Source organism: Myotis nattereri (assembly GCF_964212035.1).
Source record: "Myotis nattereri genome assembly, chromosome: 3".
Classification (NCBI taxonomy): Eukaryota; Metazoa; Chordata; class Mammalia; order Chiroptera; family Vespertilionidae; genus Myotis; species Myotis nattereri.
Window position 1 is genome coordinate 24115731 of NC_138077.1, and position 71353 is coordinate 24187083.

General features: G+C 47.5%; 2 protein-coding genes and 1 pseudogene across 5 annotated transcripts; 2 read left to right on the forward strand and 1 right to left on the reverse strand.

Moving 5' to 3' along the window:
* Nucleotides 1-2382: 2382 nt before the first annotated feature.
* Nucleotides 2383-11274, forward strand: IL12A (interleukin 12A; the record flags this gene model as incomplete). The annotated part of the gene is given in 8 exon segments (XM_081085955.1): nucleotides 2383-2427; nucleotides 4939-5050; nucleotides 5053-5216; nucleotides 7923-8036; nucleotides 8440-8481; nucleotides 8561-8602; nucleotides 8708-8851; nucleotides 11119-11274. Coding segments are annotated over 8 exon segments (819 nt in total).
* Nucleotides 11275-14554: 3280 nt separating this feature from the next.
* LOC308516038 (NACHT, LRR and PYD domains-containing protein 1b allele 5-like) lies at nucleotides 14555-58958 on the reverse strand. 3 transcript variants are annotated; one of them, XM_081086772.1, is made up of 17 exons: nucleotides 58621-58945; nucleotides 47022-47053; nucleotides 44536-44580; nucleotides 43262-43303; nucleotides 42697-42717; nucleotides 38910-38954; nucleotides 38279-38326; nucleotides 38065-38111; nucleotides 37913-37962; nucleotides 37424-37641; nucleotides 37072-37322; nucleotides 34408-34542; nucleotides 25914-26052; nucleotides 25196-25249; nucleotides 24851-24931; nucleotides 21090-21353; nucleotides 14555-16040 (listed from the first exon to the last, which is right to left on the reverse strand). In XM_081086772.1, exons 1-17 carry the CDS (start codon nucleotides 58650-58652, stop codon nucleotides 16030-16032), a joined length of 1515 nt encoding a protein of 504 aa, XP_080942898.1. In that variant the 5' UTR covers nucleotides 58653-58945; the 3' UTR covers nucleotides 14555-16029. The 3 variants fall into 3 exon arrangements, with proteins under 3 accessions (XP_080942898.1, XP_080942897.1, XP_080942899.1); XM_081086771.1 differs by lacking the exon at nucleotides 14555-16040 and having other exon boundaries at nucleotides 21043-21353; XM_081086773.1 differs by lacking the exons at nucleotides 14555-16040; nucleotides 37913-37962 and having other exon boundaries at nucleotides 21043-21353; nucleotides 58621-58958.
* On the forward strand, nucleotides 17576-20301 carry LOC308516855 (histidine--tRNA ligase, cytoplasmic-like; annotated as a pseudogene). Its single transcript has 3 exons — nucleotides 17576-17703; nucleotides 18567-18912; nucleotides 19141-20301. The product of its transcript is annotated as a histidine--tRNA ligase, cytoplasmic-like (transcript).
* Nucleotides 58959-71353: the final 12395 nt, after the last annotated feature.

Consider the following 71353-nt stretch of genomic DNA (forward strand, 5'->3'; position numbering starts at 1 on the left):
CCCCCCCCCCCGCTAGCCTGGTTGCCCCTAAATGCCCCCCCCCCCCACCGCCAGCCTGGTTGCCTCTTACTGCTCCCCCTGCTGGCCTGGTTGTCCCCAACTGCCCCCCCTGCTGGTCTGGTCGCCCCTCACGGCCCCCATACCGGCCTGGTCACCCCATGCAGCCTGCTTGTTCAGTCATTTGGTCATCCCTCACTAAACCCCCTGCCAGCCTGGTTGTAGGCAGCCATCTTGTAAGGGAGTAAGGGTTAATTTGCATATTACCTCTTTATTATATAGGACTAGAGGTCTGGTGCACGAAATTTGTACATGGGGAGGGGGATGGTCCCTAGCCCGGCCTTCACCCTCTCCAATCTGGGACCCTTCAGGGGATGTCTGACTATCTGTTTAGGCCCAATCCCTGCTCTTATCATATACACTGCACCCTCTCGCAATCCCGGACCACTGGCTCCTAACCACTCGCCTGCCTGCCTGCCTGCCTGATCACCCCTAACCACCTCTGCCTGCTGGCCTGATCACCCCCTAACTGCTCCCCTGCCAGCCTGATTGCCCCTAACTGCCCTCCCCTGCCAGCTTGATCACCCCTAACTGCTCTACCCTGCCAGCCTGATCACCCCTAACTGCCTCTGCCTTGGCCCCCACCACCGTGGCTTTGTCCAGAACGATGTCTGGAAGATGTCTGGTCTAATTAGCATATTACCCTTTTATTAGTATAGATATTTTAGAATAGGTTTTTATTTAGTTCCTCAGAAAGTTTCTCTGTAATTTGTATTGGGATTCCATTGAGTATATAAGTTAACTAAAGGAGATTATATATTGAGTTCTTTATATATTAAGATCTTTCACCCAAGGATATGGAATGTATTTCCATTTCATTTAAGTCATTCTAAGTCCTTGAATAGACTTTTAAATTTTCCTCCAAAGACTATTCTGTACTTACACTAACTCATGTAATAAATACAACCCAAAAATTTGGGTATTTTATTATCACCGTTTTCCAGATGAGGAAACTGAGCCCAGAGTGATAACTTGCCCAAGAACACACAGTAACAACACAAGTAACAAAACCTGGACTCAAATAGTTTAGAATCCATACTCTTAACCACTGTATTCCCTCTCTTTCTAACGGCAGCTACTTTATACAGTTTGACTGCAACTGTGAGTAGTATCTTTTTCATTATTTATGTATTATCTGGTATATTATTATTATTATTATTATTATTATACTAGAGTCCCGATGTATGAAATTCGTGCAAGGGGCTCAACCCCACCCGCCGAGACAGCTGCCTCTGCCTGGGCCCCGCCCACTGCAGCTTTGTCCAGAAGGTCGTCCAGAAGGATGTCCGGAAGGACGTCTGGTTTAATTAGCATATTACGCTTTTATTATTATAGATTTTCTAATTGGTTGTTGTAGATGTAGAGAACTTAGTTGATTTTTGTAAGTTGATATTTGTATCCAGTGAAGTTGCTGAATTCTCTTATTAATTCTACTATTGGCTTTATTGTTTCTGTTGCTTTTCTGTACATCAACTGTAAATAATAAAAATTTGGCTTTTTCCTCTCCAATTTGTAAACCTCTCATGTCTTTTTCTTTCCTTATAGCATTGGCCAAGACTTCCAGTACAAGGTCAGACACTATGTAGTGGGGATCATGGCTCTGATAATGCCTCATGTAGAGCATGTTTCATTTTATCTTGGCTATAGGATGTGCAGAGAACTGTTTCACAAAAGAACAGGTTAGAAACCGTGTCTGGTGGCCACGGATGCCTTCTGAGCAGAGAGGCCTGTGCTTACGTATGCCACAGAAATTACTTTCCATCGGAGTCGGCCTTCCAGGGGAGAAATAGCTCAATTGTGATAAATTTGACTTCTGACTTTAAGTATATTTAACTCCATCCTAAACCCTATGGCAACAGCACAGCTCTGCACCTGTCATTTGCTTCACACAATCTGCTACATGGAATTGTTTCTGACAACCCATTGGTCTCTGTCCCCATGGGGGAATTCAGACAGTAGCATTGGAAGGAGGCTTAGTGATCAACTATTGCTCTCCTTTACACACACCTAAAAGTCCTTAAGGCGGAAGCCTCATCATCTTCAAGCAAATGATCTGTTGGGGGGAGGGGAAAGGGTTGATGCCAACAACTGAGAGAGCTTGAATCAGACCAGGGGCTAATATAGCTTTCTCCTAATTGGCTTCATCACCCCATCTTCAGAGAGGTTAGCCTAGCCAAGTGTTCATGGTAGCATCTCAGGGCTTACAGGGGTCTCCTCTACCCCAACTCCAATGGAGACCCAGAGGAGAGGAAGAAGAAACACCCACTCTTCTCTCCTGTGTTCCCAAAGGCTTATCCCTTCCAAGACTGGTGAATCTGCACCGTGATGGTCACCAACGGCTCCACAGAGAAGTCCTGGGGCCTTAGTGCAGTGTGACCCTTCAGAAGCCTCGAGTGCTTGACCAAACACACCCCTCCCTTTCATAGACACCCAGGGTGACTAATGCTTGGGTAGAAATGAGTGAACTGAAAAGTCCCACAGGAATCTCAAACCAGCACATCCAAAATGGAACTTCTCACTGTCGCCTCCAAACTCACTCCCCTCTTCCAGGAACCCCTGTGCAGGACCTGGAACAACCTCCATTCAATATTCTCAGTGTCTGTCTGGCCCTTACACCTGAAGAGTTATCCAGCCTTGGCCCCTCTCTGTCCACCCTTGTTCTCCATTCTAAGTGGGGCCTTGGCCACACCCTCCCAACCGCTCCCTCCGCTCCACTCCTGGGATCCATCCTCCATGCCACTGCTGGAGAAATCTCTGCACCATGCAAATCAGACCATATATCCTGCCTAACACTCTAGAACAGCGGTCGCCAACCTTTCGGACCTCACGGACGACCAGTTGGCGACCATTTCCCTAGAAGGCTCCCACCACCCTCAGCAGAATGTACACTCCTTTTCGTGGCATCTAGCAATCTCACGGCACGGCCTCATCATCCTGTCCAGTCTCCCACCCTGGCCGCAGGGCCCCTAGATAGCCACTTGCCCTCCCCTCCCTGACTGTGCTTCTGGTGACTGTTCCCCTTACCTAGAACCTGCCTCCCATTCCACTGGAAGTGGTCTAAGGCCTATTCATCCTTCAACACTCAGTTTGGGGGAGTTAGGGCGTGGGGGAGATGGGGAGGAGGAGTTGAGGAGGGACCTCTGCTCTTGGGAGCCTTTGCTGCTGCTTCACCCCCATTGCCCCTGCTGAGGTGCCCTCTCTCTGGGCTTCTCCTCCCAGGAGCTGAGCATCCATCCCACTACATTGTCACGATTCCCTCCTGGACTCTGTAAGAATCTGGATTCTTGAAAACAGTAAGTTATTACATAGTCTGGTTTCATCCCTTTTCACGTTTAAGATAGTACTCATGGGCAAAACACATTGAGGTAGATTCGGTCTGGCAGTGCCCCAAAGGGATCTGTTCACCGCTAGGTGTTCCGCTCCGGGCACAATGTCCGCTTGGCACATTGTAGACCATAGAATGGATAGATGGGTGGGTGGACGGACGGACGGAGGACGGACGGACGAACGGACGAATGAACTAACGAACGAATAAATCAATTGCCCAAGCCCATCCTGAACCTGGCGGGTGGACGCCATCAGGGCACATCCTCTCTATACTAGATGGAAAGTGGGCAGCACCACTAGGCGCTCCGTCGGCAGGGGGCGCTGCAGGGCGGAGGGGTGAGGGCTGGGTACTGGGATTTGGGGGCAGGGGCGTCGGAGACGCGGAACTGAGGGGGCGGCAGGGGGTCGGGCGTACCCGGGGGGACCCTGTGCCGGGGCGATTCTGCGCGAATTTTCGCTTTCAATTCGGGCCGGGACGGAGGCGGCGGGGCCGTCCCGAGCCACTGCGGCCGGGGCCCGGGGGAGTTAATCCGAAAGCGCCGCCAGCCCCGCGGGCCCAACTCCACGTGTCACCGAGAAGCTGAGGTAGAGACAGAGAGAGAGAGAAAGCAAGTGATCTGAGTCGGGGAAAGTCCTGCGCGCCTCCGGGCAATTATAAAAATGTGACCCCCGGTCGGCTTCCACACCACCGCCCTCACCTGCTGCGCCCAGCGGTCCGCCGGCTGCCGCTCCGTGTCCGCGCCCGCCCAGCATGCGCCCCCCGCGCAGTGAGTACCCGGCGGCCGGGACACGGGCTCGGGTGGGGAGGGGCGGCGCCCGGCAAGGGGAGGCAGAACCTCGGTACCGCTCACCGGGAGGCTGCAAACAATCAGCCGTTCCTAGTTAGAGGAGAACGAAGGGAGGGGGCGGGAGACCTAATTGCTTGCTTTCCATGCGCTGAAAGGGACATGGCTCTTCTGGTCTTGAAACAGCCCCTTGAGCTAAGTATTGTTATGCCCACTTCCCAAGTGACAAACGGAGGCCCCAGGGGGTGGCTTCTTTCTTTCTTTCTTTTTTAAAATATAATTTTATTGACTTCAGAGAGAAAGGAAGAGGGAGAGAGAGAGAAACATCAATGATGAGACAGAACCATTGATGGGCTGCCTCCTGCACTCACCCTACTGGGGATCGAGCCCACAACCCGGGCATGTGCCCAACCGGGAATGGAACCCTGATCTCCTAGTTCTTAGGTCAATGCTCAACCACTGAGCCACACGGGCCGGGCGGGTTTCTTGCCCAGGGTCCCTCAGCTACAGCTCTGAGAGGGCAGATCCCAGCCCACTGCACACTGGGGCTTTGTCACCCCACTGTTTCCAAAGCACTGGGTCGTGAGTCTGGGCCAGTCACTTCAGCACCTGGCCTATGTTTCCCACTAGTGAAGTGGAGACGCTTTCTGGTTGAGGTTTGAGTCAATACCCTTGTCTGAGCTCTTTGGGGTTCCTTGCAGAAAGTTGGTTTCTCAGCTTAGAATCAAGTACTGCCTTCTAGGGACCTGATGCATCTCAGGTGTTTCAGGAAGATTCCAGGGTGGGAGGAGGTTGGCGTCCGGCAGAGGTAGATGGGTGGAGACAGCCCGCACCGGTGGAAGGGAGAGGCCGGCCAAGTCAGGGAGACACCCTCAGCTGCCGCCCCGTTCCCTTCCAGGCCTCCTCCTGGCAGTTTCTCTGGTCCTCCTGCACCACCTCAGTTTGGCCAGGAACCTCCCCACCACAGCCACGGCAGGCCCTGGCATGTTCTCCTGCCTCGGCCACTCCCAGAACCTGCTGAAGGCCGTCAGCAGCACGCTTCACAAGGTGAGCTCTTCCACGTCCTTGCTCCCACTCTGCAAGCCTCTCTAGGCAGGGGCATCTCCAAACCCCGGGTCACCTGCAGGGAAATGGTGGGCGTTTGTCAGGGGCTGTCAAGAGGGGAAGAGGGGCCTTTACGAATGGCCCGACTATTAGCTAAAGAGTCTCAGTGAAATTGTGTCCCCAGAGAAAGCAGGAGTGGTAATAAATTATAATGGCATCCCTTTGGGCTGTGTCTACACAGAGGAAAGTGGATATTTACCGTGTTCCCTGTAGCCTGCCAACAGAGATGGAATGAATTGTGCCGGGCCCACACTGTTTCTCTGACACACGTATCAATCCAGCAAACCGTTATTAGGTGCAGCCTCCATGCTCCGGGGCCTACAGAGATGAATTAGACTTGCCCCTCACGCTGCTCACCAGCTTCTCAGTCTGGTGACTCGGTTCGTTGTCAGAGCAACGCGTTTCAGAGAGCTGCGACGGTGCACGCCCAGCCTTCATTTTCTAGGGAGGGAATTATCTCATTTTGTTTACAGCTTCATTCATTTTTTAGGTTTCCTATGTTAATGCCAAAAAAAAAAAAAATTTTTTTTTCTTTTAAAAGTGCTCCAGGAGCTATTGCTTTTGCTGCGACGGCCGAAGACGGATGTTTTCAAAGACATCCTTTTGCCATCCTGCTCTCTAGTAAATCTTTCTTGAATATTTTTAGCTTGTTGTTTTACGAGTATCTTAAAATAAGCTCAATGCCACGGGGCCTTCTGAAAGAACTCTTTTTCCCCTTATCTTTCATGGTGCGCTGCCAACTGCTCTGCACGGTTCAATCGATCTTAATTAAAAAGGCGGCTCACCGGAGGAGCACTGCTGAGATAAGTGCTGTGGCTCCTGGAGAACGGTTCAATATGGATAAAATGTAGGCGCTCCAATTTAAACAGAAGCTTTCTATGAAAAGGCTGGCTCTTTCCCAGATGTCACACTAAAGGTCAAGGGATTACAGAACTCGGTCTGATGTTTTTTACATCACTCCTGTGTCACATTTGCCAAGAACAGGTGCCCAGTGCCTGCCATCCACAGGCCGTATCCAGCACACAGATTCATAGAGTTTGGCCCATGTCTTTCAGATTTTATTTAGATTTATTTAGTTTGATGCTATTGGGGGGGGAAAAGTGGTCTTTTCATAAAAGAAACCAAATTTCCAACTCCTCTTGAAAAGATCCTAAGAACTATAACAGCGGGCCCACGTTTCCAAACCTAACTTTTGACAACCCGCTCAGGCCAGTGGCTGCCCGGGTCTGTGTGAGCAACTCTAGGAAGAGTGTATTCATTTTCTTTGGCTACTGGAACAAATCGCCATGAACTTAGTGGCTTTAACCAACAGAAATGTATTATCTGACAGCCCTGGAGGTCAGAAATCCAAAACGGGTCTTGCTGGGCTAAAATCAAAGTGTCAGCCATGCTGTAACCTTTCCTGGAGACGAGGGAGATTATTTTTTCTTGCCTTTTCCAGTTTCTAGAGGCTGCTGAGGTCCCTGGGTATGTGTCCCCCTTCTATCTTCAAAGCCAGCAATGGCCAGTTGAGTCTTTCTCATGCTGCATCACTCTGACCTTGACTTTTCTGCCTCCCTCTTCCACTTATCATCCGGCCACCCAGATACTCCAAGATAACCTCTTGATTGTAAGGCCAGCTGATTAGCAACCTTAATTTCATCTGCAACGTTAATTCCCCTTTGCCATGTAACAACATATTCTCAGGTTCCAGTGGGTTGGGAGGTGGATCTGTTGGGTGGTGTGTGTCGGGGGCATTATTCTGCCCAGCGCAGATGGGGATTTTACTGTCTGTTCCCAAACATGTTCTGAACTCTCAAGCTTTGATTCATGGCTCATGTAGTTCCCTCTGCCTGAAATTCCCCCTCCTCTGCCGGCCAACATTCTAATCTTCCTATTGCAGATGTGCCATCTCTGGCGAAGTCTTTGCTTCCCTTTCCACCTCCTCCTCAGAGCCTTCTCAGCTCTTCTCTCCTGCTGACCTGTCTCCTAGTCATGTGGGCACTTGCCTATCCCCTTGGATAAACTTGGAATCCTGGGGACAGAACATAGGCCTCCTCTCTGTCATGTTCCGTAGTGCCTAGCACAGTGCCTGGCACACACCAGGCTTGTGGAGTGGGAAAATGATCTCGATCTTCAATCAAAAAGTCATCAACTTCTTAAGATAAATTTCATTATTATATTCGACAATGCTTTCCAAGGTGCTTATAGGATGACGTGTGTGTGTGTGTGTGTGTGTGCATACCACAAATTAAATCTCAATTTGTCTTTAGGGTTGCATGTTTGTTATATCCATCACGTTGTGACCTTAACAGTTCCCCTTTAGAAGTTATAATTGAACAAGATATTCATAAAACACAGGCGCTTTGGCAGAAGCAAAAAACGCCTTCACCAGGAGCAAGTGTCACAGCGTGGCGGAGATTCTGATTAGCACAGCCCGTTGAAATGATTTATGGTGTTTACACAATGGAAAAGCCTGTCATCCAGGGACACACGTCCGAAAAACAGAGGGAGAGAGAGTGTAAATGACCTGTTTCCTTTTGTCTCCTGAAGACCCTGAATTTCTTACAGGTCAAAGGAATAATAGGTGTTTTGCTGGCACTCCAGGGTATGGGGAGCCAGGTACCGTATTAATATTATAAACTGGGTTTCTCCTTATGACTTTTACAGGCCAGACAAACATTAGAATTTTACTCCTGCACTTCTGAAGAGATTGATCATGAAGATATCACAAAAGATAAAACCAGCACCGTAGAAGCCTGCCTACCACTGGAATTAACCACGGTATGGACAACATTCCTCCCAATGCACATCATGCAATTAAAAGCTGTGTATCAAACTTCATCTTCTTACAAAAATGTGCATGTTTCTGGTCTCTACCATCCTGAAACTTTAAGAGATCCCCCTTCAAAGTTAGATTTGAGAAAAATTTATAAAAACAGATATGGTTTTTCACAATGTGAATATATTTAACACCACTGAACTGGACACTTAAAATAGTTAAGATGGTACTTTTTGTTAGGCGAACGTGATGACCATTACACTATGGAAACGGGCTTAAGATGGTACTTTTTGTTAGTTATTTTTAACCACAATAAAAAAAAAAAACATAACTTTGAGAGGAAAAGTCAGAAAATTTTATATTAAGAATTAATATCTTTGATGTGTGATTTTTTTTTCCCTCTAGAATGAGAATTGCCTGGTTTCCAGAGAGATCGCTTTCATAACTATAAGTCAGAAAACTAAAGGTTTCAACTCATTTTATGAATTTATATCATTGATTGATGTCTGATTATTTTTTCTTCTAGAATGGGAGTTGCCTGCTCTCCAGAACGGCCTCTTTTATGACGGTGAGACACGGAACTTTTTCCTCAAATACGATGGGCAGGGGAGGGGGAAGAAAACACTTCTAGCTCATCTCAATTGTTTCTTCCCCGTGTTGTCATATCACCCAGACCCTGTGCCTCAGTAGTATCTATGAAGACTTGAAGATGTACCAGGTGGAGTTCAAGGCCATAAATGAAAAGCTTTTGATGGATCCTAAGAGGCAGATCATTCTGGACCAAAACATGTTGGCAGCTATTGATGAGCTGATGCAGGTAAGGCCTTCATCCAATCAGTGAGAGCACCTTGTTCATGCCTAGACAGCCCATCAGAGTCCCAGATGCAGACGTATACAGTCAGCCCTTCCTGGACTGGGAGAGGCCTGAAATGCCCCCTCCGAAAACCCCTACGGAGTTATAGCCTTGAGGGTGTCCTCTAGAGCAGCGGTCGCCAACTGGTGGCCCGCAGACTACTGGTGGTCCGTGAGGTCCGAAAGGCTGGCGACCGCTCTAGAGCAGCGGTCGGCAAACTCATTAGTCAACAGAGCCAAATATCAACAGTACAATGATTGAAATTTCTTTTGAGAGCCAAACTTTTTAAACTTAAACTATATAGGTAGGTACATTGTTATTAACTTAATTAGGGTACTCCTAAGGCTTAGGAAGAGCCACACTCAAGGGGCCAAAGAGCCGCATGTGGCTTGCGAGCCACAGTTTGCCAACCACGGCTCTAGAGAAAGAGCAGACACAAGCAGGACACATTTAGAAAAGCAGCCACCCATTTGTTGACCAAGTGGTGTGCACCGGGCTCTCTGCGAATGTTTTCACACATTTTCTTAATGTCGTCCCCACAGCAACCACATGGGTTCTGTACAAAGGAGGAAACCGAAGCTTAGACAGCCACTTGTCCAAGGTCAGACAGCTTCCAAATGGCAGAGCCAGGTTAAGCCCCCAGCAAAGGGATTGCACTACCCTTCTTGCTCACTTCTAAAGGCTCCAGGCCCGCCTACACATCTGCAAATTTAACCAGAGAAAACAAACAGAGCTAGTGCCTGGGCCTGACCCATTCTGAACCAAAGTGCGAATGAAATAAAAGAATGGCCTGTCACCTGGGGAGAGCCACAATGTTACTCAGAGACAAGAACTTGGTTTATAGTTTCTAAATCATCATAGCACATAATGCTAATACAAAACATAGAAATCCTATATAATAAAAGGGTAATATGCAAATTGAACAAGCGGTAGAACAACCGGTCACAATGACATGCACTGACCACCAGGGGGCAGCCACTGAACACAGGAGCTTCCCCCTGGTAGTCAGTGCACTCCCACCGGGCTCACGGCTGGCAAGCACAGCAGCGGTGTTGGTAGCCTCTGCAGCAGCGCTAAGGAGGCTTGGGCCCACTCCCCAGAGGGAGGGGGCCTGAGCCATCAGTCGGACATCCCCCGAGGGTACCTGGACTGCGACAGGTGGCAGGCTGGGCTGAGGTACTCCACCCTCCACCCCTGACCCCCCGAGTGCACAGATCTCATGCACCAGGGCTCTAGTATTCACATAAGAAACAGCAAGGTCAATGCTTTGGTGACCAGGCATGCGATAAAAATACAGTGTCAGAAATCATTGTCTGAAAAGGAATCTTTCTCTCTCTCTTTCTTTCACCAAATTGTTTGATAGGCACTGAACATCATATAGCATCAAAGAATCTTACCATCTACAGAATTATAGATAATTTCATGTTCAAAGAGGAGGCACTGGAGTCATTTCTACCAGTAATCAGACAACTATGACAAAGCCATTGGTACCTCTGTGCCTCAGTTTCTCCTTATGTAAAATGGGAGGACTTGACCCACCCTTCCTTTCTTTTAGGCTTTTTGTGAAAACTGAGATTACCGATCATTGTGCAAACATAAGGTCTTGCTTTGAGTTATCAAATCAAAGGGTTAAACCTGAGAAGTCCATTGCCAAGTTTATTTATCTGACACAAACGAGTTTCTGCAGTAAACACCTTGGTACCGATAGAGAGTTTTGATCAATACCAATCCATCACCTCCCTGTTCTAAAAAAGACTTCAGCCCTAGCTGGTTTGGCTCAGTGAATAGAGCGTTGGCCCGCAGGCTGAAGGCTCCCAGATTCGATTCCAGACAAAAGCACATGCCCAGGTTGTGGACTCGATCCCCAGTAGGGGGTGTGCAGGAAACAGCCGATCAATGATTCTCTCTCATCATTGCTGTTTCTATCTCTCTCTCCCTCACTCTTCCTCTCTGAAGTCAAGAAAAAAATATTTTTAAAAATACTGATGGCATTTGAAACCGCTTTCAGGGTCTCTTCCAAGCTCAGTGAAGATACATGTGCTTGGATCATGGGAATTTCTTCTTTCAGGTTCTGCCTGGCCATCTGGCTGGGAGAGTGGATTGGGTTTAGGAGATGCAATGAGGGGGTGGGTTGCAGGCTCTGAGACACGTGTTGGCTTCCCCCATGTTTATGGGTGAATGCTTCAGTTTTGGAATACCATGTATGCCATTCTCATTATCCGTCCTCCTAGGCCCTGGATTTCAACAGTGCGGCTGTGCCACAGCAACCCGCCCTGGAAGAACTGGATCTTTACAAGACAAAAGTCAAGCTCTGCATCCTCCTTCACGCTTTCAGAGTCCGCGCAGTGACTATCAACAGGATGATGAGCTATCTGAATTCTTCCTAAAAAGGCTCAGGTCTCGCCCAACCTTAAAGTCATTTGAACCAAAGCAATTTTTATAGGCTGTGCAGGAGGTAGTGGCTTGACCTGGTCCTACTTAAGCTAGTAATTTTCTTGTTGTTTACATTAGTCAACCACCCAAAAGTTGAACATGTAACTACTTTACTTAAATGGGTCCTTTCCTCGCGTATATTCCATATTTACTAGGGGTAAGTTGTTTTTAAAGCTTTCATAAGCAAATTGCTAAAGGGGGACGTTTTCTTCACTGTGTGTGATTTTTAGAAAAACAGGAATTTATAAGCTATTTCTATATCAAAGTGTTTGTGGAAACACTCAAGCATAATTTATTTTAAAATATTTATTTATAGAAGGGTGTGTTCGTGAAGGCATGTGAGCTAACTTATATTTATTTATGTCATATTTATTAAAATATTTATTTTCAAATGGATTTGAGAAATACCTGATGTTGTTCTAAAAATAAGATGATGGAATTAAAGTAATTTTCATATTTCTCTAATGTAATTGGAGTACTTTCAGTGTCAGAAATACACGTTGTGGGGAAACTGAAAACACCGATGGAATCTGAACAGAATTACCTAGGAACGATTGTGGCAATGTTCTTACCCATTTCCTAATGACTTTAATCACCTGCTTTAAGGGAGCCTGGTTAGGCCAGATACATTTTAATGCTGAAGTCCTCGAGTGAGTCGCTTTATTTTTGTTCACCATCTGAGTCTAAAACACAGGAGCATGTTTTTCCCTGCTAGCCACAGCTCTATAACATACTGTGCACTAGACAAATACATAATAATACCCTCCAACTGGGAGAAGCATCATTAAGAGGCCTTCTAGTTAAATTATTCTAATTTTCATGACCCTTTGGGCCCGCAGGGGGAAGCTGTTTCTAAATTACAATGAGAAAAATTCTCCATTTGCTTTAAATTATATAGAACTTCTGCCTGAACCACATGGATAATTGCCTTGCTTTGGCTTAAGAGAGGTGCTCTTAATGACCCAAATATTAAATTCCATCTTGTTAATTCTCTAAACCATGTGAATTTTAAAAGATGCACGTGATGGAATCGCATCATTTTAGTACTCTGATAATCATATTGTGCCCTTGGGAACAAACTATTCAGAGTACCCCCCCTCTCCCCTCCCCCTCCCCCCCCCCCCCCGCCCCGCCATCATGTGAACCCTCCCACCAGATCCCAATTCAGATCCCTGTGAACAGCGAGGGAAATGTGTTTGGCCAACACATGTCCTCATCTGTGTGGCAAATTACTCGTTTTTCAGATTCTCGCCCCATTTGATAGAAATCGTTGGTGAAGCTAGACCCCATCACATACCTTCTTTTCTTTAGAGATTCCTCCATAAACTGGAATGACCCACGAGTGACTCGCAGACAGGAGTCTCCCAAATTCATAAGCCCGTTGATTTAAACAATCCACCGTTTGGGATGACGTGGTTACTCTCCTTCGGAAGCCACGTGCCAGCACGCCACACTGGTCAACTGGGACATGATCGCTTCCCGTGGCAGATGTGTTAGAAACAAACTCCCGATCGTTGGAGAGAGGCTAGTAGCCATCTCATCGGCTGGTCCCCACACCGCCCGACAAGAGTAGGTCAGGGTTGGCAGGGCTCCCTGGTAACCCCACAGTAGCCCTGGTAGTGCCTCCGGCCACAGCAGCACCACTTTTGAATGCTTGGCCAGTGCAGGGTCCGGGTGAGATTTCCCTTCACAATCGGCCTCTACAGCCAAGGAGAAGTTCCACACTCACTGAGCTCCTCCAAGCTCCTCCCTGCCATTAGGTTTTCTTAAGGAACAAAACCATCCTTTCGATTTTCCAACTCGCTTGACAATAAAACACGGCTGTCACTGCAGAGCGCGGGCCCTGTCTCTGTGGGGCCAGGCCAGAGGTCACAGCGAGCAGCAGGGATGGGCTTCCACGGAAGGACGATGGCTGGCCACCTGCAGGCTGTCCCACTGGGAGAGACTGATGGGCACCGTGGTGGGGACAGACTGGATCTCAGTCCCTGGGAGGCCCCACCGCAGAGCGGGAGGTCTCAGCGGAGAAGCAGGAAGAAGTTTGGGACCTGAGCTCAGAATTCAACCCCGGGGCCTCTATTTTAGTTCCAGCAGCCACAGGGCCATTATCAGACATGCTCACACTGAATGGAAAAGGGCAATGCCAGCAGCCACATCCAGGCTACCCGGCTGGCACCTGCCCTTCAGCCAGCAGTGCTCTGATTCGCACAGGGCCTTGTGACGGCTGCTGGAACCACCGCCTCCTGACAGCACGTTTCGACATCGGCACCTACAGTGGCTTCTTTAGACAACGGAGTGAAAGTGTGCTTCCACATGACAAAGCCGAGGAGGAAACTTTTGCCCTAAAGCAATACAGTGAAATAACATGAGTTCCAAATGCAGAACAATGCATTAGAGAGCCGCACAGGTGAGGGACTAACCCAGATCCACCTGGTTTCAAAAAAAAGCACACCTTCCCATGGCCAGGGGTGGAGGGGAAGCTCTAAAGCAGCGGTTCTCAACCTGTGGGTCGCCAACCCTTTGGGGGTCAAACGACCCTTTCACAGGGGTCGCCTAAGACCATTGGAAAACACATATATAATTACATATTGTTTTTGTGATTAATCACTATGCTTTATGTTCAATTTGTAATAATGAAAATACATCCTGTATATCAGATATTTACATTACAATTCATAACAGTAGCAAAATTAGTTACGAAAATAATTTTATGGTTGGGGGTCACCACAACATGAGAAACTGTATTAAAGGGTCGCGGCATTAGGAAGGTTGAGAACCACTGCTCTACAGCATTCCTGGAGCCCTGACCGGTTTGGTTCAGTGGATAGAGCATCGGCCTGCGGACCGAGGGGCCCCAGGTTTGATTCCAGTCAAGGGCATGTACCTTGGTTGTGGGCACCTCCCCAGTAGGGGGTGTGCAAGAGGCAGCTGATCGATGTTTCTCTCTCATGGATGTTTCTAACTCTCTATCCCTCTCCCTCTCTGTAAAAAAAACAATAGAATGTATTTTAAAAAATCATTTTTTAAAAAATTAAAGCATCCTTGGAGTGAGACTGTGCAAACTCTGGGTGCAATAGGTCAAGGGGGTTGGGAGGAGGTGGGTACATTCACTCAGCCTCTGTCCAAGACCTGGACCGCTGGGCGCAAGACCAGCCAACATCCAGTCACAGTAATAGCAACCGAGGAGCACGATGCCATGAGAATCCACGTGTAAGTAAGAACACAAGGAAGCCCGTGTGCACTGTACACATACATGTCGGTTTATTTTTCTTCCCTTCATCCATAGTATGAAAAAGGTTGAAAATGGCTAGGAAACCAGCTGATATACAAAGCACCTCTGCAATTATGCTTTTCTTGGAAAAACAACTTATAAAAAAAATAATAAACATTTAAAAAATTCAAGTCCTTTTAAGTAGTTTACACTTCTGAATGTTAAAACTCCACGTGTTTCCTAAAATATAGTACAATTTTTAAATAAACAAAACTCATTAAAGTGACACTGATTTGAATTCCACAGGATCCTGGACAGTTAAAAATGTTATTCCCTATAAAGTAAATTTGTTCTTCACAGGCAAAACAATAAAGTGTGTCTCTCTGCTTAATTCATTGAGATTCATTTTAACGCTCCAGCTAATGAGGGCAGAAGACTAATGGTAATTTATAGTGTCTTCAAATAAGTTAACAAAACATATCCGAAAGGCTAATCACCACAGGCATGATTCTGGAAGAGCGACAACACCTATACACACAAAACACAAACAAACACTTCCCCAATTATCAAGAGCCAATGTGACCCATTATCCCCGAGGGCGCGTCTTCTTCAAGAAGAGATGACCGTTTCAGTGGTCCTGCTGAGGCTGTTTCTGAGCAGCGTTCCCCACCCCCACCCACCCACCCCCAAAGTAAACGATCCCAGGGTGAAAGCCAAGACAGATAGTGCTTGGGCCGGTGATTCTGACAGCAACTCTGACAATGGATCCAGGCGAACTTGCCCGGTAAGGTGAGGAGATCACCTGTGAGTGAGCCTATCAACCCTGTGATGGGGAGAGGATGACATTCCTTTCTCATCACTCCAGGACCAGGCAACATGACTGGTTTGACGGTGTAACGGGCCACTAACCAGAGAGGTTAGTAAGGTGAGATGCAGAAATGAAATCCCACATGAAAAGATAGATTGTACCCAGCGGCACGTGTGTCTGTGTGGAGGCTGAAAGATCGCGAACCTCTCTTCGTTATTTAATGCCAACCCGATAAAAGCTAAACTAGATCGGTGCACGTTTAAGTGCACCACTATTTAATTGCTAAAAGTGTTTCAAGCACTTGGTAAGAATTTCAGAGTACACACTACTCCAAAAAAGAATATTACCACATGTCTCACCTGCCTGAGTTGAGTTATATTAAGCACCCTTTGTAATGATATCCGTTTGGGTTGGGGAGCTGGTGGGATGGTGTGAGCAGGAGGTGCCAAAAAGGAAAAAATATATATTGATATTATAAAGGTGTTTTCTTCCTCAAGTTTTCCAAAATTTTACATTCTCTTTGTTCCTGGATTAGTGTGAGCTCCAGAGTGGCTGGCTGTGGAGAAGTTGCTTCCAGAGACTAAGTTCAAGGTCTCATTAAGGCGATACCCAATGACCAGGTGAAATGGTGCTTTGCAGATAAAAAGTTCCTGAGGCTTCCTTTTCTGGTCCATCTTCCAAATCTCATGTTGCCTATAAGAAACCTGACAAAACAAAGAATTAAACAAACTCAGAGATTCATTAATGGAAAAAATGGGGCAAGTGTTGAAATAAAATCACTTTTCTATTTAAAAAAAAAGAAAAGAAAAAGAAACTTGGGGGAAAAAGGAATTCCTGGGAGTTGTTAGACATGAGCAGAGCAAGATGATGGTCTAGGTACAAAAACTCACCAGGCCTATGGATGAGGACAGTGGATGGGGAGTGAGGGAGGAGGGTGGGGTGGGAACTGAGTGGAGGGGAGTTATGGGGGGGAAAAAAGAGGGACAAATGTTATAATCTGAACAATAAAGATTTAATTAATTAAAAAAAATATTAAAAAAATAAAAAAGAAACTCACCAGGGCAGGAAACCCCGGATGCCTAGCAAGGGGCAAAGCTGGGAAAAGAAGAACTTCCCCCCAGGGTAACCCATCCTCCCCTCGCATGTCACTGGTCATGCGGTTTGGACCTCTGATCTTTCATCACTGGTCAAGTGGTGCAGACCCCCCGACCTTTCCTCCCCAGAGATAACATCTAGGCCTCAGCTGTATTTCAGCTCCAGGCCCAGAAAAGCAGCAAAACCAGACAAGTGGCACCATGGCTGCCACAGGGCATATTCTATGAAGACCCTCCCCTGAGGCCTCCCCTAAGATTCCCACCTGCAAAACAGAGATAAATGTGCTCAGGACAAAGGCCCCAATGCACGCTCTCCCCACAAGGAGCAGGCCCATGCCATTCCCTACCCCTTCTCCTTCCCCCACATGTATATGTCCCCTAACCTCTAAGGGACCCCACGAGACTTGCAACCAGGGGAGCAATGGGCAGTGGCAGCTCACCCTGGGCTCACCCCCTGCACCTGCCTCCAAGGCCCCCTTTTCTCTGACTTCCCAGAGAGCCAAGGCAGCCCAGCCAGGCTCTCCTGCTGCTGCTTCTGCGCCCTTCCTTGTGTCACTGTCCTGAGTATATTTATGCTGCCATCATCGATCCAATACCCCTTGGGTTCGGTGCTGGGCAGCTCTTCGCTTTGGATATCCCCACCCTCTTTTCCGTAAATAAATTCCATTTTCTGTAATCACCATCTGAGATGGCTATTTAGCCTGCCCACCCATCACTGACTTGAGCCTTTCATTGCTGCGTTTCCCGAGCTTAAGAGAAGCCACTGCAATGTAAAGGTGATAAGATACTAAAACATCCTGATAAAGATATAAAACTCAGCCAATTAACCAGGTATTCTGGCTTCAGGAGGGCATAAAATATTGGTAAATTAAGAGGAGGGGGGGTGTTTTTAGCGGACAGATTTTTTTTCCCTATTTAATGAGGAGATTGGGACAGTAAGTGTTGATGATCCCTGTACTGCCAAAAAATGTCACAAGCCCTTTTGTATTTCTCATGTATCAGCAAATCAGGTGTCAGTGAGGCCAGGAGCCGATAAAAACAAACAACGTAAGATAACAACTTGCTATAAAGGGTTTGAGATGGATGTTCTGAGCCATCTGGTTATCACAGTCGCGTGCGTGGCCACCGCTGTCCACAGCGCCAACATGCAAATGAGCAGATTTCCACACGTGGGCCTCAGTAACCCACAGAATTTCAACACAGCCAAGAACAAGAATGAAAACCTCGACAACGAAACTAGCCACTCTGTTTGGGCGAGGCTTCGGCACCCAACGTCTCCTGGGGGAGTTCAGAAACCTTGCCCACCACCTCTGAAAGCATCCGAGGGATCACTGAGTGCTTATAGACTTTCAGGGCGAGTATACACTTTGCATCCTTTGTGGAATAAAAATTTAACTAGCATTCCAAATAAAAACCTCTCTCCGACCTATTGAGGTTTCTGAGACGTAACACTGCATTTGTTAACTATGGCAACAATATAGAATAACCAACGTTTTGAATTGGTTTGATCTTGGATATAACGAAATCAAAACCACAAAAAAAAGAAGTGCTTAAAAACAAAGGAAGGAACCCTGTGGTTTTCTGGATTGAGACCAGGAACAACTCCCTTTGGCCTCTCCCACTCACCTTCCCTTCCTTGCCAACTGAGGTTCACTAGTGCCACCCAGTGGACTCCTGGAGCACTGCTTCAGCGCCGGGGAAGGCCCAGCAGGCTGTGCTACCAGTAGTCTCAAGCACCATGACATTCTTATCTATTCTTTACAGAGCCTTACTACCTGCCTGAAGCTTTCAATATGTTTTTTATTGATTTCAGAGAGAAAGGGAGAGGGAGAGAGAGAGAGAAACATCAATGATGAGAAAGAATCATTGATCGGCTGCCTCCTGCATGCCCCCCACTGGGGATCGAGCCCCAAACCTCCATGTGGCCTGACTGGGAATCGAACTGTGACCTAGTGGTTCCTAGGTCGACACCCAACCACTGAGCCACACCGGCCAGCTGCCTGAAGCTTTACATGCATGCAGGACCTCTTTTCGTCCTCACAACAGACCAGGACTTAGAAGTTTTTGCATCCATCTGACAGATGGGGACCAAGAGGCTTAAAGTTAGGCCACGAATTTGCGCTCTCCAGTTTGCAGCCAGTATGGCAAAGGGTGCGCTGAGGAGCTGGTGCGACTTCAGGGAGAGCATGTGCGGGAACTGAAACAGCAGAAGGCCGGCACTGAGCAGATCGAGGAGGAGTTGGCAAAACTACTGAAAATGAAGGCGCAGCCACACAGCGGGGCCTGAGGAAGGGAAACACAAGTTTGTGCTCAAAATCCCCAACGGCACAAGAGACCACAATCCCCGGCAGATGGCAGTTCGGGAGAAGGTGTTTGATATAATCATCAGCTGCTTCAAGCGCCAAGGTGCACAAGTAATTGCTACACCTGTGTCTGAACTAAAGGAAACACTGACTGCAAAGTATGGGGAAGACTCTAAGCAGTGGTCCTCAACCTTGGCTGCACATTAGAATCACCTGGGAGTCTTTTTAAAATCCTGGTTTCTGGGCCTCATCCTCCGGAAATTCTGTTTCTTTGTTACTACTGTTGTGGTCCCACCCCATAACAAAGAAACAGACTTTCCGGAGGATGAGGCCCAGAAACCAGGATTTTAAAAAGATTCCCAGGTGATTCTAATGTGCAGCCAGGGTTGAGGACCACTGCTCTAAAGCTTATTCATGACCTGAAGGGCCAGGGTGGGGGGCGGCTGTCCCTTCGCTATGACCTCACTGTTCCTTTTGCTCAATAATTGGCAGTGAATAAACTGACCAACAATAAGCGCTACCACACAGCACAAGTAAATCGGCAGGATAACCCAGCCACGGCCCGGGGCCGAGATCGGGAATTCTACCAGTGTGACTTTGACATTGCTGGGCTATGTGACCCCAGGACCCCTGATGCAGAGTGCCTGAAGATCATGTGTCAGATCCTGAATTCACAGAGACAGGTGACTTCCTGGTCAAGGTGAACCATGGGCACATCCCAGATGGGATGTCTGCGATCTGTGGGGTTCCTGGCAGCCAGGTCCACACCATCTGCTCGTCAGTGGACAAACTGGACAAGGTGTCCTGGGAGGAAGTAAAGAACGAGATGGTGGGAGAGAAGGGCTTCGCACCCGGGTGGCTGACCGCACTGGGGGACTATGGCGAGCAGCTCGGTCGGGTATCCCTGGTGGAACAGCTGCTCCAGGGTCCTCAACATCCTCAAAACAAGCAGGCCTTGGAGGGCCTGGGAGACCTGAAGCTGCTGTTTAAGTGCCTGGCCCTGTTTGGCATTGCTGACAAGATCTCCTTCAACCTGAGCCTTGCCCGAGGGCTGGACTCCTGTACTGGGGTGGTCTATGAGGCAGTGCTGCAATAGACTGCAGCCCAGGCAGGGGAAGAGCCCTGGGTGTGGGCAGTGTGGCTGCTGGAGGGCGCTCTGATGGGCCTGTTTGACCCCAAAGAGTGCAGGGTGCCATGTGTGGGGCTCAGCATTGGTGTGGAGCGGGTCTTCTCCAGTGTGAAGCAGAGGCTGGAGGTGCTGAAGGAGAAGGAATGGACCACAGAGACACAGGAGCTGTAGCATCCGCACAGACGTTGCTGGAGGAGGGACTGAAGCTCGTCTCAGAGCTGTGGGATGCGGGATCAAGGCTGAGCTGCTTTACAAGAAAAACCCAAAGTTACTGAACCAGCTGCAGTACTGTGAGGAGGCAGGCATCCCATCATCAGGAGCTCGGGATGGGGTCATCAGGCTCCGTTCAGTGGCCAGCAGAGAAGAGGTGGATGTCCGAAGAGAAGACCTTGTGAAGGAAATCAGAAAGAGAACGAGCCAGCCCCTTTGCACCTGCTGAATTGAGCAAACTATGAGGGGAAAGTGGGCGGCACCATTGAAGGCTAAGACAAAGCTCTGCCTATGTCCTTCAACCTCTTCGCAACTTCCAGTGGAAAACCTGAAGAGCAGTCAGAACTGAGACTTTGTGATGGTTTTATCGATAATCACAGGTAATTTTACCGTGCCATTTTCCGTAGGAAGCCCCGGGGGCTCAGTCTGGCTCCTAAGCTACAGGGACCGGGCCTGAGATGGCCGCCTCTTTAGGGTGCTACACCAGCAGGGACCGCTCCCCACAACCAGTCACCAAAGGTGCAATAACATATCTCAACCACCAAAAAAAAAAAAAAGCCCTAGCCAGCTTGGCTCCGTAGATAGAGCATCGGCCTGCAGACTGAAGGGTCCCCAGTTCGATTCCGGTCAAAGGCACATACCCCGGTTATGGGCTCAATCCCCAGTAGGAGGCAGGAGCCGATTAATGATTCTCTCTCATCACTGATGTTCCTATCTCTCTCTCCCTCTCCCTTCCTCTCTGAAATAAAAAATATATATATTAAAAAAAAAAAAAAGAATTTGCTTAGTCACAAAGCTAGCCAGCACCTGAGCTGGGATTGAACCCCTCCCTCTGACTCCGTGCACATAACATCATTACTTAGGCTATCACAGGCCACCAGCTCACTGCGGCATTTGCGTAGTAATCTGAACCCAAGCTTACAAATAAACAAGCCTCACATTTTACAGTGGAAATTTGCTATCCACAAAGACACAGCTTGACTCCAAGCCAATGACTTCAGACCATTTCCTGCTCACCTTCCAGCACATCCTGGACTTCAGCTGAGACGTTTTTCAAGCAGTTATATAAATTCTGGACTGTGGCATTGCTTAGCTCCTTGTCTTGCCACTTCTTCAGCATCCGAAACTTACAAATTGTCACATTTTCTTCCTTCTTCTGGATATCATCAATATCGCTCCTGTCCAACTCCAGGTTGTCAATGCCAATATCTATCCAATCTTTCCCCAACTTCCCAGCAAGGGTAATCAACTGATCGTCTGTTAACAGGGTCTTGGCTCCATCTAAAAGCAGATGAGGAATTCAGTAGTTCCTCTCAACACTTAATCATTGATAACTACTTACAATGAAAATGCATTCTCCTCCTATTAGAAAAGACTCTAGTCCAAGCCACTTTGGCTCAGTGGATAGAGACTTGGCCTGCGGACCGAAGGGTCCCAGGTTCGATTCTAGTCAGGGGAGCGTACCTCTGTTGCAGGCTCCTCCCTGGCGCAGGCCCTGGTCAGGGCGTGTGCAGGAGGCAACCAATCGATGTGTTTCTCTCACATTGATTTACCTCCCTGTCTTTCCCTCTCTCTAAAAATCAATGGAAAAATATCCTCGGGTGAGGATTAAAAAAAGAAAGGAGACTACATTTGTAGTAATTGTAACTGCTTGTAAAATAAATTTAAATGCCAAAAAATCCTTGCCATCCAAAATACCTTAAGAAGTAAAGGGAACTCTTTTATATAATAACATTCAACTGGGGTATAATGTTCATAATTACAAATGTGACTTTCATAAAACAGCACAAATCAGATTGGAATAAAAAAATTCAAATATCAAAAAGAACTTATGTGGCTCAAAAAGAAAAATATACAGCTTTGCCCTTGCCCACCTTTGTATCTCATATAAATGCGCGCAAGATGTCTGCATTGAAGTCTCTATTTCGCCATCTCCTGGCACTAGGGGAATAGCACGTTCCATAGGAAAGTCATGGAATGGTATTTGTAATAGCTATTGATCTCGGAGAAGCAGTGTTGTAATCTTGGAAGGGCATATATTTGCCAATGCAAACCACTGGCCCCATAAAAAATATTAGCACTATCATTAAATTAGATTTGCAACGATCACTTTGTGCTATGATGCAGCCAAGCTCACAGGTTGTGGAGTTCCGGGTAAGGATCCTCAAGGCATGACAAATACTGGAGGATATGAGAAGGGAGTGAGAGGTAAGAAGAATTCCTGCCCCTCCTCCAGGACTGCAGCACCTCTGCTCTAAAGACAACAATTTATTCATGTGGATCTAACATTTGTTCTTGGACCCTTTTCCACTTGGGCCTCCTCTCTCTAACTTTCTAGACCAGTGGTTCTCAACCTGTGGGTCGCCAACCCTTTGGGGGTCAAACGACCCTTTCACAGGGGTCGCCTAAGACCATTGGAAAACACATATATAATACATATTGTTTTTTGTGATTAATCACTATGCTTTAATTATGTTCTATTTGTAACAATGAAAATACATCCTGCATATCAGATATTTATATTACGATTCATAATAGTAGCAGAATTACAGTTATGAAGTAGCAACAAAAATAATTTTATGGTTGGGGGTCACCACAACATGAGGAACTGTATTAAAGGGTCGCGGCATTAGGAAAGTTGAGAACCACTTTTCTAGACTGAAGAATGGGTTCTTAAAGAAGGCCTTCGCCCTTTGGTGGTTTCCTGATACATGGCCGACTGCTCCTAGCTCTCAAAACTCCTGTTGATGAAAACAACTGCAAAGGAACCTATTTAGATGAAAGTTCTCAAGACCATCCCAAAACTCATTGTATCAGACTCTGAGCCTAAATTTTAACAAGATCTCAAAATAATTCTGTTCGGGCTGAGGGCTGATCATATTTTTAAAAGCAACACAGTGATATACTGAGTTTGAAACTACCAAGCTAGTGACTGGACATCTCAAAGAATATTGAGGGAATACCTAAACAAACAAACGAAAAATCTTTATTTATTTAGATCCTACACTGTCAACTCCAAAACAGTTGGAAATCCTTAATCTTTCTGGGTGAATCTGATTGTTTTGACTCTATTTCTAGCTACTTGTTATTGGAACTCATTTTATTTTATTTATTTATTAATATTTTTAAATATATTTTTTATTGATTTCAGAGAGAAAGGAAGAGGGAGATAGAAACATCGATGATGAGAGAAAATCACTGATCTGCTGCCTCCTGCACAACCCCTACTGGGGACCAAGCCCATAACCTGGGCAAGGTTCATCTACACTCAACCACTGAGCCACGACACCTGGGCTCATTTTAAATAGCCAAATAATTGCATGAAACAGAAAAACTTGCCCAGCCGGCGTGGGTCAGTGGTTGAGTGTCGACCCATAAACCAAGAGCATACCAGTCTGATTCCTGGTCAGGGCACATGCCTGGGTTGCGGGCTCGATTCCCCATAGGGGGCGTGCAGTAGGCAGTCCACTGATGTTTGTCTCTCATCGATGTTTCTATCTCTCTCTATCCCTCTCCCTTCCTCTCTCTCTAAAATCAACAAAAACATATTTTTTAAAGAAGAAAAACTTGTCCTATAAATCAATCAAATAAAAACTATGTCCCACTCAGTTATGAGTAATTTCTGAGGATCTAAGGTACAGCATGGTGACTATAGCTAATAATACCGTATCGTATTATATACTTAAAATTTGCTGAGAGTAAATCTTAAGTGTTCTCGCCACTAAAATAAAAAGCAACTGTGAGGTGATGAATGTGTTAACTTGATTGATAAATATTTCATCATGTACACGTATACCAAATCATCATGTTGTACACTGTAGTATATACAATTTTATCTGTCAAATATCCCTCAATAGAACTGGAAAAAATTGTATCTCAATGTAGTTAGGTTTTAAAAATAATTCCAGAGCCTCACTTATTTTGGTGTTGCCCTGATAAAAATAACAAACATCTCTATAGCAATATACAGTAAAACCACACATGTCATCCTCATGGTCTCCTGCTCTAGAAAGTGTGGATAGATATCTTATTTCATTTTATAGAGAGTTTGTCTGCTTTTATAGATTCATACCTTCTTACAATAATAGTAAAAGAAAAGGTACTTTGGTGAAAGGGTTAATTTGGAGACCTATGTGAGGTCCCTAAATGCTTGAGATCTTGTCTCATATAATTTGGGTCTGGGCTTTTAAACTTAGATTTGTGAATTCTTGTTGGACTTGCATTTTTGAACTACGAATTCCATCTTCTGGCTCCTTAGAGTATTGTTTAATGTGTTAAATCTCCACTGTATTTTCACAACCTTTGAGCCTTGGTCTCTGCCATTTAATTGAAAGAAACTAAGTTGAGACCTTCCTCTATTAAATGAACTGGAGGTGCTTCACCCCGAAATAGCTAAAAACAGTGAAGCCAATGAACGCACACATGGACATTCACAATTCCATTCACTCAAACTATGTGCACTGTCTCCTACACGAAGGCTCCATGCGCAGTGCTATGAAATGTAAAGATGGGTAGGTACGGCCTTACCCTTAAGGACTGCAAGGAACCCCCCCTGCCTCACAGTTCTGCTGAGTGAAGGGGAGAAGTGGGGAATCAAATGGGAATATAGGCCGGGCAGGCCACGGAGGACCCTTATCCAGGCCCGAGGCGCTGGGACACAGGCGCCCACAACCGGATGTGGAGCGAGGAACACCGACCCAAGAGCATGTGTGATGGATGCACATCGACGGGAGAGCCCAGGGAAATAACTGATGGCCACGGAGGGCAGTGTTACAAACCTGAAGTGTCAACCTGCTTCATTCTTTTAGCATTGACCTCCTCTTCAGGTAGAGTGTTACTTACTTTACGTCGCCTTTTACCTTAAAAAAAAAAAAAGAATCAACAAGTTTGCTTTCCATTATGTTTATTACCTTCAATCTGGATTTTTTTTTTAAAAGCATCATCATTCAGATAGAAACCAATTGAAAATGGATTCCAAGATTGTTCAGATGATTAACAGAGTCACAGAGCACTTAACAGATCCATAATGCAATCACCTCGGCGCAGCTAAGCACAGATCCTAGCGGATGGGAGGAACCCAAGGCTGGGCACAACTCGCTTAGTGTCCAGTTACCAGCACTTACCACTTGTTCTGCTTTTTGAAACGTTCTGACTCTGATCATGTTGAACCCAGTCACCTATTAAAGGATGGAAAGCATCACTTAGAAAAACTGGTATGAAATCAGAATTCAAGAAATCAACTTGGGAAAGTGTATGGAGCTCTAGGGTCTTGGCAACCTCTCTGAAGTTCGCGTATGAGTTTGGGGTTTCACTTGGTATGCGCACAAATGCGCTGGGCTTGAATTCTGGAGATAAATAATGAGCAGGAGAGGATGGTAAAGGGGAGGGGGGCACTGTCAGAGGGCTTCCCAGCCCCAAGAATTTGAACAGGGGGACACAGGGGCCGTGGGGTCCCCCAGCAGAGTGGGAGCTATCCCTTAAAGACCAAAGAGGCAGAGTCAGCCAATGAGACACACAGTCAGCCAAAATGCAGAGCTACATCCAGGTTGTGTCACAACACCCCTAAAATATCTGAGGTCCAAACCTCAAGAAAACAGCAACTCCACTGGCCAACTCCCCCCCACTCTCTGAAGTCTCCGCAAACGCGCTGAGCCACCCACTGACCCCCAGGATCTGGACGTGGGTGCCTGAGAACCAGGGCCGCACTTCTGTCCCAGGAGCGGCGCCTTTCCCTCCATCGGATCTTTAAATGTTATGCTGACGGGACGGACAATTACTCTATTTGCCTTCCCACCCCCGCCACCCACAAACCACTTTTCCTTTGGGATATAAAACACTTACATTCTCTCAGCTTCGCTTTCCATACAATCTCGTCGGAATCCATTTCAACCAACAGTAATTTAAACTCCATCGGCTGCTCCAAATAAACTTCAATATAATTTTTCAGTTTTAAAAGGGAACCATCCACAAATTCAATTTCCTTTTAAAAAAAAGTGACTTTTTTAATAGAAAAGTTGTATTCACTCACTGATGACATCATTAGCAAACGATGACAATTATTAGATAGGTTAATGCTTACTTGAATGCTCACCGACACCTTGGCCCTGGAAATCCCATTCCTGAATCACACACCCTCTTATTCTCTTGCTTCTCGGCCCCCCCTTACTCCAACTTCCTTTTCTGTTTCATTTTCCTAAAGCTTAACTTTTCAGCCCTTTCCTGATTTCTTGTTTCCTGTTCCCAAACTAGAACGTGTGCTCACCCACCAGCCGCCCTCTCGTCAGTGCGTTTGAACTTCCTCACCCTCTCTGGCTTAGATCATGCCACACAACCTGGATGGAACAGATTCAACAACACGTACAGACTATGCTGCGTGTTTTATCCACACACCCTCACTGAACACCTTCCCCCACCAAATCCTCTTTTTGCTATTTTACGGGTAAAGAATCTCAGAGAAGCAAATTAAACTTGCCCAACTTCACATGTAGGAAGTGGTAGAATTTAATGTGCACCCACACCTTCTGACGCCAAAGAGTGCGCTCTTAACCGCTACACAGCCGCCTCCTGCCTTACACCTCCGCTGTTCCTCTCTGGGCTGCCTACCGAGCCTGGAGGGAGAAATGCACTTTTTATAAAGTACAGCCTGTGCCTTGTTTTATTGCATTTCACTGATGTTACGCTCTTTACAAGCTGAAGGTTTGTGGCAACCCTACTGGCGCCATTTTCCCAAAAGCACTTGCTCACTTCATGTCTCTGTGTCACGTTTTGGAAATTCTCACAGTTCAGACTCCTTAATTATTATTATACTAGAGGCCTAGTGCACAAAATTTGTGCATGGAGGGGGGCAGATCCTTCAGCCTGGCCTGCACCCTCTCCAATCAGGGACCCCTCGGGGGATGGTCCGACTGCCAGTTTAGGCCTGATCCCTGTGGGACCGCTGGCTCCTAACCACTTGCCCCCCTGCCGGCCTGCCTGGTCACCCCCCAACAGCCCCCCTGCCAGCCTGACTGCCCCCAACTGCCCCCCTACTGGCCTGGCTGCCCCCCAACTGCCCCCTGCTGGCCTAGTTGCCCTCCAACGGCCCCCCTGCTAGCCTGGTCACCTCCTAACTGTCCCCCTCCTGGCCTGGTCACCTCCTAATTGTCCAGAAGGAAGTCAGACGTCTGGAAAATGTTCAGTCACCCAGTCTAATTAGCATATTACCCTTTTATTAGTATAGATTTGCAATGGTGAGCTGCGATCATGATCTTTGATGTTAGTATTATAATTGTTTGGGGGCATCACGAATTTAATTGATAAGTATGTATGTGTTCTGACTGCTCCAACATCTAGCCATTTCCCTACTTTTCTCCCTCTCCTCAGTCCTCCTTATTCCCTGAGACACAACCATATTGAAAATAGGCCAATTAGTAACAGGACAATGTCCTCTAAAAGTTCAAATGAAGAGTCACAAATCTCTCACTTTAAATCAAAAGCTCAAAATCTTAGTGAGGAAGGCATGTTGAAAGCCAACACAGGCCGAAAACAAGGTCTCTTGCACCAGTCAGTCAAGTTGTGACTGCAAGGGAAAAGTTCTTCATGGAAATTAAAAATGCTATTCCAGTGAACACACAAATGGTAAGAACATGAAACAGCCTTCTTGCTGATATGAAAAACGTTCTCATGATCTGGATAGAAGACCAAACCAGCCACAACATTTTCTTAAGCCAAAGCCTAACCCAGAGCAATACCCTACCTCTATTCTATTCTGTGAAGGCCAAGAAAAGTGAGGAAGTGCACAGGTTTAAGGAAAGAAGCCATTTCCATAACATAAAAACGCAAGGTGAAGCAGCAAGTGCTGATCTAGAAGCTGCAGCAAGTTATCCAGAAAAATCTAGATGCAATAATTAATGCAGGTGGCCACACCAAACAATAGATTTCAATGCAGACAAAACAGCCTTCCATTGGAAGAAGATGCCATCAGGAGAGGTCAATGCCTGACTTCAAATCTTCAAAGGACAGTCTGACTCCTTTGTTGGAGGCTAATGCAGTTGGTGGCATGAAGTTGAAGCCAGTGCTCATTTACCATTCTGAAGATCCTGGGGCCCTTAAGGATTCTGCTAAATCTACCCTGCCTGTGGTCTGGAACAACAAAGCCTGGAAGACAGCACAGCTGACTACAACATGGCTTGCTGAATATTTTAGACCACTGTTGAGACTTATTGCTCAGAAAAAAAAAGATTCCTTTAAAAATATTGCCACTCAAGTGCAGAATCTCAGAGGAAAGGTGGGGGAGGGTGGGTGGGTGGGAGGTAATCAACCAGGGACCTTGAATGCATATATGTATAACCCATGGATGCAGACAGTGGGGTGCTAGAGGCCTGGGGTGGGAATAGGGGACATGGGGGAGGGCTGGAGTCAATGGGGGAAATAGGGGTCATATGTAATACTTTCAATAATAAAGAATTATTAAAAAATAAAAAAATAATAAAAAAATAAAAATATTGCTGCTCATTGACAATGCACCTGGTCACTCAAGAGCTCTGATGGAAACGCACAATGAGATTAATGTTCCCATGCCGACTAACACAACACCCATTCTGCGGCCCATGGATCAAGGAGTAATTTCTACTTTCAAGTCTTATTATGTAAGAAATGCATTTCCTGCCCAAGCCGGTTTGGCTCAGCGGATACAGCTTTGGACTGCAGACCAAAGGGTCCCGGGTTCAATTCCAGTCAAGGGCATGTACCTCAGTTGCAGGCTCCTCCCTGGCCAGGCCCTGGTCAGGGCACATGTGGGAAGCAACCAATCAATGTGTCTCTCTCACATCGATGTTTCTCTCTGTCTTTCCCTCTCTCTTCCACTCTCCCTAAAAATCAATGGAAAAATATCCTCAGGTGTAGATTAACAAAAACAAAACACACACACACAAAAAATACATTTCCTAAGGCTATAACTGCCATAGTGATTTCCTCTGATGGATCCAGGGAAAATAAATTGAAAACCTCCCAGAAAGAATTCATCACTCTAGATATCATTTAACAACATTCATGATTCCTGGGAAGAGGTCAAAATATCAGCATTCACGGGAGTTTAGAAGAAGTTGGTTCCAACCCTTAGGGATGACTCTGAGGGTTCAAGACTGCAGTGAAGGAAGTAACTGTCAGTGTGGTGGAAACAGCAACAGAAGTGGAATTACATGTCAAGCCAGAAGATGTGACTGAATTGCTGCAATCTCATGATAAAACTTTAACAAATGACGAGCTGGATGAACAAAGAAAATGGTTCCTCGAGATGGAATCCATTCCTGGTAAAGATACCTGTGAGCGCTGGTTTAAACGCTTTAAAAGTGATGATTTCGATGTGAAAGACAAAGAACGTCCAGGTCAACCGAAAAGCTTGAAGACCAACAATTACAAGCATTACTGGATGAAAATGCGTGTCAAACTCAAAAACAACTTGCAGAAAGATTAAACGCTGTGCAGATGGTTGAAATGACAACAAAGGGTTTGGAATATTACATAAACTCACTTGATAAAGCTGTGCTAGGGTTTGAGAGGATTGACTCCAATTTTGAAAGAAGTTCTACCTGTGGGTGAGATGCTATCAAACAGCATTGCATGCTACAGAGAAATCTTTCGTGAAAAGAAGAATCAATCTATGTGGCAAACTTCACTGTTGTCTTATTTTAAAAAACTAAGCCCTAGCTGGTTTGGCTCAGTGGATAGAACGTTGGCCTGTGGACTGAAGGATCCCAGGTTCAATTCCAGTCAAGGGCATATGCTTGGGTTGCGGGCTCAATCCCCAGTAGGGAATGTGCAGGAAGCAGCCAATCGATGATTCTCTCTATCACTGATGTTTCTATCTCTCTCTCCCTCTCCCTTTCTCTCTGAAATCAATAAAAATATATATTTTTTAAAAAAACTAAGACAACAGGTACCCCAACTTTCAGCAACCTCCATCCTGACCATTCAGCAGCATCAACACTGAGGCAAGACCCTCCACCAGCAAAAACATTTTGACTCGCTGATGGTTAGCATTTTTTAAGAACGTATTTTTAAATTAAGTATGTACCTTATTTATTTATTTTTTATTTCAGAGAGGAAGGGAGAGGAAAAGAGAGATAGAAACATCAATGATGAGAGAATCATTGATCGGCTGCCTCCTGCATGCCTCGCCCTGGGGATCGAGCCTACAACCCAGGCATGTGCCCTTTGACCGGGAATCAAACCATGGCCTCTTGGTTTATAACTTGATGCTCAACCACTGAGCCATGCCAGCCGGGCTGTATGTTGGTTTTTTTAGACATAATACTATTGCACACTTAATACTGATTATAACTTTTATATGCACTGGGAAACCAGTGACTCACTTTATTTCTAGATTCACCTTATTGTGGTGAATCTAAAACACAACCCGCAATATCTCGTTGCCTTTGTATCACTAAATCACCTGGGGCCTTGCCATCATAAAACAATGGCTTTAACCAGGCCCTCTCCCTTTCTATTCCAAATCACTAGCTTTATCCTCACAATCTTCAAAGGTTCACCAAGGCCCATAAAGCGAAAGTAAAGCCCTCCCTTGGCTCCACTCTTCCCAAAGCCCTGTGTGTTCCCCTCCCTGGAACGACCCCCATGCCGAGCCCTGCTGCACATCCCATCACCTCACTTAGGCACTGCGTTCCCTCCCCCAGTGATTCCCTCCCCCTCCAAACCCAAACCAAATGTCACCACGTGGTAACCTTCCTGAAAACCCACTGCACTTTGCACCCATCTCGATGGTAATATCGCATTATATGAAAATTACTTCTTTACGGAAATGCAGCATTTCTCCCTCTACGCGGGTGTGTTTGGAGGGAAAAGCTCATGACTTACTGGTTTTTTTAATTCTTAGCTCTTATCCCAGGCCTACTTGGAATAGTCACTTCTCACACATGTCAGTTAAAGAAATCATGAATGGTATAAAACGAGTACGAACACCTTAAGATTTACACAGAGTTTTTCAAATTTCAGAGTGCCCCCCGAACCACTTCTATGACCCTTTGAGCAATGCTGGGAGATTATCCCCATTTTTAAATGTCCTAAATTTGGTTAAGAGAGCACACACAGCTAGTGACAGAACTAGACCATTGAAAGTCCCCAGCACCACCATCTTTGTAAGAAAAACCTTGTGGGACCACAATGGTCTCTTTCTGGGCAGATCCATGCACTCACTATGCATGATTCCCTCTCTGAGTGGCTGTTAACCTTGGCAGCACATCACAGTCACCGTGGGAGGGTTAACAAGCCCGAGGCCCAGGCCATTCCCAGAGCAGTAAGTCACTATCTCCAGAGGCCACAGGCTTCTTTAAAGCTCCTCGGGGATTCCATTAGGCAGCAAAGGCCAAGAATCACTGTCCTAAGCAAACCCTTCAAATCGAATTGCACCTCCCAGACAAGGCTGCAGTCGGCTTCCTGTAATTGTCTTGAGGTACCGTCTGCTAGGGCTTGATCAGAATCGGTGACGCGACCTTGGCCTTAGGAGCCAAGGGCAGATGGGGCGCGGGGCCAGGCTCTCCTGCTCCCAGGTATGCGATCTGATCACATGCCTGCTCTGCACATTAGTTTCCAAAGTTGCACTGTCGTAAGGCTCAAATGACATGGGTTAAAAGAGACCCTTGGAAATGAAATAAGACCGTCTGTGTTCGAAAGTTACAGGAAACTGATAACCTGATTGCTCCAAAGAGCACGAGCCTCCTGATAATAAAATAATGCAACACAGATCATCACGATTAGCTCTCTCTTGCTTCATATTTTAATATAATAAAATCAAAACATGTTTTCGACTCTTTATATACTACTAGAGGCCCAGTGCACAAAAATTTGTGCACTCGGTGGGGAGACGGGGTCCCTCAGCCCGGCCTGTGCCCTCTCGCAGTCTAGGACCCCTCGAGAGATAACGACCTGCTGGCTTAGGCCTGCTCCCGGGTGGCAGAGGGCAGGCCCAATCCCTAGGTGCAGTCCCTGGTCGGGCTCAGAGCAGGGCTGATTGGGGCGTTGGGGCGCCGCCCCCTGTCATGCACAGAGCAGGGAGGATCTGGAGGTTGCGATGCCACCCCTAGTCACGCTCAGGATAGGGCCGATTGGGGGGTTGGGGCACCGCCCCGTCACACTCAAGGCAGAGTCGATAGGGAAGTTGCGGTGCCACCCCGTCACACACAGAGCAGGGCAGATCAGGGGGTTGGGGCGCTGCCCCCTGTCATGCACAGAGCAGGGCCCATCAGGGGGGTTGGGGCTCCGTACCATGTCACACACAGAGCAGGGTTGATCAGGGGGTTGGGGAGCTCCCCCTGTCACGCACAGAGCAGGGCCGATCAGGGGGTTGAGGAGCTCACCCCTGTCACGCACAGAGTAGGGCCAATAGGGGAGTTGGGGCACCGCCTCCTGTCACACCAGAGCAGGGCAGATCAAGGGGTTGGGGGTGCTGCCCCCTGTCATGCACAGAGCAGGGCCCATCAGGGGGGTTGGGGCTCCGTACCCTGTCACACACAGAGCAGGGCTGATCAGGGGGTTGAGGAGCTCCCCACTGTCACTCACAGAGCAGGGCCCATCAGGGGGGGTTGGGGCACCACCCCCCATCACACACAGAGTAGGGTGGATCAGGGGTATGGGGCGCCGCCCTCTATCACCCACAGCAGGGCCGATCAGGGGGTTGGGGCACCGCCACTGTCACACTCAGGGCAGGGCCGATGGGGAGGTTATGGCTCTACCCCGTCACACACAGAGCAGGGCCCGTGGGGGGGTGGGGGAGGGTTGGGGCGCCGCTCTCTATCACCCACAGAGCAGGGCCCATCAGGGGGTTGGGGCACTGCACCCTGTCACACACAGAGCCGCAGGGCAATCAGGGGGTTTGGGCACTGCCTCCTGTAACGCTGATCCCGGTGCCAGGAGGCATATTACCCTTTTACTATATAGAATAGAGGCCTGGTGCACGGGTGGGGGCTGGCTGGTTTGCCCTGAAAGGTATCCTGGATCAGGGTGGGGGTCCCCACTGGGATGCCTGGCCAGTCTGGCTGAGGGACTGAGGGCCGTTCCAGGCTGACGGGTGACTGAAGCTCCCAACCGCTCCTTTTTTTCTTTTTCTTTTTTTATTCTGGGCCAGCTTTAGCTTTGAGATCTCAGCTGCTGAAAACAGGTTTCTGGCCTTTGTTTACCTTCTGTATTTGATACAATGTTGTGGTCTGGCTGGCTGAAGCCCGGCTGAGTAAAGTAGGTTTCTGGGGTTTTTTTAGCTTCTATATTTGCAACATAGTTGCTTAGAGTTGCAGCTGAGAGGCCCGGCAAGTCAGGCAGGGAATGTTGGAGTCCTCCCTCACTGAAGCAAGCAAGCCTCCCTGTTCGCATCAGCTGCCTGGCTGCCGGTCACCATCTTGGCTGGCAGTTAATTTGCATATCGCCCTGATTAGCCAATGGGAAGGGTAGCGGTCATATGCCAATTACCATCTTTCTCTTTTATTAGATAGGATAAGAGAAACAAAGAGAGGTGTTCAAAAGGAATTTCTACACCGACGGCTAGGCTAGATAAGCTACGGCACACATTCAGAGCACATAATGAAAATAAGTTTTAAGAATAACTCAGTCATTTACGAGAAACTGAAATCACTTGCAAATGCCATGGTGTGTTCAGCAAAGAGCTTAAATCAAAATGGCAATATGTTCCCATAACTATTTTTCAAATGTCTTCCAGTAAGAAAAGCCCAAACTCCCTTGTTAGCAATTCCTTCCCATTAACCTTAAATGCTCTGTAACTTACAATAAAAGTTGAGTTTTTCATTCCATTGATGCTAACACTGAAGAATTTAATAAAACATTCAGGAAAATTTAAAACCTTTTAAAAGGGAAAGTGATCAGCTAATCTATCTTTGCAATGGTTGCAGACTAAACCTTAAATTCAAAGCATCTTTGGGCCCTAGCCAGTTTAGCTCAGTGGATAGAGCATTGGTCTACAGACCAAAGGGTCCAGGGTTCAACTCCGGTCAAGTGCACATACCTCAGTTACAGGATCCTCCCCGGCCCGGGCCCTGGTCAGGCCTCGTGCAGGAGGCAACCAATCGATGTGTTCCTCTCACATTAATATATCTCCCTGCCTTACCCTCTCTCCAAAAATCAATGGAAAAATCAGGTGACGGTTAAAAAAAAAAAAAAAAAAAAAGCATCTTTGGAATAACCTACAAGATTAGCCAGACAACTGTTTTCGTATAAGTAGGAAATAAAAAATGAGAACAAAATGGATTCCTTTGCAACCTTCAAAATACTATAGCTAAGAAATATCCATCCATCCCTGCTATTACTCCAAGTTGGTGTGTAAAATATATACCTCAGGGGTGATGTCGGCTTCCGGTTCACTGACCAATCTGTACTTCTTCCCATTCTCCAATAACTTCAGGCACACAGGCGGCTTGTCGATTTTCATGAATTTCTTAGAGGAGTGCTTCACAGCCTTGGCAATATCCTAAAGATGGAGATAGGTTTTGGCTGTGAAATGCACCAGCAACAACTCTATGAGCTGTAAGAGACCTAGCCGTGCAGGCCAGGCTGCAGGTTCCTCATTTCCTCCTCCCAAGTGACGGCCGAGTGACCTCCTCGGTGCTCGCAAAAGAAATGCTGAAGCTCAGGCGCCCTCAGTCCGCACCGCGGGCTCCTAGGTCTCCAAACATCTTCTGTGCCCGACAGCTAAAAGCAGCACAGGCAGCCGGCGGGGCACCAGCAACTTGCTTCTGGAGAATCTGACAAACTGAGGTTAGCACCAGCATATACATGGGTGCTCGTTACATGCCCACCATGGGAATGGAAAGCAACTGTTTTAGGACTCGGTTCCAGTTTACTCAAAGCTGTTTCTACCCAGCACTTCTTTTCCAGCGGATTGTCACAACTACCCCCCTATAGAGGGGACGCTGATTTTGTACATATTGCTCGAATGACCTAAAGAGGTGAAAGCAACCTTTGGCCCAGGCTCCCCTGATGAAGCAGCTGTGCAGCTGACGTGAAATGTGGGTTTCCTGTAGGCAAAGGTCAAGGAAGTCTTTTCCTACATAGGAAAAAAAATCCCGAGAAGAATGCAAACATAAAACATCGCCAGAGAGGGCTTCCTGCCTTCGCTGTGCGTGCTCCCTATTGTTCCAGCGGCTCCTCCTCTCCGTTTGCTGACAGGACAGCTTCTTACCCAGCTTCCCAGCAAGCATGGAAAATGCCCGTTTAATGAACTGAATTTACTTTTAAAATACAAAGTTCTTGACTTTGGGAGGTTAGCACATTGCAGTAAACAGATCTTGTATCATAGAAATGTACACTTGAAACCTACATGATCCTATTAACCAATGTCACCCCAGTACATTTATTTTTTTAAAAAGCTGCCCAGCTCAGCCAGGTGTGGCTCAGCCGTTGAATGTCGACCCAGGAACCAAGAGATCACGGGTTCGGTTCCCAGTCAAGGTATTGGCCAGATTGTGGGCTGGATCATCAATGATTCTCTCTCATCATTGATGTTTTTTTCTCTCTCTCCCTCTCCCTTCCTCTCTGAAATCAATAAAAACTTTTTTTTTTTTTTAAGCTGCCCAGAAATCAACCAACCCACCTTGGGTTTGCTTTAAAAACTGAACCTTTATTATTTTGAACAAAAAAAAATTTTTTTAATACAAACTCCATAAAATAATAGTATTTATTCCAAAGCTATGCTAATTATACTTTAGATGGGATTGTTTTTATACCATTTTGAAAACTAGCTTCCCAATTGAACATGTTATCATTAATGAGATTACAAAAAGCAGGTTTACCTTCTTAGGAAGAAACTAAAAGCCTATTATTTACTATAAAGTATTTAAACTTTCATACATATTGCTAATTATAATCAGTATGATTAATTTTAAAGTCAAGGAAATACTACAACCTAAACCACTGGGAGTAGATAGTTTGATATAAATTCTGTAATTCAACCTAGAACTCCTCAATTAGTATAGTATACTTCAAATTTAATGCTTAATTTTTTGTTTTGTTTTTTAATGCTTACATTACTTATTTCAAACCCTGATCTAAAATCTGAAAGTATAATTTCAAGTCACTGTTTTATCTGTTTACTTTGTCTATTTATTCTCCTCCTACCTCCAAACCATTACAAGTGCACTGAGAATGGCAAAAAGTATGAAAGGACATTCAACTACTACTATTCTAATCTATTTACTTCAGAAAATGGGTTAAATATCACAGCCTTCTTCTACATTCTGGAAAACTGAACCATGATGAATATATCCAAACTCCCTCCTCTTCCCTCACTGCAACAGGTGATTCATGAATATTTGCTGCCATAAAACACAGACTGTTGAGCCCACGAACCATAGGACAATTTTTATCCAAAACATCACTCTGAGTTAAATGAGTTAACCTGGGAAGCCCATCGTATCTGAGAAGCATTAGGCCAACAAGAAATCTCAAGTCGCCTTACTCTGGACCCAAAGACCCCAGATGTCCCCCCAGTGTTTTCTGTAACAGGTGCTTCTCACACTCTAAACCATGCCCGAGTCCCCTGGGAATCCTGCCGAGTACCCGCTCTGCTTCGGTAGGTCTGGGATAGGGCTGAGAGTGCACTAAAATTTCAACAACAAGCTCCCAGCTGATGCCGAGGGTCCTGGTCCCCTGGTTCCCAGACGACGTTTTAAGCAGCATTGCTGGAGAGAGCAGCCAGCCTCGGCTGTCCATCAGGCAGCCCTCTCCAAGGCCAGGCCTGCTTGCCTGGGCCAACCCCGCCCCTGAAGAGCTACGTCACCATCTGTTGTCTTCGTGATGCTCTTTACGTGTACAGACAACCGTACTCCATGGATCTGAGGACTCAGGGCCCACCCCGGCACTGACAATATAGCCTCTGTAGGTTAAGGGCCAAATTAGGCCCAAAGGGGGCACTTAACAGGGACAGGACCCACACCCTCACGTGGTGTCATGTTTGAACACGAAGAACTGAACATTTATTATTCATGTTTATTGGCTTTACCTTGATGAAGGATTCGTTATTGGTTGCTACGTACACCCGAAAAGATAAGGAGGGATTCTGGTCGATGACTTTGTACAGAATCACAGCCCCGTGGTGGTATAATGTTTCTTCGCTTTGAATGACAGGTCCCACAGGAGAAAGAGAGCTCACGTGCCACTTGACGTGGGTCGCAGAATGATCCACAGCACATTCTAACGAGGCCTCGGAATTTTTAACGTGTAAGACTCTGAATGTCATATTGGCATCATGGTCTGTGAAAACATGAAGGTACAGGAGTGGTCCAGGTGTGACAGGGGTTGCACACATGCACACATACACACCATCGTTAACATTTCAGCAAACAAGTACTTACGCCCCAAGCAGAGGGAATGTGGAAACTGAATGGAGGTAAGACAGGCTGGGTCACATTTGACATCAAACATGGGTCCCCCAACAGCCCAGGGCTTGACAACCAGGTCTGCGTATTTGCTCCAGGACAAAACGCAATACTTGATGTCAACTTTTCTGTTAACCTCAAAGATCAGACCAGTTTCCGTGCACTCGTACACTCCCTCCGTGTCCACCTTCAGCCTGCGATGGACAGATAAGAACACCTGCTGAGTCTTAATGTTTGGTTAGGAGAGGACTTGTTACGGTTACTTACGTTTTTAATTTCGCTCAAAAGCATTAAGGAAACTGTGCATTGTGAAGAAGTATCATTATCAGAAACAACAATCCAGGTAATTACATAAAATGTGTGACATTAGTTATGCTATTTTGTGTCTCCCCTAATTGGCGTTATGTTTATGCAGAAAATTAAATTACTGATCATACTAAGTCTCCTGTATTCACAATTACTTACAAAAACTGTCCCCTGGAAAGGAGTCTGGGGGTCACTTGTTCATTGTGTTTCTGGAGAAAAATTCATATGTAATATATAAATAATATATAATTAAGTGTTTTTTTAAATAAAACAAATAAGAGAGTCATATTTTATAATTAAAAGATACTTACATTTTCAGCATTACAGTGTTGACAGTGAGGTTCAATTTTAACACATTCTAAATAATAGAGACAAAGTTTTACCTTTATGAATGTGATCGGCATATTCAAATAATAATTTTTAAATAAATATGTGTAATAAGCTCAATTATAAAATTCAAAGGTATATATGCCCCTCAGCAATAATGATATTTAAAATAATGTGTTGGCAAGCTTAAGTTCATACCTGAATTAAAATGATTTGTGGGTGATTCTTTGTCTCCCCATTCTTCAGCTGTAAAAGATGTCACACATGTATTGGCACAAGTCAATCACGGGGTAAATCTCCTACTAAACACACCCCTTCAGCTTCACAACCAACAGGAACTTTAAACACATATTAACGGTCTCTGTGTGTTGATTCAATGACACATGAAATGTCACCATATTTGAGAATCCCACTGCAGGTCTAATGCAGGGGTGGGAACCTTTGTTTCTGACAAGGGCCCTTTGGATCTTTCTATCACTTGTGGGTCATACAAAATTATCAACTTAAAAAGTAGCCTGCTATATTTGGTCAAGCATTTGATTAACTCATCCCTAATGCCTTGGCAGGGCCAGACCAGATGATGCCGTGGGCCTTCTATGGCCCGCGGGCTGGACGTTCCCCGGCCCTGGTAATACATGAAAATAAGTTTGAATGTGACAAGTTTCAACACACCCCGTTTGGGCACATAATTCTTTATCTGACGTTTTTATACAGCAGCCACTGCTCTCAGCATCCCTCAACCTGATCCTCACATCCTCCTGACAGCACTGCATGGAGACGGCAGGGTGAATCAGACAAACTAGAGGGCAGCACGCTGCCTGGCTCTTACCCTGAGCGGAAGCGCCCTCGGCGGAAACCTCTCCCAGTTCCCCATCTGTGGAGACAAGAAGGGCTCAGGGCACAGGTGCTCTAGAACAATCTCCTCCTTCCCTCCCCCTCCCCCAGGCCAGCTTCTCAACCAGAGCACTGTGGCCCCTCCTGAAGGCTGACCAGAGCCAGGAACTAAGCAGGAGTCCTTGTTCCCCAGATAAGGCTTGGCTGGCACCAGCCCTCTAGGCTGTTAGAGTTAGGGAGGGATTAGCTTGGGAGGAAGGGGTTAACAACTGATTTCAGGCATAAACTGGAATCTGAGTTGAGGCAGTTTGTAAGGCTCTCTGACTTAGCACGCAGACTCCTTCTATGTGGTTCCAGACACAACAGGACCCAGGTGCCCACCTCTGGGCACTGACTGCCCTCCAATCGCAATCACCACCACCACCACCCCACCCCCTGCCATTTCTCCACCCCAAAGCACAAGCCTGACTCAGGGCCTTTGCACTTCCTATCTCCTCCCACAAACACTCTTGTTGCTCACTCTCTCACACCCTTGAGGTGTGTGCTCAGGGTCACCTTGTCCTACTGGCCGCCCTGAAACAGGGCCTGCCTGATGCACTCACTCTTCCCCCTTCATTTCCCTTCAGCACCACCCACCCCACCCCGACCCCCCCGGACCTGGCACCTGCAGTTCAGTGTGTCAGCTTCCTGGCTCTCTCCCCACCGGAATGTAAGCTTCAGAACTGTTACCGCTAGGGCCTGGTAAGTATGCAATGCCTATTTCCTGCGTGACCAGAATTCCATAATACCAAAAACCCTATATAATAAAAGCCAAATATGCTAAGTGTCCAGTCGTCCGTTCGACCACTCAAAGCGTAATATGCTAATGATATGCTAAGGCTGCTCACCCGCTCACTACGATGTGCACTGACCACCAGGGAGCAGAGAGTCGACCAGTCAACCAGTCGCCATGACATGCACTGACCACCAGGCGGCAGACGCTCTGACCCGTAGGTTAGCTTGGTGCTGGGTTCCAGCCAATTGGGACTGAGACGGGCTGGATACACCCTGGAGACCTCCCGCGGCCAACCTCCCGCATCCTTCCCCGACCCTGATCATGCACCAGTGGGGTCCTTCAGCCTGGCCTGCGCCCTCTCACAATCCTGGCTGAGGGAGCCCCCCCCCCCTCAAGTGCACAAATTTCATGCACTGGGCCTCTAGTGTACTATGAAAGGGATAGCACTGGATCTTCCTGTTATCTACACTGGCCACTGGTTGCATGAGCTTGGGCTGTCATGTTACTAAATCTCTCCGTGCCTCACTTTCCTCATCTGTTAAATAGGGACAAAAATAATACCACACCACAAAGTTAGGAAAATTAATTATAGTTAGGAGTTGTGCCTCGCACTCAGCAATTCCTCAATGCGTGTTACCTGTTAGCTATTATTTCGCTATGGTGATGGGTAAGAATCATTAAAAAATTCAAGAATTCTAAAGTAGACTGGTCAGTGTGGCTTAGTGTTTGAGCATCAACCCATGAACCCGGGCACATGCCCAGGTTGCAACTCAATCCCCAGTGGGTGCGTGCAGGAGGCAGCCAATCTATGTTTCCCTCTCATCGATGTTTCTATCTCTCTATCCCTCTCCCTTCCTTTCTCTCTAAAATCAATAAAGACATTAAAAAAGAAAAAAAAGAAAAAGAATTCTAAAGTAGATAACAACCTTGTCACTTGGGGTCAGATGCCTGGTTTTATATTGTAAATGTCTGAACAGCCTTTGGGAGGGTCACCTGGGGTGGCACGGGCACTCCTCAACACGGGTGTAAGGCCCTGTGCCATCACCAGTGCCCAGAGGTGCGGCCCTCCCGCAGGACAGAGCTCCATCCGTGGCTACACAAGCTGCCTCATCTCTGGGACTCCCAGAGCAGTCAGCACCCAGGGACCAGGGTTGCAAGAGAGAACCAACTTCGAAAAACAGCACTAAAATGAATGGCAAAAGGAGACTGAGAGTATTCAGATCCTGGACTCAGAATACGATAGATGGAAAGGCTCTGAAATACTGACCCAGGCCTGCACCACACACCCGCCAATCAGATTTCCTCAGCCAGTCCTTTAAAGGATCATTAATTCTAAACTACGTAATGCATACATCACATTGTATTCGTCCACATCCCATGTTTTTCTGTCTCGCTGTTTGCCTTGGGAGTAGAAAAAGGAAGAGAGTTTAGAGAATCCTAACCAGCAGGCAAACCCTGTCTTTGACTAGGTCTTCCCAGCCGAAGTGGAGGAACTGGAGCAATTCTCCCCAGCCTATGAGCCACAGCTTCTCTCCGCTCTATACACAAGGAGGTCGCAGAGCCTGGGAGTAGGGATACATCCAATCACAAGGAAGATGGATGGGCCATGGTGCCAGCCAGCCCACACAGGAGCAAGCATCCCAGGGGGGGCCCACCTCCTCCAACATCTGACTTGAGAATGGAGGTGAGTGGGAGGGTGTCTGCCCCCTCTCTCCCCCAGTGTGGAGAACAAGAGGCCTTTTCACAAAAAAGGGTAACCCTGGGGGAAGGCAGGGCCCTGTGGATGAACCTGGGGCTCTAGGGACAAGCACCCTCTGCCCACAGAAGACATTAGAGCACCTTCACTGCCAGAGACTTCGGTGTCTAATCCAGCAGGGCCAGGGCCAGCCGCTCCTGCGCGCACATGCCCTGCCCCGCCTGACCGCACTGACCCCAGCCCGCCACCCAACTCTGAGCCTATCGTGAGCTTCGCTGACTCCACATGCCTTCCACCGGGGTTGCCGGCCGTGGCCCAGACCTCGCTTCTGGACTGTAAAGCTCCTGCCTCTGGACCCTGGGTCCCCATGGCCATTTACCCAGTTAGCAGCCAGAGACCACGAAGATGTGACCCTACACGCAGCTTTCTACTTTAATTCCTGCCCTAAGCCAATCGGTGGAGGCCGGACTTTTGACTAAATAATCCATTAATGTATAAAGAAGACTGGGAGGCGGAGGGCTGGCTCACATTTTTCCCTTTTGCATATCAGAATGGGCAGCTACTCCACCAGCGTAATAGGGAGATAATTACAGGTTTCTATCAACACACAACATGACTGCAAAGAGCTTACAACTGCTAGCCTTGGGAGATTCCCATTGGGAAACTGCAGAGAGGATTAGACTCAATGCAGAAGGACTTCTGAGTGAAGAGACCTCCTTTATTTTAAGGGCTACGAAGAAGCCCTCCGACTGCCTGGGATAGTGTGTGTGGTCACGGGCAGATCAGATTCTCAGAACGGGGACAAAATCCCTTCGTACAATAAAATCAGTGACAATACAAGCTTAGTCACTCACCAAACTGGAGACGCAAACCATACTTTATATTTAGAATCTGTGTCCTTAAAAGTGGTTTCAGACTCAAGTTGCTCACAAAGAGCCAGAACAGCAAGGCAGGAACTGCAGACCACAAGGGGCGCCGCGCTTTTGGGCAGCAGCGTGTTTACCCTGCGATCCTCCCTGAGCAGAGACCTCCAGGAAGGAAGCCGGCACCGCTGTGGCCACACTGCATATCGGCTTCGGCCTGATTCTTCTCTCCCCGGGGAAACCGTGAGAGCAGAACCCCAGTCGGTGCCCGTGCAGAGAACACGAGCTGCCACGTTCAAAATGCTTAGACGGTGCTTCATGTCTAACTCAGTTTTGCACAGAAGATCATGAACAAACCATTTGCCGCTTAAAAACCCCGAGGGCTAATAACCTTCTCTGTCTTCCTTTCAACAACAAACGTGAAAATTCAGAGGAAGGATGTACTTACTTGTTTTTGGCTCCTCATTATCTACAAAAAAAAAAAAAAAAGCCTAAGTCAGCTTCAGATGCCAGCTAAGAGAAAACCCAGGCCCATGGGAGAATAGGTAAAATGTTTGCCTTTCACCAATAGCAACCATTTCCTGCCTTTCTTCTTCAGCTCATCCTGTTTTGCTACTTCGCTTGCCAACTAGAATTATTTCCCATGTAAGTACTTTTTTGGTACTGTACAAAACCACCACACTAGAAATTAATATGTCCTAAAGCAGTGGTTCTCAACCTTCTGGCCCTTGAAATACAGTTCCTCATGTTGTGACCCAACCATAAAATTATTTTCGTTGCTACTTCATAACTGTAACGTTGCTACTGTTATGAATCGTAATGTAAATATCTGATATGCAGGATGGTCTTAGGCGACCCCTGTGAAAGGGTCGTTCGACCGCCAAAGGGGTCGCAACCCACAGGTTGAGAACCGCTGTCCTGAAGCAATGAGAGGTGCGTGTATGACTTTAAAATAAAAATAAAGGGCCATGTGCTTCGCCCGAATTAAAGAAAGAGATGCACATCCCACTTACCGGAGTCACTTTCAGAACTGCTCTCGGAGCTGCTGTCCTCTCCTAATAAAAACACATGCCAGAAGCACAAATACAACCAGTAAGAAGTGGGAAGCACTGTAACTATTCTGTTAAAAAACAGGTCCAAACTCAACTGATTTCTCCTTTCAGTCACTTCCCAAGTCCACCACGAATGGGGCTTAGGCTTCTCTGGAAATGGATAAAATAAACGTTAGCCGTTTAAACATGAGCGCAGCTCACAGGCTGGCTGCAGTCGTTGCACATGGGTGTCACCCGAGTCCTGCCCGGCCTTGACCTGCCTCCTGCGCCCATCTCGCCCCTGCACTTGCACATCTAGGAGGTTCCCAGGCGCACGTTCAATGAGGATGGTGCAGAATTCTGGAGTGTGGATGCCATTTCACAGAAGCACAGGACAGATTTAGTCCATGTTGTTGACACTACGGGAGTGGGCCCCAAGAATGCTCCCGTCACTTCCTCACCCCCCAACTCAGCCCCTCCGCCCACTGCAGTCAGGTTTCTGTTCCCAAAACTAGTTTGGGATCCTTTCCCCGATGACCCACAGGCCTGCTCAACCCCAGGCCCATGGCATCTGCAGGGAAAGACACCAACCACTTCCTCTTGCCCACATGACCTTCCCATGGAGCCTGGCCTGGCTCTCCTCCAGCCTCTCTGAGTGCCCTCCACTTGCCTCTGGGCTTCTCTCCACCATCCACCCCCATCTCTCTCCACCATCCACCCCCATCTCTCTCCACCACCCACCCCCAACTACTAAAGCCCCAGGCCCCACTCCCCACTCCCAGCCTCCTTTCCAGCCATCTGACCTTCAGTCTCTAAAAGCAGCACTGTCTCTTGAACTAGGACAACTCTTCCCCACATTTGCCCTGTTACCCCAATTTATCACCTCCTCCAGGAAGCCTCCCAGGACTACCCCGGCCAAGTGCCCACCACCTGGCTGGACTCCCTCGGGACCCTGTATTAAGTTAAAGTGGCCAGTCTTAAAATGACCTAAATGCCTCATTAGGTAAATTCTCAGTTCCACTAAGTACAGCTTTATCACTAAACTTTAAAGTAAAGTAACTGATTTCACAAGAACAGGTAATCATAAAAGTTTAAAATTTATTCAACTCTTTTAGGTTGAAAAATGGAAGTCCCCACCTTTCACTCAGATTGTTTGAATTGAATCAGAAAAATGAACTGTAATTTATCTTGCTATGAATTAGTTATTGTATAAAAATTTCACTTGGGCATTTACCAATATTAGTCAGATCCTTTACCTGATTTAGAGTCCTTTGACGTATCTAGGTTGGAACTAGGGCAATCTAAATTTTGAGAAAGAAAGAAATGTGTAAATACAAGCATAAAATAAAAGATTATGTTCTTTTTTTGTAAAAGCCACTAAGCCAATAATAGTAGAAGCTCCCTCTACTACAAACTGAATTACCTCTTTAGACCCACAGCAACCTTGCATGTCAAACTAATGCAAATGATGTCATAGTCTCAAGAGAAAAAAGAGATAGTCCAAGAAACCTTAAGCCTTTTCCAGTAAAGAGAGAACAGGAAGCCAACAAACTTGAGATTTACACTTGGTTGGTTCCATGGTAAACTCTGAGTTTTGTGCCAAAGTAACTGCATTTGTTTCTCTGATCAGCTCAGCAGCTCCCTAAAAACATTCCTGGCAATTAAGTAACTTGACACCAGAAAGAAACAGCACCTGGTTTTAGATTTTGTCACTGAAAGGCAGACGATGGTCCCCAGGAGAAGGACTGTCAACGATTTAGTGAAATGACACAAATGGGTTGAAGCTAAGGCTCTGGAGTTGGCAGGATATGTGGAGACCAGACCGGAGAAGGCCTTGAATGCCACTGGGCAGAACGGGCATCCCTGATGGTTCTACAGGGAATGCCATGGAGGCACAGACGACAGAAGAGCTTCAGACTGGCCCTGGCGGTCCCCGAGATGGTGGCTATTGGGGGACACTGATGTTCAGGATGGACCAGACTCCCGGGAGCCTCACCCTAGGAGGCCACTGCAGAGATCCGGATAGGAAGTGACGAGAGCGGAGGCCAGGGTGAGTGGGTGCGGGAAAGGAGAAATGGCAGATGATGGAGGAGAAGGGGGTTGCAGAAGTTACCTCCAATGTTAAATGAAGCCAGAACATGTCTGTGTAGGGAAGGACTGCCCCTCGGTTATCATGCCCGTGCCTGTATTTATGCCACGCTCAACTAGGCTGCCCCAGAGAATGGGACCTAGCAGCCTCGCATGCCCCCTGAACCCCGCACAGGCATCCGCACTGGGCCGGTGAACACAGCAGCTTACTAGTAACTATGGGTTAACTAATCCCCTTGGGCTTGGGCCGAGACTACTGTCCCCCTCAATTTTATAAACATGGACTTAGCGCCTACTGCGCGGTGGGCACTCGGCAAAAATGAGGAGAAAATCCATGCCCCAGAAAACAGCTGATGGGCTAACGCAGCCATGAGGGCAGGAGTAGCTGTGCATTGGGCAAACCACTGCAAGAAATCACAACAATACTATACGAAATTAGGCCAGTGTTTTGCTGGTCCAAGAGAGAAACTGAGACCAATCACGTTAAAAAGCAGAAGTTCATGAATCTGGGTGAGCGGACACAAGTCTTGGCGGGGAAATGTGAGGGGAGGGAGGAGGCACCTCAGGCAGGCAGAAATGGGCAAAAGCAAAGCTGGGGTGGGGAGGGGGTGGGGGTGGGGTGTATGCGGGTGGGCGGTTCATGTCAGCGCTGGGAAGCAGGAGAGCCGCCAGGTCTGACCACAGTCCTGACAGATGCCTGGCGTCCCCATGCACTGCACACTCCAGCCAAACGCTGCACAAACCTTTATCAGATTGTAATCGTGATACTTTTATTAGGCAGGTGATTGCTCTGCACTGAAAAAAATGAGCCACCAGATGGAAACAGAACTTGCACAAGTAAAACAGGGGCCCAAGGATGGACTAAGGAGTTTCCAAGTTGGTCCGCGGTTGAGCGACACAGACTAACACCTCTAGCGGCCTCGGGACCCTCCTCCAGAATGGCTCTCAGCCACGCAGCGTGGGCCAGAGGCCAAAGCAAGAACTACAGCCCGCACACGGCTTACAGACTCTCAAACACAGCACACGCCGAGAGAGGACTTGATCCTCAGCAATCCCACCAAACCCAGGAGCAGGCCTAGATTAGTCCTTTAATTCGAGAGTTCTGATTTGACCCAGAATCGGGGAGAGAATTGTGTTGCTGTTTCACTAAGTGTATAAAACTGATGATCACACTCAAGTATTACAGAGAACACCTAGTTTTTATGTATGGAAAATTTATAGAATTCAGTGGCTACTACGTCGTCATTGAATTTAAACTTGAATGCCAATTCTTTCCAGTTGCATCCAATACTTAACATTATTGAATTTAAACTTATGTTAAAAAGAACATTAGACCCAGAGTTTAAAAGGAGTGGGGTATTATAATAAGAGCATTTACGTCCTACCATCAACTTGCGAAAAGTTACAAAGGCCCAAGTTCCTTACATTTCACCCTTTTAAATATCAGTTGAAAAATAATCTTAAAATTCTAAAGAAAAATCATATCCTATCATCCTAACCTAATGATTATCTTAGTACCCTTCCATAAGTCAGTGAATGCATGAACGTAACACAGCAATTGCAGCCAGTAAGTAAAATCAATAAAGAAATCATTTTCTAAAACTGCAAATGTTTCGTACAGTTTTTCAATAGCACTGACTTAGAGGTACCATACCTTTTTCTTCTGAAGAGACACTGCGATCATCACTAAAACAAGAAAAGAGAAATAGTTTTATAGACTGATACTAATTTTATACACAATAATTATGAAAACCTTCAAAATGACCACTGTATTATGTTTCTCCAGAAATGTTGCAGACGAAAGAACTCTCTCCCTGCTCAATCCTCTTCCTGCCCCTCTCAATCTCCATGGCCTGACTCCAAACCGCACGAACACAGGCGGCTTACCCAGCGTGCCCTTGTCCTGGTCCACCCCCAGGGCCAGCACACCTTCCTGGTTCACAGCACTGCCATGTCCATGCCCAGCCATCAGCCTTCTTGATCATGTTTCCCGTAACCCAATCCTAACTACCCATCCTGCACTGGCCTCCAGCCCTCACCTGGCTCCTTTGAGAGCCTCTCCCGGGTCCTCTTCCTCTCCCAGTCCCCCTGCTCTCCTGGGTCCCCTCCTCTCCCGGTCCCCCTCCTTTCCCAGGTCGCCTCCTCTCCCGGTCCCCCTGCTCTCCCAGGTCCCCTCCTCTCCCGGTCCCCCTGCTCTCCCAGGTCCCCTCCTCTCCCGGTCCCCCTCCTCTCCCAGGTCCCCTCCTCTCCCAGGTCCCCCTCCTCTCCCGGTCCCCCTGCTCTCCAGGGTCCTCCTCCTCTCCTGGATCCCCCTCCTCTCCCAGGTCCCCTCCTCTCCCAGGTCCCCCTCCTCTCCTGGTCCCCCTGCTCTCCAGGGTCCTCCTCCTCTCCTGGATCCCCCTCCTCTCCCAGGTCCCCTCCTCTCCCAGGTCCCCCTCCTCTCCTGGATCCCCCTCCTCTCCCGGTCCCCCTCCTCTCCCAGGTCCCCCTCCTCTCCCAGGTCCCCCTCCTCTCCCAGGTCCCCCTCCTCTCCCGGTCCCCCTGCTCTCCAGGGTCCTCCTCCTCTCCTGGATCCCCCTCCTCTCCCAGGTCCCCCTCCTCTCCTGGATCCCCCTCCTCTCCCGGTCCCCCTCCTCTCCCAGGTCCCCTCCTCTCCCAGGTCCCCCTCCTCTCCTGGATCCCCCTCCTCTCCCGGTCCCCCTCCTCTCCCAGGTCCCCTCCTCTCCCAGGTCCCCCTCCTCTCCCGGTCCCCCTGCTCTCCAGGGTCCTCCTCCTCTCCTGGATCCCCCTCCTCTCCCAGGTCCCCTCCTCTCCCAGGTCCCCCTCCTCTCCTGGATCCCCCTCCTCTCCCGGTCCCCCTCCTCTCCCAGGTCCCCTCCTCTCCCAGGTCCCCCTCCTCTCCTGGATCCTCCTGCTCTCCTCCTCCTCTCCCAGTCCCCCTGCTCTCCCAGGTCCCCCTCCTCTCCCAGTCCCCCTGCTCTCCAGGGGGGAGAGGGTGAGGACCCTGCACATTGGAACAGTAAAATCTCGAAGGATTTCAAGAACAGGCTTAAGACTTCAAGGGGGTATTATAAAATGAGGGTATTTATTGCATGTGAATTATATTAAAACTAGAGGCCCGGTGCACGAAATTCGTGCACTCAGTGGAGGGGGCGGGGGGGGGGGTGGTCCCTCAGTGTGGCCTGTGCCCTCTAGCAGTCCAGGAGCCCTCAAGGGATGTCCAACAGCAATGAGCCCAGCTTCTGGGTGAGTGGCGCTCCCTCTGTGGGAGCGCAATGACCACCAGGGGGCAGCTCCTGCATTGAGCGTCTGCCCCCTGATGGTCAGTGCGTGTCAGTGCCATCCTCACCACTGCCTGAGCCTCTCTGCCCTTCTCCAGCCAATTCACAGAAGAACTGGGTTTCCACGTTCCCACTCTCCATCCTCTCCCGTGTGAGCAAAACCACTCTTGCTGGAGCCACCAATGACCACTGGCCGGCAGACCCAGTGGGCTTGGTGGCCTCATTCTCTTTAGATGAAGCAGGTAGCAGGCTCCTCCCACGGCTTCCAGACCCCTCACGTGGTCTGCTCCCACCTCCCCTGTTTCAGGGGCCTCTCCTCTCTTATCTCCCGGCTCCGTTGGCTCCAGCCTCCTGGGGACTGATGTGACCCAGAATCACATTGTGCACCCTCCTCTTACCGCTCCTCACGGCCTCGGAGCTCACCTTCACGCCAAGGCTTCAGGTCCCAAAACTTCACCTCCTTCTCGGGCCTCTTCTCTGAGTTCCAGGTGCCTGGGACCTGGGTCAACTGAGCCTCCTCCTATCTGCCCCCCTCCCACATACACTGTTTCGGCCTCCGTTCAAGCCCTCGTTCTCCCTCCCTCTCTCATTGGCTCTCACCTGGTTGGTTGATGATAAGTTCCTCCTAATGATCATGTCTGCCTGCAGTCTCTCCCTTGGCTCGTCCCTCAGGTGACCATCAGCATGTTATAATCCTAGCTTTGCTTATACCCATCTGTGGCCCCTCACCGCTCCCTAAGTCCGTTGGCATGGCACGAAGGACCCCACATGCCCCGTCTCCACCTGCCTGCTCCCTCCGAAAGAAAGATCTTCAGTGTCCCAAGCACACCCTGCATAGCCCACACTCTCTCACACACACCTCTCTGTGAAGCCCCGCAGGGCCACTGCCTGCGGCCTTGCAGGCCATGCACCCCAACTCTGGGTGCTCCATGGACATGTACTATGATGTTGGGGTACCCCCTGGAGTTGTGTGTGTGCATGCAAGTGGCAGCCCTGCCTCTCCCTTGACGCCCAAAGTCCTACTCGTGCTTTAAGAACATCCCTTCCCCAGGTGTGGTCTGAGGACCATCAGCACTCTATTTGGTGCCCACTAAAAACAGTTTTTCTCATCCACTGAATCGGAATCTTTGATGGGTAAATGAGAAGGCAGGAAGAAAACAATAATGGTGTTATCTGCACTTAGGAGTGTTGAAAATATTTTTTTTTCTCATTTAATCAATCCCAAAATCCTATGAAGGCTATTTTACAAATGCAGATACTAAAGCCCAGAGAGGTTACTTAAGTTCCTCAAGGTCACACAGCTGATAAATCAGAAAAGGATGCCCTTGACCCTAGGAGACATTATGACTTCAAAGACCATGTACTTGCCAGGTACCATGTCTTCCCTCACTCCCCACCTCACCTCAAAATCCCAACTGCTTCCACCACTTAGGAAAAGTAAACTGAGGAAGAAATGAAAAGGTGCAGACCGAGTGCTTACTCTTTCCCTTCTCTGCCCAAGTTAGTGGGAACCCACAGATTTTTGGAAGCCTCCCTAACTCAAGATTTTACACTGGTGAGCTTTCCTGGTATACATACAGTATTCCCAGCTCCATGATCTTAGGAAATACATGTATTCTCATTTTCAAACCTAAATCTTCTTGTTTTTTTAATCCTAAACTGCTCAAAAGAACTGAAACTGGTTAAGGCCTCAAGAAACTAAAAAAGACTAATATATGGTTCTGATGAAATGCATAAAAGAGCAAGCCAACCATTACATCTTTTTTATTCTCAGTTCGAACCTTTTATAATGCAGTCACTATGTCTTTCAATATTAAAATAATTATAAGAACATGGGTTGAAAGTGAGCCATTCTTATTTTACAAAATATTTCTGCTTAAGACCCACTCCTGTGTCCTCGATGAAAAAAGCGCATTTTTCTCTTAACTGGCACTTTCATAATCCCCTTTCTGCAGCTGCTTATCTCTATTTCCAGGCATGTACACATCTGCTCAGATATTAGACCTGCTGCTGAGACCCAGAAACCTCTGTATAAAACCTTTATTCCCTCCATGAAGCAGACGACAGCAAGTGGTGTCCAAGACAAGATTAGTGAAGTTGCAGGGCAGACGGCCAGCTTTCTGCACAAAACACCTTCCAGTTAAGAAGGATGGGAGATAGGCTTGGATCCCAGGAGGAGGAGCCCAACCACATGGAGCCCCCCTGCCACCTTGTACAGCAGGTGGAGGAAGCAGACCCTACAGGGCCCCTGCTGGTCCGTGAATGCTAGATCCCCACATCTCTTCCTTTCTGCTTTTCCCATGTGGTTTGTTATAAGGAAAACCATAGCAGCCCTGGAGAGAGAGCACCCATTCCAAATGCTCACAGCGTGATTTAGGGACTAGAGATCAGCAGGGAAGGGGGCTTGGACATTTACTTAATAGCACTTAAAACGCCTTAACTTTGATCAGGACTTAATCATTATGACTAGGTATAACTTCATGCCCATCAGCTTCCAGGCCCCACCTTATTACACTTTTCCCTTAGTAGAAGGTGAGGGGGACCAGGGGGAAGACGGTGAGGACTCTGCACCTTGGAACAGTAAAATCTCTGAGCTACAATAAGATTTAAAGAACAGGCTTATGACTTTGTGGGGGTAATATAAAATGAGGGTATTTATTGCATGTTTGTTGGGAAAAAATGTGGATTATATTAAAACTAGAGGTCCGGTGCACGAAATTTGTGCACTGGGTGGGGGGGGGGGGGGGCGGGGAGAGGATGGTCCCTCAACCTGGCCTATACCCTCTAGCAGTCCAGGAGACCTCGGGGGATGTCTGACAGTCAGACATCCTTAGTGCTGCCGCAGAGGCAGGAGAGGCCCCAGCCACCGCCACTGCGCTCGCCAGCCGTGAGCCCAGCTTCTGGCTGAGCGGTGCTCCCCCTGTGGGAGCACACTGACCACCAGGGAGCAGTTTCTGCATTGAGTGTCTGCCCCCTGGTGGTCAGTGCATGTCATAGCGACCAGTCATTCTGCCGTTCAGTCGATGTGCATATTAGCCTTTTATTATATAGGATTATATAGGATAGGTGCAAATGAATAAAACAACAAAATTGTGGTTGGAATTAGGTCATGGCTGCAGGAAAATGAGACCTAGAGTAAAACCAAATCCTCGAAGAGGCACAGTATGCTAGCGCTTTCAACCCCAGAGGTGCACAGCTCCTCCCAGTAACTGCCAGGAATGCAGGGGAAGCACTGCCATCCCACCGGCAGCGAGGACACCAAGCCCAGAGGTGTTACACCCGTTGGCCAAACCTACCCAGGCTGGTGAAGCTGGGAGCTGGAAAGAAATTCTGAAACTCTGACCTGTGTGGGAGCCTTTCCCCCCATTTGGCCCCTGGTCTACCTTTGTGCAGCCTAGACAGGTTAGTATTAGGTGTCAGGAAGCATTCGCTCAAATCTGGCTAAATAATGATTCTCCAGTTAAAGATGTTTAACGATGTTTTAAGTAAAAGTAATATGTAATATCATCATAGCTAATATTTACTTAACATTTACTGTGTGTCTGAAACTAAGCCAAGGACTTGGCTTGTATCGATTAGCTCATCATAAACACCTTTTAGTGCCTAACAGTGAACCTCCATTATCCCCATTTTACAGATGAGGAAATAAAGCCCCCAAATTCTTGGGAAACATATCCAAGAACACTGGTCCATCTGAGTACAATGCCCAGGCTTTGACCAGTATGTTTTATAAAAGCAAAACACTTCCCAGCCTCTCTTCCTACGGCTCGTACCGCCTGTGAAGGTAATTCTCAACTATAACCACATTATAGTAGCTAGTATAAAGTTTTCAAGCATAATTAAATCCCTAATGAGCCCCAAATCCTCCTTTAACTAACTTTTCCCCAGAATTAAACCAAGCACTGTTTTGCTTCTCTTAGCCCCTATACACCTTCTAGGAAATAAGCCATAAGAAGTCAACAGTTTAAAGAAAGTGGAAAAGAGTTTATATTAGTCACAAACTAAGAGTTAATCTGCATAATCCCCAAGTAGCTATGCTTCCCAGAACACAATGTCAATGAAAGTAACATTCTCTAAAATACAAATCTCTTTCATCCACTCAAATGAACAAATGCCTATTCACCTATTCTAGGCGGAGGAGGATATAAAAGTAACACGTGACACATGAACCTTGCCCCCAAGAGGCACACTAATGGAGGGCAAATCTGAAAATAAATGTAGATGGTATGGGAAAAGCAAAATAAAACCAAATGTAAGCTGCAGTACGATGCACTGGGAAGAACCAAGCTCTTATCAGGAACACAGGCACGTAACTAGCTCCAAGGCCAGGGAAACTCTGATGCTAAGGCCGTCTTGCATTTTTCAGGGTGCAGCCATTCCCCAAGCAGGGTCCTCCGAATGTTAGGAAAAGGTGAAGCCAAAAGGAACCTACGAGATCTTCCAAGTCTAACGAATGATTTTACAGAGCGGGAGATGGGTCTCTAGGAGAGGTCAAGAGAATAAATACCCAAGATCACATGGCAAGTTATAAGCAGAGACAACCTTACAACCTGTCTGTCTCTCACCGCGTCCTGGCTGACATCTCAATTCACTCCTTTAACAAACATGTTGGGTTGTGTGCTAGGCACCAGTGAGCAAAGCAACTGGGCCTGTGCCTGTGAGAAACCGTCAGGTCAGCCCGATGGGGAAGGCTCTTCTTGTATCTGAAACAGGAAGTGCTTTGAGAGCAGACAAGAGAACTTGTCTAAGATTGAAGAATTGGGGAGGGCTGCAGGGGAAGTGACTTTTAAGCTGAGCCACAGAGAACCAGTGGGAAGGGACAAGAGAGGAAGAACGTGGTGGGGGTGGGGGGACAAGGGTGGGATTCTATCTGAGGCAGGAAGAAGTTGATCAAGATCCAGGAACAGGAGGAAAGCAAGTGCGGTCAGGGGGAGAGGCAGGAGATGAGGAGGGGCAGGTAGGGGGAGAAACCCTCCCTGTGTAACCAAACTGATGGCAAGCACTAGTCTGCTGGGCAGGCTCCAGGAAGGGCTGGCACTGGAGCGCCGAGGAGGACGTCCACAGTGCAGGGTCCCAGACCCTGCTGCCTCCCTGGCCCTGGGCGGCCCCTGGCAATCTGCAGGGTCAGACAGTGCCGGGTGGAATCCAAAAGGCCCAAGCGCTTCCCTCAAGAAAAACCTCTCTCCCAGGCCACATCAGCCAGTCTACCCAGCTCCAGAAGCTGCAGGCTAGATGAAAACCCTGCCCAGGAGGCTGGCAGCTTTAAGGCGTCCTTCAGGAAAACAGCCTTCCCTCAGAATCCATTTGCAGAAGCCCACAGAGCCACCTCCACGCCGCCGGCAAGGACAGGACTTCCTCAGGGCCGAGCCCTCTAGGACCAGGCCCTGGGGGGGGGGGGGGGGGGGCAGGCAGGCGGAGGGCAGGAGGGGCAGGTAGGAGAGATGCAGGCACCTTGAGCTGCCAGCTACCGACGCCCTTAGGGGACACTGCCCGGGCCAGGCTGGGTTCCCAGCATTGCCCAGTTTCTTTTCTAAACACCCCAAAGACCACTTCCAATCAACTGGCCCACGACAGAAGCCATCCCATGGCTTTTTTCCTTCTACATCCGGGTCCCTGAGTGAGAGCACAGCTTTCGATGCTTCTGAAGAACTTAGCTCTGGCAAAGATGGGAACTCCACAGGGCTGGCTCTCCAGGCTGGCTCCTCCACCTACTCCTCTTCCTCCCTTTTTTCAGTCACATCAGGTGCAACTGGTGGCTCTTTGGGTATGAAAAGGGCTAAAGGATTCACTACATCGTTATTTGTAAAAGGCAAAAGCTGGAAATAACTACCATGCTCATCAAGAACAGAAGAGATGACCCTAGCTCAGTGATGGCGTGTCAGCATTTTGAAAAACCCTAACTTAACTCTGGTGCCGTGTCACATATAGAAATTTTTTGATATTTGCAACCATAGTAAAACAAAGACTTATATTTTTGATATTTATTTTATATATTTAAATGCCATTTAACAAAGAAAAATCAACCAAAAAAATGAGTTCGCGTGTCACCTCTGACACGCGTGTCATAGGTTCGCCATCACTGCCTTAGCTGGTTTGGCTCAGTGGATAGAGCATTGGCCTGTGGACTAAAGGGTCCCAGGTTCAATTCCGGTCAAGGACACATGCCTGGTTGCAGGCTCGATCCCCAGTAGGGGGTGTGCAGGAGGCAGCCAATCAATGATTCTCTCTCAATGATGTTTCTATCTCTTGCCCCCTCTCTCTTCCTCTCTGAAATCAATCTATATATGTATATAAAAACCTAAGCAACCGTTCGACCGGTAGCTATAATGCACACTGACCACCAGGGGGCATGGAAACATAGAACAGACTGATGATTCTAAGAGGGAAGGAGGAGAGCAGGAAGAGATTAACCAAAGATCTTATATGCATACTAGAGGCCCAGTGCACGATTCATGCACTGGTGAGGTCCCTGGGCCTGGCCTGTAGGGATCAGGTCAAAACTGTACGGGGCCTCCGACATCCCCCGAGGGGTCCCGGATTGCGAGAGGGTGCAGGCCAGGTCAAGGGATCCCAACAGTGTGTGCACCAAGCCTCTAGTAAAAATACATTTTTAAAAAATAGACTAGATAAGTAAAATGTGATCTAATCATAAAACAGAATATTATAAGCCATTAGAACAAAAGAACTACTACACACAACCATGAGTATCGCTCCCACACATATAACATTGCACAAAATAAGCCAGACACAAAAGTATATACTGTGTGATTAATTCTATTTTGATAAAGTTTACAAGCAAGTAAAACTCATCTCTGGTTCCTTGGGGGAGGCAGGATATGACAGTAAAAGGAATATGAGGGGCGCTTCTAGGGTGCCATATTCTAGTTCTCGACATGGGTGATTGCATAAACGTGTTCACTTTGTGATAATTCATTAGGTTGTACACTTAAGAAGTGTTTTCTGAATGACTGTAGACACACACACACAGAGGATGGGTTTTCAGCAACTTGGGAAAGGAAAACTAGGGCTTTAGCTTTGCTGGCCATGGTTCTGAACAGGGAGGGCCCCTGGGTGGCAGTGGAGCAAGGTGAAAAGTCTGAATGCATTGAGAATGTGCCCTAAAGGACAGCGGGGGGGGGGGGGGGGGGGGGGGTTGGGGGGGGGGCCGGGAAGGCAGGAATTAGGGGGTGGACAATTTTAGGGCTTATTCCCTTCTTCCTTCTGGTAACTGTCACTGAATTCTCTGCATAATGTGCTTCAAAGGGAAGGAAAAGGGCTGGGACTAGGCTGGCAGAGAAGAGGGCAGCAGCAGGAACATTGCCAGCAGTGAGAGGACAAGGAGGAGGGAGGAATCGAAAGAAATCCTAAGTGCCCAGGGTGGGCAAGGAGAGCATGGGGTGGGGGATTCCACCACTCAGCCCAGTAGGAGGAATCCCTTCTCTACCCCTCCCTGAGCCAATGTTTGCTATACAACTGGATTAAAGGTTTTACTGGGCCACTCTGCATGAGTATGAGTATGAGTGTGAGTGTGTGTGTGTGTGTGTGTGTGCGCGCGCGTGTGTAAGGAATCCGCATCCCCAGCATCCAACATATTGTTTGGCATATAGTTTGCACTGAAAAAAGGTGTCATTGGACAAATAAGTGACAGAATATGGGAGGCAGCTAGATACAAGGGAGAGACTCTATTTCTCAATACTTAAGAAATCTGTAATAACAACTTACATGACTAAGCGCTCAGAGTGGTATATTGTGCAGCCGCCAAAAATAGCAAGCAACAGTAGCAAGCATCTGGAGGGTGCTTTCAGTGTACTAAGGACTGCACCTCACCCTTGTCTGGCACAGAACTATACGGACTTTGTTGCCACAGTGAATGCGAAAATGACACTTTAGCAACAACCTCCCTGAGGAGGCCAAACGATGAGATGGTGGACTAACAAGTTTTGATGGAAAGGGGTGAGAAGGGTCCACATCTTAAGAGCAATACTAAGGAGAGCTGGCAATTCTGAGCGGCCTGCAGCACTTGGTTAGCTGTTTGTGTAAAAAAAAACCTGTGCTAATTTCATATACTGTATTTCAATTCCCTTCCTCTATTGTTTTCTTGGGAAAAACTTTAGAGATGTTCTCTTTAACAATAATTCACAAGTCTTGCTATTGAGTGAAACCTCTCAGAAGTGTTTGACGTTCAAAGTGGACTCGGTTCATGTTCCAGTGTGGTTTTATTCATTCTCCTAACAACAAGGGGGGATGGGGGGGGGGGGGGAGATAGCCTTGGCCAGTGTGACTCTGTTGGTTGGGCGTTGTCCCATGCACCAGGAGGTTGCCAGCTAGATTCCGGTCAAGAGCACGTGTCCAGATTGCTGGCTCCATCCAGGTGTGGGAGAGAGGGGTGTAGGGGGCAGCCAATCATTGTTGCCCTCACATTCATTGTTTTTTGTCTCTCCCTTCCTCTCTAAAAATCAATAAACTATTCTTTAAAAAAAAAGGGGGGGGGACCTTTTTTGTCTAGGCTGTCTTTCTGACTGCAACAGTGTTATAAAGAAAGGAAGACACACACACACAAAGGAATCCCCCTCCACCCTGAAAGAAGCTGGGCCAAAGGTTTAACGATGGATGAAAAAAAATGAAGTGTGGGGCCTTTAAACCTTGGCATTCTCTTCTGCCTCTAGTAGTGGTTCCTATAGAAACTTTGTTTTGCAGTGTGTGACTGTCCCAAAGGTAAATTCTCTGCAGGCTCTGAATCTGAGCGTTTCTGCACTGCTTTGGGTGGACTTCCTGCAGTGGGAGGATTGCTGAAAGGAGACATTTCACAAAACGCCCATCACGTGTCTTTAGATGCGACACGACTTCCAGGGGTAAAAGCCTGCTTTTGCAGAGGAAGTGGGTACCTCTGGAGGACCGGACAGCCCACAACACTTAGAGCTTCCCCATGTCAGCTCCTAGTAAACATTCTCATGCAAAAAGCTGCTTTGCAAGGTCTGTGGGACTCTGGTGACAGAGGCACTTTTACAGCAATTGCAGAAATCCTTCAAGCAGGAAGGTCTGTGGCAAGACTGGGTGTTAGTGCCACATGGGGGTGAGGGGCTGGCGAGAAGGGTGGGGACTCCGCGCTGGGCAAAGAGGGGCGTTGAGGAAACTAATCCTGCCTTCCCCTCAAACTATTTAAAATCGGTGGCCAAAGCGTTGACAGTGTTCAGAAAAAAAAAAAATTATATATATTGCACCCGCCTGCGGCCCCAAGTCCTCCTCCTGGTACAGAGGGCATAGGGGCACAGGAGACCTGAAGCCCGAGAGCTGGGGGCACATGAGGACACAGAAGCTGCGCCCCGGGGCTGGGAGTGGCCCAGGAGGCGGGAAGGGCGCCGGGCCAGCACCGATCGCAAGGGAGGCGCCAGAGCGCCACCCGCCCTCCTCTGCCCGCCCCCACCACCCCCGGGCCCCATCGCCACCAGGCGCTGAACAAATCGCGCTCACCTGCGGCCCCGCCACCCCGCGGCTGGGTAGCAGGAGGGAAAGCCGCGCCGGGCAGCAGCGCCGCCTGTCGGCCCCGCCTCCGGGCCGGGCCCGCCGGGCCTCACGACTGCGCGCCGCCGCCTCCGCGCGGGCACCTGCGCGACCCCGGGGCCGCCTGCCCTCCCAGGTGCGAGCGCCGGGGCCGGGGCCGCGGACTGGGGCTCGCAGTCGGGGTGGGGGCGCCCCGCCTCCGCACGCTCCGCACCCCACGCGGGCAGGTGCCGCCGTCGAAGGGCTCTTTGTTCGTGCGGCCAAACCGGAGATGCCGGCCGGCGGTGGCACCCGCGCCCCGCCCGGTGCAGGGCTGGGGCAGAGCCCGGGTCGGGGTGCTGCAGAAGGGCAAAGCCCCTCGGTACGCGGCGACATCGGGCCCAGCCGCCCCCGCCCCCACCCCGCGCTCAGCCCTTTCCCCTTCCGACCGCCCCCCCCCCGCCCCCGCCCCCTCCCGGCGGCCGCGCTCACCTGCTCTCCGCGGCTCCCCCGCCGCAGTTCATGGTCGCCCCGCGGCTGGGAGGGCGCCCCACGAGCGCCCGCGGCTCGGCGCTCGGCTGCTCCGCGGCGGCTGCAGGAAGGACTCGCACGCCGAGCGCTGCCCTGCGCACGCGGAGGCCGGCGCTGCCGCGGGTGGGAGGGAGGAGGGCGAGGGAGGGCTGCCGGGGGAGGGGACTGGGCGGGAGGGGCGCCGGGCTTGCATCTGCAGCCGCGGCCTCAGCCAGAGGCGGCCCGGCTCCCGTAACGGAAACGCGAGCTCGTGGGTGCACCCCCGTGTGTGTGCACACCAGCGTGCACAGCCGCGCACCGCGGCCGCGCGGGAACTCGGCTTGGGTGATGGTGAGACCGAGGCTTCTGGAAAGGAGAAGGGCCTGTGCCATTCTGGAGGGGACCGAGCGCGGCTCACCGTCATTGGAGTTGGATACTCCTGTACCGGGATTTTTACTGGGGACCACGAAACACCATCCCCCAAGGGGTTCCCAGATTCGCCTTAGAATCTGTAAAAGCCCTGAAATTCTGTGCCAGATTTTGTATCTAAATAAGTGTGTAGAGCAGTGGCTCCCAACTTTTGGGGGGCCATGCCCCACCTAAGCATCTCTAAAATCCTGATCCCACATAGAATTCTTATTATTCAGAAAGTGAGTATTACGTGGAGGAAGCCTAAAAGGCCATTAGCTTGGTATAAACAGGCTTCCAAAGAACATGGCATCTATGAAAAAGAAAAAGAAAAGAACGAAAGGACGTTTGAAGTACTGAGGAAGAAATCACTAAGAAATTGTTTCAAAAAATAATATAAAATGATATGAAAAATAGCAAATAAAGTTTCAAAACGTGTAATAGAGAACTGAAATGCATAACTATGTCACAATATATATTTCTATACTGTATGTGAGGCCCCCTAGAACCATAAGAAATGCAAAAAATTCACTGTTAATAACTCATTCTTGAATTGCCCCCCTTAAAAATCAAATTGGGAACCACTAGTCTAGAGTGAGGGACCATAGCCTTCATTGGATTAAAGAGCTGTGTGACCTCCACCCCCACCCCAAACTAAGAATGGATGGATTAAACCAGTGGTTCCCAAACTTTGCTGCAAATTGAATCACTCGGGTAGGTTTTTTTTGTCTTTGTTTTTTTAATTGGGATGCCTGGAATGTTATCCCAGATCCATTTAATAGGTAGAGTGGGACGCAAGCTTCAGTAGTTTTTAAAAATCCCAGATGATTTCAATGTGCAAAAAAGTGCCAGAAACTCTGCTTAGACTGTTGGTGGCCCTCACCGTACAGTCTTTTACCTGCCATTTCGGCATGATTGTTTGCCTGCCAGTGGAAGTCCACCCTGCTATCAGTGGAGAGCCAGGGTTCATGTTCACGTGGGTTTGTGGAGAGCCAGGCTAGCATGTCCCTTACTCAAGTGAGCTTTGGCTTCCAAATGAGCCTGAGTTCCAACCGCAACTCTGCCCTTTCCTAGCCATAGGAATTTGAGCAAGTAATTTAACTCTTCTCAACTTCAGCTTCCTTACAAACAAAGTAAAAATAAAAATAATGGGGTGTCCTAGGAACTGGTATTTTTTTTTAATTAAATCTTTATTGTTCAGATTATTACATTTGTTCCGCTTTTTTCCCCCTATAACTCCCCTCCACCCAGTTCCCACCCCACCCTCCTCCCTCACTCCCCACCCACTGTCCTCATCCATAGGTGCACGATTTTTGTCCAGTCTCTTCCCGCATCCCCCTCACCCCTTACCCCCCCCCCCACAAGAATAGCCAGTCCACTCCCTTTCTATGCCCCTGATTCTATTATAATCACCAGTTCATCTGTTCATCAGATTATTCACTTGATTTTCAGATTCACTTGTTGATAGATGTGTATTTGTTGTTCATAATTTGTATCTTTACCTTTTTCTTCTTCCTCTTCTTAAAGGATACCTTTCAGCATTTCATATAATACTGGTTTGGTGGTGATGAACTCCTTTAGCTTTTCCTTATCTGTGAAGCTCTTTATCTGACCTTCAGTTCTGAATGATAGCTTTGCTGGATAAAGTAATCTTGGTTGTAGGTTTTTGCTATTCATCACTTTGAATATTTCTTGCCACTCCCTTCTGTCCTGCATAGTTTCTGTTGAGAAATCAGCTGACAGTTGTATGGGTACTCCCTAAGGTAACTGACTTTCTTTCTCTTGCTGCTTTTAAGATTCTCTCTTTGTCTTTTGCTCTTGGCATTTTAATTATGATGTGTCTTGGTGTGGTCCTCTTTGGATTCCTTTTGTTTGGGGTTCTCTGCGCTTCCTGGACTTGTAAGTCTATTTCTTTCACCAGATAGGGGAATTTTTCTGTCATTATTTCTTCAAATAGGTTTTCAATATCTTGCTCTCTCTCTTCTTCTGGCACCCCTATAATTCGGATGTTGGTACGCTTGAAGCTGTCCCAGAGGCTCCTTACACTATCTTCGTATTTTTGGATTCTTTTTTCATTTTGCTTTTCTGGTTGGGTGTTTTTTGCTTCTTCGTATTTCACATCTTTAACTTGATTCTTGCAATCCTCTAGTCTGCTGTTGGGAGTCTGTATAATATTCTTTATTTCAGTCAGTGTATGTTTAATTTCTAGTTAGTCCTTTATCACAACCTCGAGGGTCTCATTAGATTTCTTATAGGTCTCATTAAGTTTATCGGCAGTTTCTAGAAAATTCTTGAAAAACCTTAAAAGTGTGGTTTTGAACTCTACATCCAGTAGTTTGCTTTCCTCCATTTCTGTCATTTGTGTCCTTTTTCTTTGTCTCTGCATTTTTTATGCTTCCCTGTATTGATAAAGTGGTTTTCTGTGCTGAATGTCCTCTAGGGCCCAGTGGTTCAGCCTCCCCAATTACCTGACACTCTTGGTGCACCCCCTTGTGGTCTTTGTGCACAGTCTTGTTGTAGGTAAGCCTTGATTGTTGTAGGTAACACTGGGAGGAATTGACCTCCAGGCCAATTGGCTGTGAGAATCAGCTCTGTCTGCAGTGGGAGAACTTCTGTGCTGGAGACACCCCTCTGGGGCAAGACTTGCTTCAATGGGGCTTTGGTGCTCCTGAGTTTGCCCCCTGAGTGTGTCCTTTATGGTTCCACAGAGCTGTAAACTGGATGGTCCCACTCTGACCTCTGGGTTTCCTGGCTCCTGGATCTCTAGGGAGGTGCTAATCTAGCCTTTGCCTTAGGCTATCCAGCAAAAGCCTCCCTGCAGGGCTGGGGAGGGGCTGGTCCCACGGGATCAACAGGGCGGGGCTAGCAGTTATGGCTGCTCTCAGCCCTGCTCTCAGAGGCTCTGCTTCTCAATGTCCCGGTAATCGCTGCAAGCCCCTCCTAGAGAAAGCTGCCCTCGAGTTCCAACCGATGCCAGACAGTCCCGCTTCTCCCGTATGAGTCTGGGTCCCTAGAGACTCGCCCAGAACTGGAGCTCAGAGCCTGAGACTCCCTCCCGATTGAAAACGACAACCATACTCTCAGCTGCCAGCCCGCTCCGCATGCACCTCCGCACCTTAGTATTTTACTTCCGCACTGCACCTCCTCTGAGTCTCGGTATGCTTTTCTCTTTCCTTCTAGTTGTAGAATTTCCACTCAGCCAGCCTTCCTGTGGTTCTGGATGATGTCTGTTCCGTCTTTTAGTTGTATTTTTGAAGTGGTTGTTCGAGGCAGCAAACTCCGGTGTTTACCTATGCCGCCATCTTGGTTTCTTCCTCTTTCTGGTATTGTTTTTTAAATTGAGATATAATTGACATATAACATAGTTCCTGGTGTACAATATAATGACTTAATATATCTATATATTGTGAAATGATCACCACAAGGAGTCTAGTTAACATCCATCACCACAAAATTACATTTTTTTCTTTTCTTGTAATGAGAACTTTTAAGATCCACTCTGTTAGCAACTTCAAACATACAATACAGTGTTATTAACTCTAAGGAACTGGTATATTTTTTCTTTATTACATATGTTTTTTATTGATTTTAGAGAGAGGGGAATGGAGAGGGAGAGAGAAAGAAATATTGATGAGAGAGAAACATCAACCGGCTGCCTCCTGCACACTCCCTACTGGGGATTGAGCACACAACCTGGGCATGTGCCCTGACCGGGAATGGAAATGGCAACCTCTGGGTGCATGGGTCGATGCTCAACCACTGAGCCACGCTGGCTGGGCAGGAATTGGTATATTTTTATAAGCTCCCCAGGTGGCCCAAACCAGCAGCTGTTGCAGACCCTGGTTTAGGCTGTCTCCCTTTCCCTCCCTCCAATTCCCTTCTCAACCAACCTTGTGACGTGGTTCCCCACCCACTCCCCACTCTCCAGTGAGCTTGCAGCTGCTAGACCCAGGTGCCCTTTTCTATATGCCACTGACTCACCTGACCATTTCCTCCTTCCTGAAATTCTCCTTTGGCTTCCAGGAGGCCCGTGTGTTATGACAAGCACCTGAGACCCGCAAAGAATTGAGGCTCTTGATCCAACAGCCTGCAAGAACTAAAACCTGAAAACAACCATATAAGTGGGCTTGGAATTGGGTCCTTCGGTCCCAGTTGGGTCTTTTGACAACTGCAGCCTTGGCTGCAATCTCCGGAAAGACCTTAAGCAACAAACACTCAGCTAAGCCACTTCCAGATTCCTGACACACAAACAATTAAATAATAAATATTTGTTGTTTTAAGCTGCTAAATGTGGGGGTAATTTGTCATGCAGCAATAAATAACTAATACAAACAGGAAACCAGATTCCATAGTTAGTGCAATGGAGTCACACCATTTGTACTTTTATGTAAATTCAACCATAGTTGTGCAAAAAAGAAAGAGAGGACACTATATAGTGTTGCTAATTCTGCCTGTTCTTCCAGTGAAATGAGATGATGAGATGAAAGAGGTGGATCTGGTTCCATTCGCTGTTCTCTGTCTGAGTCCTGATCACCTCCCATAGAAGAGTAAGTCTTTTTTTTTTTTTTAAATAGAGAAAATGAGCTTTTATGTGTCTATAATTTACCGTGGATGATTAGAAGATAAAAGCAAAGAATTATCTGAAAGAAAAAATCCTGAATGAATGACAATCAAATCTACAAACAACAGATGGCGGCAAGAATTCGAATTTTGCACCACTCTCTCTCATCCCCAAGGCAAGGTATGAGATAAAAAGTTTGGGGAATAAAGGTACTTAAGTTATGACAGTTTTCAGGGTACCTTCAAAATAAATCTTCCCCTAGAAAATTGAAAATTTCTTAAATTTTAAAAAAGTAAACTATAACATAAATTCGGAGGAAAAAACACAAATCATTAGCCTGCATCTCAATAAACTACTACCTGGTGACCACCACCTGAGCCAAGAAATAGAGCACTAACTCCTTCTCTCCTTGAAGAGTAAGTCTTGATGCTGGCTGTGCTGCACATATTTTTAAATACCCAACACAGCCCTAGCTGGTTTGGTTCAGTGGATAGAGCATTGGCCTGCGGACTGAAGGGTCCCAGGTTCGATTCTGACCGGGGGCACATGCCTGGGTTGCAGGCTCGATCCCCAGTAGGGGGAGTGCAGGAGGCAGCTGATCAGTGATTCTCTCTCATCATTGATGTTTCTATCTCTCTATTTCTTTCTCTTCCTCTCTAAAATCAATAAAAATATATTTAAAAATAAATAAATAAATAAATACCCAACACAATACAAAGTGGGAAGAATGAAGCTAATTCACTGACTTTGGTTCTACATCTAATGTAGTCAAAATGACACTTGAAGTCCCTTAACTCATGAGGACCTGAACCCAGGACTCCCCCAAACCCAGAATAGTACTTAGAGCAATGTAAGAGGGGGCCCAGCCCTGGACCCCTTGCTTCAGAGAGCTCCACCATGGCCCTTTGCCAACCACACCTCCCACAGGGTGAGGAGTCAGTGAGGCCCAAGGAATGAGCCTTCCAGAGCCTGTGTCCACTGCCCCCCAACTTTTAGACCAAAGTCTGGAATGAGAGACCCCAAATTTTCTGTCCAAATGGGCCCTGAGCCCATTTCCAGGGCCTGCATAGGCCTCTCCCCAGGTCCACCTTTCCAAGGATGGAGCATACCACTGGAGTGCACACACCAGGCCAAGGTGCGACCAAGGGCAGCTGTGTAAAGGGATGCAGCTTGTACACGGGAGCTGGGTGATCCTGATATGTACACAAAGCCCCTTGCCAATCCAAGGCAAGAGCTACTAGCAGATGCAGGAAGTTGCTGGGGCTCAGGTCACAGCCAGTGCCCTCTCTCAGGGGAAGCCAAGGGAGAGAGCAGCATTTCCAGTTTAAGTAATGAGTTTAAGTAATGAGAGGAAGGATGTGCCTCCAAAGGGGAAGGAAGCCAGGGAGAGTCTTCAAAAGAGGCGCGGGGCTCAGCTGCTGGGTGGCCAAAAAGAATGACAGGCTTCTCTCACCTCTTCCTTCACCTCTTCTCTGAAGATTTCATTCCCGTGCTCCCATTCCGGATTGGTTGTTCTCTCCTCTGTGCTGCCTGGAGCCTGCTTGACCACTTGATGGGGTCACTCTCCATGCTGTTGTCACTTTGTTTTTTCAGTTCCATTTTTTTTTCTCATCACTATTCATTCCCTCTATGCCCTCTTCCACCTTCACCCCCCACTCCCGCAGTCACCACACTGTTGTCCTCTCTCTCCTTTTCTTGTTAATCCTCACCCATGGATATTTTTCCATTGGTTTTAGATAGAGAGGGAGGGAGCGGGGAGGGAGGAAAGGAGAGAGAAAGAGAGAAACATCGATGTGAGAGAGACACATCTATCGGTTGCCTCCGTACGCACTCCCGCATCTCGACCAGGGCCGGGGGTCAAGCCTGCAACCTAGGTACCTGCCCTCGACCAGAAATCAAACCCACGACCCTTCGGTGCAGGGGCTTGTGCTCTAACCAATTAGCCACACCAGCCAGGGCTCTCTCTTTTTTTTACTGTTATTTGTAAGTGATGGTTTCTATTTACACAGAGCTTTCCTGTTTTCAAAGCATCCCCGTGAATACTTACGTTTTCATTTGCGCCACAGGACAACTCTGTGTGCTAGAGAAAGGAGTGTTACCTCCCTTTTACAGTTTGGGAAAGAGAGGCAGCGCAGAATGGCTTGCTTGGGAGCGCTGAGACCACAGAGTTCAAGCTCCTCATGCTGTAACTTTGTCACCACAGTCTAATGAGTTCATGTATGTGAAAGTAAACAGAAAACCGTGATGTGTTTTTACAATAAAAGGTCCTTATGCTTGTGTATCCAGAATCTGCAAGCCCCTTTCTCTCCTTGTGGCATGATAAAACTATTCCCAGGAAAAGTTAATAACACCATCAGTGGTGAGGTGCATATTAATGAACGATACAGGAATGCCACAGAAATCCAGATAGAAGGAACTGATCAAGCTAAAATTATTTCCTCGTTTAGTCTCCTGCAGAAAGTAACTGAGAAAATCGTGACTTTTCTTTTGAACTATTTTGAAGAACTAAAATGACAACCATTTCAATTATTTGTTATTTATCCTCATACTTTATAAGTCCTTCTACAACGTCCTATTCCAGCTCCAGGGGGTTAAAGGGCAGCTAAAGGGCAAAGGCAATGCTAGCACGCAGAATTCAGGTCTTCTGTTCTACAAAATCAATGCTTATTTTGGGTTTCTCAAATAATGAGCCTCTTCTATTTTTTTCTCTAGAAAGACACAATAGTTTTCTTTTACCTCTCCTTTAACAGTAGGTCACACCCCATGGTTCTTTTATCATCTGATATGAATTCCACTAACTCTAGTTCTTTTTTTTGTTATTGATGTTACATCAAGTGAAAGACTTTTCAACAGGGGTTTAAATTGGGTGAGATTTCAAGGTCAAATGTCTTTGGCAAAGGCTGCCCAGGGAAATAAGTTCTCAGCTAAAGCAGCAGAGAAAGGACTGTTACATTTTTTAACTTTATAAAATCCCTGCTCTGCAAATATCTGATGATAAATATCACCATCCCATCTAAATAGAAATACCTTTATTTATATTCACTTATTTTCCTTTATAGTGGGTATAGGGCTCCTTTTCTATTTTGTATGGGTCATAACAGCCATGGTGCCCACTATGGACTATTCTAAGTATTTAAAATGTATTATTTCAAACCCTCTATGGTCCTATCAGCATATCAATAATATTATCAACATTGTACAGTTGACTGATTACAATCATACTGATACCATTATAATAACCTGGTTATTATTTGACAGAAAAGGAATAAGGGAAGACTAGATAATATAGGCATGCCATTTACACAGCTTTGCTAATTTAACATTCTCCGAGTCTGTTCCCTGCTGATGGATGGGGGAAGGGACTGGACAAAGGCCGTTTGGACCCATGCCCAGTAAGGGGGAAGTAATTGGCAAAGGGCTTACCTATCAGTCACACCTGGAAGTGAGTCAGTGGCCAGAATAAGTGTGGACACTGCAAGCACGAGGAAGCTGAATATTTTAACTCCTAGGCAAAGGAGTGTGCTTTCTGAGCTCTTGGCTTCTGGCCCTCTGGCCCTCTTGGCCCCCTGCGTCCACGTGGCCCACGGCCATGTGGGCTCCACACAATGGACTAATGGACGTCAATTAACCTGAGGCTGAACCCGACCCAGCTTAACGTGGAACGGAAGCTCTGGACACTGGCCCCCTTTTGGCTCTGCTGGAACCCCAGCTGCACCTGCTTCAGGACTGGCTTAAGGGGTGTGGGGCTTTACAACCCCAGGAATATAACTCCATGCAAATAGAGTCTTTACCACATCTCATTCTCCCGTGGGGCTTCTGAAAATTCATATTTCAGCGGTACCCCAAGAACCCCACTCCTACTTGTGTCTGGGAAATCTGGCCCATTAATTTCTTCAGTTACAATAATAATCATTCATCTTTACTGCTTTTTATAATGCAGTTGGCAATAGTGCTAAACTCATATACATTGTCTTGCTTGGTCCTCACACTCTTATTTTTTTTTAAATATATTTTATTGATTTTTTACAGAGAGAAAGGAAGAGGGATACAAAGTTAGAAACATTGATGAGAGAGAAACATCAATTCAGCTGCCTCCTGCACACTCCCTACTGGGGATGTGCCCACAACCAAGGTACATGCCCTTGACCGGAATAGAACCTGGGACCCTTCAGTCCGCAGGCAGACGCTCCATCCACCGAGCCAAACCAGTTAGGGCCTCATACTCTTCTTAGAAGGTTATTACTGTTATCTCTTCCCATTTTACATATAAGGAAACATTGTGGAGGGGAGGGGCCGGGTAGAGGAAGGGGAGGGAGCCTATGGAAAGTAACCTCACAGGGTGATCCGATCAGACGTTCCGAACTGGGCAGTTCACAGGTGGATAGGCACACTCCAGGCATATAACTTCATTACTAAAAGGCTCTCTTTGTGTAAGCAAGTCCTGTCCATTGCTTCTGTGCGTGGGTGAGCACCTTTGAAATGCCCCTTTCAGACCCTCCTTCTGAAGCGGACCCCCTTTGTGAGAGCACATAATCTTAACTACCATGTAATCCTCCTTCATGTAATCTTCCCAGGTCCCTTAATTTCAAATGCATAAAAGAGGCTGCACCACTGTTACTCTCCAAAGCATCTGAGATCTTGCTCCCCAGTATATGTCATCAGTTTGGCTCAAATAAACTCTTACAAAAATTCTCCACAGGTTTGGACGTTTCTTACGTTGACACGAGAGACAGAGATATAAAGAAATTTGCTGTGGTCATTGGGTTAATAAAGTTTGGAGTTAACATCCATCCCATGTAGGTTCATTGCCAAAGCCTTTTTGCTTCCGAAGAGCACATTACCTCTGCGTTCTGCTAAATCCTTCTAAATGCAGTTGCCTTTTTTAAAAAATATATATATATATTTTTATTGATTTCAGAGAGGAAGGGAGGGGGAGAGATAGAAACATCAATGATGAGAGAGAATCAATAATTGGCTGCCTCCTGCACACCCCCTACTGGGAATCAAACCCACAACCCGGGAATCCCAGGCATGTGCCCTTGACCAGAATGGAACCTGGGACTCTTCAGTCCACAGGCCGACGCTCTATCCACTGAGCCAAACTGGCTAGGGCTGCAGTTGCCTTTGAAAGGCCTTGGAAAGCCTAGCTTAGCATAGGCTCCAGATTCAGAGTTCTGCCTTCAAATCCCAGTGAATTAGTTTGGCAATAACCATCAAGAGGGTTCCCCCATTTCTACCACCAAATCCACTTTCCAGTGGGAAGGAAGAAAGACAAGAAGCACAAACCCCTTCCGTATGTGGCAGGCAGTTAGACAGACATGAACAGAGCAAGTGAGATGGGCCAAGGACAGAAGGTCACTGAGGGGGAAAAGTCCTGGGTGCCTAGCAAAGGGCAACTGTAGGGGAGGACCCCGCCCGCAGGGTGACCTTTCCTCCCCTCGTGCATCACTGGTAATGCAATTTGGACCACCTGACCTTTCCTCCCAAGAGATAATATCTAGGCCTCAGTTACCTTTCAGCTCCAGTCCCAGATAAGCAGCAAAGCCAGATGCTCCAACACATATAGTTACTGAGCTTTCTCCTATCTGTATTTCAAAGAATTCTGGGAGCTAAATCAAGTATTAAAATAAAATACTTCAAGATTCTTGGACAACTGAGGTCTCATTTCCCAGATAGAAATGGTGACCCCACTCGAGGATATGTGTGTTAACCTATATTACCTAGATATATCTAGAAAATAACCTAGAACAGTAACAGCCTTAATTTTGCAAAATTTCAAGTTATCGCCAATTATGTCTAAGAATTCAACTAAATTCTTTAAAATAAACTTAACTAAAATAAATGTTTACGTATGCAGTATACACAATAGTCTGATATTATTTTATGCAAGATTTATTGAGCTCAGACTATGCACCAGGCACTCTGGTAGGCACTGGGGGTACAGTGACAAGTGAAGATAGACATGGGCCCTGTCTTCCTGGAGTGGACAGACTCATGAGGAGATAGACTCTAATAGACTCTAGTTACGTGACTACACAAGTCAATGTTAAAATTGTAACTTTGGTGTTATGAAAAAGAGTTACATGGTGCACCTGGCCAGTGTGGTTCAGTGGTTGAGCATTGACATATAAACCAGGAGGTCACAGTTCAAGTCCTGTCAGGGCACATGCATGGGTTGCAAGCTCCAACCCCATTGTGGGGCGTGCAGGAGGCAGCCGATCATGATTCTCTCTCATCATTGATGTTTCTATCCCTCTCTCCCTGTCCCTTCCTCTCTGAAATCAATAAAAATATATATTTTTAGAAAAAGAGTTACGTGGTGTCATGAAAATGTACAATGAGGGGAAATGGCTACCCAGGGAGAGGGGGGAGATTTTCCTGAGGAAAGTTATGCCCTTTGGCCATCTGAAGCATGAAGAGGGATTGATGAAGAGCATAGAGGACTTGTTCTAATGCAATCTGGAGTCAATCCAGATTTTCTGAGTGCATATGTACTGGGAAGCCCTCCTTCAGAAAAAGTGTACCAACATATATGACTTATGACAATTTCATAAAACACATGACCATGCAAACACATTAAGGGCCCCATGCAAGTGAGGGATCTGAAGCTTCCACGGCATCAGCTCAACCTCGGAATGGGGTAGACCAGTTCATGGGATGGGATGGGCACAGCAAAGCATTTGAGCTTGGGATCAAGAGGCAGCCCTAGACTGGCCCCTTGCCCTGCTACGTCCTACTCTGTGAACTTGAGCAAGTACCCTCCTTACTCTGCTTTTCCTTGTTTGCTATATTTAGATAATGAAAACCTTTAAATAAAATAGTGTGTGCAAGCACCTGGAACGTGGTGTGATAACTGGTAGCATTGTTACTAAAGAATTTGCAAGGACCGCTTTGTCCTTTTATGGATGCTGAGTTACTCCAAAGTGGGTGGCTGTCCCTGTGGGTGATGGCTCAAGGATTCCCTCCATCCACAGTGTGGCCTCTCCCATCACGAGGTGGCTGCTCGCACCAACCAAAGCCTCATGCAACTGGTGAAGGCTAAAACGGGGATGGCTTTTAATGAGCAAGGGAAGTTTCTAGGCCCTACCAGAGGAGACAAGTACTCTAGTCCCCTCTCAGAGTAGGGGCCCATTGAGAACTCTTTGGGCAGTCTCTGTAGCGACCTCAATTCTTAATTAAAAAGTGCAAAAGAGTTTGGGGCAGATTTTTCTGAAAGGTAAAATCACGGGCAGAGAGATGCCTCCATACTCCATCGGCAGGATGTACTACCCAAGGCAGAACCCACTAGGGTGACTGACCATCTCAAATGGCATGAAACTCTCCCAGTTTTAGCACTGAAAGTGCCATATCCTGGAAAACTTCTCAGTCCCAGGCAAAAATGGGAAGGTTTTCACCCAGCAGAGGGCAGCCTGTGAATCCTTACCACTGTGCCTCTCTTTCGGAGAAGGGGTGTGAGGCCGGCATCAACTGCGGTCTACCTACACCCTGTCCCTGTATTTCCCAGCTCCTTTGACGTTAGACTTGCTGTGTGACTTGCTTTGTCCAATAAGACAGGAGCGGAAACAATGCTTGTGACTTCTGGGTAGAAGCATTTAAGAACCAGGATGTGATTCTACATCTTTTCTTTCTCCTGCCCCAGCCCTGGCAATGTCATAGCTGGTGGAGCTTTTGTCAACCTGAGTCCCTGAGTAAAGACGACACGAAGCAGAGCCCCCTTATCAACCCTCGAGGTCATGTAGTGTGAGT

Bases quoted from the DNA above. Each gene is read 5' to 3' on its own strand.
- LOC308516038 (XM_081086771.1), bottom strand. From the start codon at position 58,652: ATGAACTGCGGCGGGGGAGCCGCGGAGAGCAG. The intron at 24,932-25,195 runs GTAAGTGCTGGT...TTTTTTTTTAAG, and splicing joins TTCAAAAAGCAGAACAAGTG to GTAAAAGGCGACGTAAAGTA. The intron at 21,354-24,850 runs GTTTGTAACACT...ATCTGCTTTTAG, and splicing joins GAAGCAGGTTGACACTTCAG to ATGGAGCCAAGACCCTGTTA.